The sequence below is a fragment of the Strongylocentrotus purpuratus genome, unplaced genomic scaffold (assembly GCF_000002235.5).
Source record: "Strongylocentrotus purpuratus isolate Spur 01 unplaced genomic scaffold, Spur_5.0 spur5_scaffold_10, whole genome shotgun sequence".
Classification (NCBI taxonomy): domain Eukaryota; kingdom Metazoa; phylum Echinodermata; class Echinoidea; order Camarodonta; family Strongylocentrotidae; genus Strongylocentrotus; species Strongylocentrotus purpuratus.
In genome coordinates, this window is record NW_022145595.1 from 8,165,867 (window position 1) to 8,237,955 (window position 72,089).

Consider the following 72,089-nt stretch of genomic DNA (forward strand, 5'->3'; position numbering starts at 1 on the left):
TAGAGAGGAAGAGACACAAAGATAGAAAGAGAGAGAGAAAAAGAAAAAGGGGGAGACAGAAAGAAAGAGAGAGAGAGTGAGACAAAGTTAGTGAGATCGCGAGATCAAGTATGTGTGTGTGTGTGTGTGTGTGTGCCAAGAGAGTGTGTGAGAGACCCATGGACCCATTGTTTTTTCTTTGCAATACGGGCTATGATAGTGACACGTTCAATGTTATATGATTGTTCACGTTATCAGCTCTTGAGACGGGCATGATCACATTGTCATGGTTATATAACGATTTTATAAAAAAGGAAACGGTGAAATAATTGTTCAGGTAAATTGTACATTGTAGGAAAGTCAGCCTCGAAGCAACCCATTCACAAGAATATAAATTGTTGACATAGAAAGAGAAAAAGATAAATAGAATGAGATAAAGGACGAATAGTAAAGAAAGAAAGGATGGAAAGCAATTGTAGTTACCGTCCTTTACTCTTCCAATGATAATACTAAAAGCAAATAAAACGTCTTTCTTTATTATCCAGGATTCTTCTAAAGTGGATCTCCAACATAATATATCCACCACTGAAAGCCTAAATTAGTCGCCCTCTATAGACACAAATGATGAATACGTATATACCGGCAGTTCAAAGGTGCTCAAATGCTGCGCGCGCTCTCTGTGGAAAAACCCATTTCCATTTATAGGATGCACAAACTGCATTATACATGAACATACGATCTACTCAAGTGTGATATTACCACTGTAATCTTATTTATACACACAATAGAGAATTATTACTTTTGATAATAATAATAATAATACATTTATATAGCACAGCTTTTATACAAAATATATTCAGCCGCGCCGCTGGTTCAGATCTCCTTTAAAAAAACTAAATTCTACAAACTAGTTCTCTCAATTGAACAAATAATTAGGTGGTCTGTCGATGACAGATCACCTATTGATTTCGTTAGAATTTTCTTTATTCTTTATTCTTTATTCTTTATTATTTATTAGGTGGTCTGTCAACGACAGATCACCTATTGATTTCGCTAGAATTTTATTTCTTTATTTATTAGGTGGTCTGTCAACGACAGATCACCTATTGATTTCGCTAGAATTTTATTTCTTTATTTCTTTATTAGGTGGTCTGTTGAAAACAGATCACCTATTGTTTTCGTCAGAATTTTCTTTATTATCAGGTGGGCTGTATAACGTACAGACCACCTTATAATTTCGTTAGAATTGCCTTTATTAAATATTTTTCTTATTTCTAACCACTTTTTTGTGAACAAGATAACTTGAAAATGGCTCAATCAAATGCCTTCAAATTTGGCACCCATATGTAAAGGCATATGTACAAAGCACAATAACGTTTTCAACATTGACCTTCACTGATGACGTTATCTAAGCGCCATTTTGTAAAATTTTACGAAAATCAACTCATGATCATATCTTCATAACCAAAAGCGATTTCTCATTCATATTTATCATGATCAAGGTCAATATCCGTCCGGTCAATTTTAGGTCAAATAACGCGCGCGTGCGCCTACGTCCGCGCGTCAATGCGCGCGCAAAATTTTCAAATGCTCAAAATCGTATCAAAATCATTTTGCATACGTTTTAGGCCATTCTAAGCATTTTATAAAAAATCGCGCACACGCGCATGAAATCGCGCACACGCCCATGCGCGCGCATTTTCGCGCGTAAAACTATTACACAACATAAAATCGCAATTTTTTTTGTTTTATAATATTTCACATATTTTTACAAACAAATTGATACCATGTTTGTCTCTTTATGACTATTAATAACGGAACGATCGACCGTTTAACATGAATTTCCGTGCGCGCGAGCTCTTGTAAAACAGCATATAAAGGCAAAAACATGCCTATAGAAAATCAATTGTAGCTCTTTAGGATGTAAGGTGACCTCAATTTGTTTTCATATTTTAATAGAGTATGATTCGGAGATATGATTTCATGTCTCATTTGACCCTCGATTAACTCATGACGTCATCATAATGGCCTCCGAACTCAAAATTCCAATTTGCATATTATGACGTCAGCATATTATTGGAAAATTGATTGTATCTCTGTAAATATTGTTTAATCTTCTTCCAAATTTTGATATGTTCTTGCTGAGACAATTTTCAACAAATGATATAGTCACGATTTTTCATTCTGACAAAGGCATCATGGCGTATATTTGCGATTAAAGGAGGCATGTCATTTTTTCACATTTTGCGTGTATTCTCTATGGGACATGATTTTTTCTCAAAAAATGGATTCTACATTCCCGTCTTTCGCGAGCAATATCTTCGTCGTTTTAGCTTCGTTTACGCGGAACTACGAGTATGTTGTAGCTGAGACAATAAGCTATCTCAAATGTACCCTTTATTTTGTCTTAAATTTTAGTTGGACCAGCCCACCTATACTTGTTCCAAACAAGTATTACAAATCTAGTTTATTATTTATTTTTATTTCTCCCCACTTTTTTGTGTACAGGATAACTCAAGATCAGTTCAGTCAATTTTGTTAAATTTTGGCACAGTCATAGGTCATTGCCATAAGACGTGACAGGAACATTTTCAAGGTCATCAAATTTTCATGACGTCATCCAGGCGCCATTTTGTATTTTTTTTGGTACTTTCAATTCATGATCATATCTTCATAACGGAGAGGAATTTCTTATTAATATTTATCATGATTAAGGTCAATATCCGTCCGGTAAATTTCAGGTCAAAGAACGCGCGCGCATGCGTACGTCCGCGCGTCAGCGCGCGCGCAAAAAATAAAAATGCTCCAAATCGTTTCAAATTAATTTTGCATACGTTTTAGGCCATTTTAAGCGTTTCGCAAAAAAAAGCTCGCACACTCGTGCGCGCGCGTTTTTGCGCGTACTGGTATTTGCCATCGTAAAATCGCAAAATTTTCTCTGTCATCATATTTGGCACATTTTTCCAAGCATTTTGATACCTTGTTCACCTTTTTCTGCCCATTAATAACGGAATGAGCGTCTGTTTAAGATAATGTCCGTGCGTGCGAGCTCTTGTAATACATAGCATACATGGGCAAAAACATGCCTATACAAAATCCATTGTAGCGCTTTAGGATGCAAGATGAACCCAATTTTGTTTTCATATTTTGATAGAGTATGAATTGGAGATATGATTTCATGTCTCATTTGACCCTCAATTGACTCATGACGTCATCATAATGGCCTCCGAACTCAAAATTTCAATTTGCATATTATGACGTCAGCAGATTTTTGGAAAATTGATTGTATCTCTGTAAATATTGATCAATTTTCTTTCAAATTTTGATATGTTCTACCTGTGAATATTCTCTACAAATACAGTCTTCACAAAATTTCATTTTGACAAAGATATCATGGCGTTTTTTGCGATTAAAGGAGGCATGTCAATTTTTCACATTTTGCGTGTATTCTCTATGGGACATGACTTTTTCTCAAACTGGATTCTACATTCTCGTCTTTCGCGAGCAATATCTCCGTCGTTCTATCTTTGTTTACGCTGAGCTTTGAGTATGTTGTAGCTGAGACAATAAGCTATCACAAGTGTGCCCTTTATTTTTCGATCAGATGCCAGGATCATGTTCATATTTCACTTACAAAGTGGGATTTGATAATTCCATTTTCCGTTTACGTGTAATCTCTATGGGAAATGTTTTGGTATATCGGTAACGCACTTGACTTCCGACCTCGAGGTCCCTGGTTCGAGTCCGGGCGTCTCCAACAATTTTTTTTTCTTCACTTTTTTTCTTTTTGACCTTTCACTCTACCATCTCCTTTGAATATTAAAACACGTACAATCGCAAATAATGTAATAAACAACCATATTTACTTTATTATTACCCTATTATCACTAGATCCATTACTTTTGGCGTGTAATCCTTATGGAAGATGACTTTTTCTCAAATCTGGATTCTACATTCTTGTCTTTTGCGAGCAAAATCGCCGTTATTTCGGCTTGGTTTTTGTTGAGTTTTGAGTATGTTGTAGCTGAGACTATACGCTATCTAAATGTTCTCTAATTTTGTTCAGTCTGATGTCATCGTGGTCTGTTGATGATAATCATCAACATCATCATGATCATGATCATCATCATCATCGTCATCACCATTACTATCAAGATCATCATGATGATCATCATGATGATCATCATTGTTTACATGTCTATATAACTTCTCCCTTTCTCAATATAGTAAATATTATAATCTCTCATAAGACTTGAAGACAGACCACCTAATTCGTCCCCATGACGAATTAAATTTCTAGTTTATTTTTATTTCTTCCGTACACTTTTTTGTACACACGTTCACTGGAAATCGACATGGTCAATTTCCTTCAAATTTCTGTCAGTCATCAAGCCTTATGATTTCAAGTCAAATCAACTTTTTCAAGGTCATTAGGTCATCGTGACGTCATCCAGGCGCCATTTTGTAAAAATCAGGTCATTATCATATCTCAATAACGAGTCATCAAAAATAAACCATATTTAGTATACATCAACTTCAGGTCAAAGGTCAACTAAAAATGTCAACAAATTCCGCGCGCGCACCTCGACGCGCACGTACGCGCGCATGAAAATTGTATAATGCTCCGATTCGTTTAAAATTAATTTTGCATACGTTTCAGGCCATTTTAAGCATTTTGCAAAAAAACGCGCGCACGGACATGCGCGAGCGTTTTCGCGCGTAATTGCATCTTCCAACATAGAATCGCCGAATTTTTTCTGTCATCATATTTGGCACATTTTTTCAAGCATTTTGATACCTTGTTCAACTTTTTCTGCCCATTAATAACGGAATGAGCGTCCGTTTAAGATAATTACCGTGCGCGCGAGCTTTTGTAATACATAGCATACATGGGCAAAAACATGCCTGTACAAAATCCATTGTAGCGCTTTAGGATGCAAGGTGACCCCAAGTTTTTTTTCATATTTTGATAGAGTATGAATCGGAGATATGATTTCATGTTTCATTTGACCCTCAATTAACTCATGACGTCATCATAATGGCCTCCGAACTCAAAATTTCAATTTTCATATTATGACGTCAGCAGATTTTTGGAAAATTGATTGTATCTCTGCAAATATTGATCAATTTTCTTTCAAATTTTGATATGTTCTACCTTAGAATATTCTCTACAAATGCAGTTGCCACGATATTTCATTTTGACAAAGGCATCATGGCGTATTTTTGCGATTAAAGGAGGCATGTCAATTTTTCACATTTTGCGTGTATTCTCTATGGGACATGACTTTTTCTCAAAACTGGATTCTACATTCTCGTCTTTCGCGAGCAATATCTCCGTCGTTTTATCTTTGTTTACGCTGAACTTTGAGTATGTTGTAGCTGAGACAATAAGCTATCACAAGTGTGCCCTTAATTTTTCGATCAGATGCCGGGATCATGCTCATATTTCACTTACAAAGTGGGATTAGAGAATTCCATTTTCCGTTTACGTGTAATCTCTATGTGAAATGTTTTGGTATATCGGTAACGCACTTGACTTCCGACCTCGAGGTCCCTGGTTCGAGTCCGGGCGTCTCCAACAATTTGTTTTCTTCACTTTTTTTTCTTTTTGACCTTTCACTGTACCATCTCCTTTGAATATTGAAACAAATAATGTAATACACAACCATATTTACTTTATTATTACCCTATTATCACTTGATCCATTACTTTTTGCGTGTAATCCTTATGGGAGATGACTTTTTCTCAAATCTGGATTCTACATTCTTGTCTTTTGCGAGCAATATCGCCGTTATTTCCGCTTGATTTTTGTTGATTTTTTAGTATGTTGTAGCTGAGACTATATACTATCTCAAAGTTCTCTCATTTTGTTCAGTCTGATGTCATCATGGTCTGTTGATGATGATCATCAACATCATCATGATCGTGATGATCATCATCATCGTCATCACCATTACTATCAAGATCATCATCATCATGATCATCATCATGATCATCATTGTTTACATGTCTATATAACTTGAAGGCAGACCATCTTATTCGTCCTCGTGACGAATTAAAATCTAGTTTATTTTTATTTCTTCCGTACACTTTTTTGTACACACGTTTACTCGAAATTGACATGGTCAATTTCCTTCAAATTTCTGTCAGTTATCAAGCCCTATGATTTCAAGTATAATCAACTTTTTCAAGGTCATTTGGTCATCGTGACGTCATCCAGGCGCCATTTTGTAAAAATCAGGTCATTATCATATCTCGATAACGAGTCATCAAAAATAAACCATATTTGGTATACATCAATTTCAGGTCAAAGGTCAACTAAAAATGTTAACAAATTTCGCGCGCGCACCTCGACGCGCACGTACGCGCGCATCAAAATTTTATAATGCTCCGATTCGTTTAAAATTAATTTTGCATACGTTTTAGGCCATTTTAAGCATTTTTAAAATTTGCGTGCGCGTAATTATGCGCGCGCGTTTCCGCGCGTATCCGCGCGTCTTGGCATTTTGCAACATAGAATCGCCAAATTTTTTCTGTTATCATATTTATTACATTTTACCAAGCATTTTGATACCTTGTTTACCTTTTTCCGACCAGTAATAACGCAATTAATAGCGGCTGTCAAAGTTGAACGCACGCGCCGACCTGCGCTATCTGTATCCACAATACATGGGCAAAAACATGCCTATACAAAATTCATTTTAACTCTTTAGAATGGATAGATACCCCCCAATTTCTTTCATATTTAAATAGATTATGAGTTGGAGATATGATTTCATGCCTCATTTGGCCCTCAATTAACTCATGACGTCATCATAATGGCCTCCGAACTCAAAATTTCAATTTGCATATTATGACGTCAGCAGATTTTTAGAAAATTGATTGTATCTCTGTAAATATTGATTAATTTTCTTTCAAATTTTGATATGTTCTACCTGAGAATATTCTCTACAAATGCAGTTGCCACGATATTTCATTTTGACAATGGTATCATGGCGTATTTTTGCGATTAAAGGAGGCATGTCAATTTTTCACATTTTGCGTGTATTCTCTATGGGACATGACTTTTTCTAAAAACTGGATTCTACATGCTCGTCTTTCGCAAGCAATATCTCCGTCGTTTTATCTTTGTTTACGCTGAGCTTTGAGTATGTTGTAGCTGAGACAATATGCTATCATAAGTATGCCCTTAATTTTTCGATCAGATGCCGGGATCATGCTCATATTTCACTTACAAAGTGGGATTAGAGAATTCCATTTTCCGTTTACGTGTAATCTCTATGTGAAATGTTTTGGTATATCGGTAACGCACTTGACTTCCGACCTTGAGATCCCTGGTTCGAGTCCGGGCGTCTTTACCAATATTTTTCTTCACTTTTTTTTCATTTTGACCTTTCACTGTACTATCTCCTTTGAATTTTAAAACACGTAGTGTCGTATCTTATATGTCCATAAATACGAAAGTAATACTGCTAGAAGTATACGCCATTATGCCCGTTGCTAAGCTTACTTTATTCTGCCGGAGAGGGCAGTATTTCACTGTTTCATACAGACAAGTTTCTGATGGATATACATAGCAAATATCACATTACTACACGTAGAATCGCAAATAATGTAATAAACAACCATATTTACTTTATTATTACCCTATTATCACTTGATCCATTACTTTTCGCCTGTAATCCCCATGGGAGATGACTTTTTCTCAAATCTGGATTCTACATTCTTGTCTTTTGCGAGCAATATCGCCGTTATTTCGGCTTGGTTTTTGTTGATTTTTGAGTATGTTGTAGCTGAGACTATATGCTATCTAAATGTTCTCTCATTTTTTCAGTCTGATGTCATCATGGTCTGTTGATGATAATCATCAACATCATCATGATCATCATCATCATCATCGTCATCACAATTACTATCAAGATCATCATTATCATGATCATCATGACGATCATCATTGTTTACATGTCTATATAACTTCTCCCTTTCTCAAGATAGTAAATATTATAATCTATCATAAGACTTGAAGACAGACCACCTTAATCGTCCTCGTGACGATTTAAATTCTAGTTTAATTTGGATTTGAATACATCGAGAGATGGAGAGCTTCGTATTTCTATTGGAAAGCTATTCCATAGTTTGGGGGCAGCAATGGCAAACGCATGGTCCCCGAGAGTAACTTCAGTTTTGCCATGACGAATCTGGAACAATAATTTATCTCTGGAACTGCGCACGCTACGACTGTGTGACTGGACTTTGAGTTTCAGTAATCAAAGATCAAGATAGGCGAACCTCTTTCGACGCGTATTATCAATCAACGTGAGGACTTGAACTTGAGATATTAGTACAAAAGGGATACAACTTACTATACTTCATTGCATAGCGTTTGTGCTTGCATAAACTGACTGTCGACCTCTAGTACATTAGCTGATTACACTTAGTTTTATTGAACATTGGCTGTATGCGAAGAATGAGCTCGTGTTTGTAATTTGCCAGAAAGCTGAAATTTAATTGTACCAATGGCTGAGAAGACTAGAGAAGATAAAGCTCCAAGCTCTTCACACAACCTGACGTGTCCGCTATGTCTTGATATCTTCGACGAGGCAACCATCCTGACTTCATGTGGACACACCTTCTGTCGGAAATGTCTCGAGAAGTACGACCTGTCCCATCAGGATCTCGATCACATGATCTGTCCTCTCTGCAGAGAGGTCACCAAGTTGTCTGCGAACCGTGTTGACGATTTCCTTACCAATGTGACTGTCAACGGACTCGTAGACGATTACCACGCAAACTGTGGAGGGGTGAATGCTGTCCTTGAGATGCGTCCAAAATGCACTGCTTGCAAGTTTCAGCAAGATGCTGTCTCATTCTGCAGAACGTGTAATAACTACATGTGTGATAAGTGTCTAGATTGTCATCAACATCTTGCAGTCTTCTTTGAAGGTCACGACATTGTATCCATACAGGATATCATCAACGGGAAGGTCAGCATTGGTCATCTATCCGAGAAGTGCTACATCCACAAACAAGAGAACAAAGATATGTTTTGTGAGGATTGTCAGGTCCACGTCTGTTTCAAGTGCGTGATCGTCGGTCATCAATTTCACAAAATCAAGAATCAGGCTGACTTCGAGCAGGAGTTACGGCTTAAGGTAAACGTAGTTTTATTTAATTTAATGTACCGCGTAGGCGCCGTAAGCGGGGAGGGGTGGGGGCAGAGGGGGCTGATACAATAATTCAAGTATGGGGGAGGGGGGGGGGAGTGTCCTGGCAAGGGAAAGAAGGAAAATATACGTCATTCCTTTGCATTATAATAAGATAACAAGAACTCTGAAAAATATACTACTGAGTGTCATTACGCTCCCTCGAATATTAATAAACCCGGTGTTTATTATGTTAGTAAGTCCCTTCTACCATAAAGGCACCCCAAACATGAAAACAAACACTTCTATCAATCAAAGGGTTTGTGCGACATTAGATCCCCAATTGACAATAAATATTTTGCAGCAAAGCCCCATTAGAAGATTAGTCCTCTAAAATGCAGAATTTAACCATTCCAAAACCTAAATTTACTCAGTTAAGCGTTGGTCACATCCCACCGTGCGTGTTTTTAGTCCGTACGGTTTTTGGTGAGGCCACGGCCGCCACGTTTTTCTGAAAACGTAGGGAGGGATTGACAAAGGCAGGGAGGGAGTACCGGCAACGCGCGTTACATGCACTGTGGTGAATCGGTAGCCCGAACGCAGCCCGAACGCAGCGAAAGTTCCTCGTGCACTAAAAGTGCTACGGTGTGTCTGCGTGCTCGCAAATCCGTACGGAGGCGGTACTCATCACGTACGGATACCCACATTTTGCCCACGTTTTTGCACGTAGACAGCACGCACTTGCAAGTACGGCGGGATGTGACCACCGCATTATTGGTTCCTGCTCTACTCTACAAAATCTAGAAAAAGTGCACTCCTATGCTTATACTGTAGAAAGCCTGTCTCCAAGAGGCAGCAAAAGCAACAGGTATATTATTACCTCTATCGGGGTTGGAGCCAAATCATTTCTGCCCCCTACTTCTAATAAGACCAAATATCTTTACAAACAAAGGGGATTCGTTTTTTCCGCCTCCCTTGCTAGACAAACATTTTAACGTCAATAAATTTGCAAAGCAAAATAGGTTCTTTTTTGGAGGGTCGCTACGCTCCATGCATCGCACGTTTTCTGAATTACACGGAAAACAGATCGATGGGGAGAAGGCCAAGGCCCCGCCCAGCTCGCAAGATATTAGCACAATAATTATTGTATTATATTGATGATATTGTAGACTGGAAAAGCTTTTAAGTCATTTGAAATACGGTTTCAAATTTCCCAAATGCTATTTTTTTCCTGTCGGTCGCTAGACTCTTCGCACTTTAATAGTTAGGATGTATCTCATCACTGTACAAACCCTGTCTTCTGCATATGAGCTTGAAACGGATAGCGGTACAAAGCTTATCTCTAGTAAAGGGGGTGAGACAACAATGTTGACACGCATCTGAGAAAACATGAAGCTCTTTCTGTTGCTCGTTTTTTGATCACTGATATGCGAATCATTTGTTTGAAGTAGGCTGGGATTTTTCGATGTGTTTCAAGCTATACTTGAGTACACTTTTCAAAAATTTCACATTAGCATTTTTATCCTGGGTCGCCACACTCACTAGCTAAATAACAAACTTTCTATCGAGTTATATATGAACTTTAGTATTGTAGAAACTCTTTAATATGAGGTATCTTATGTCTTATGGAAATAATAACTTTGAATATTTTAAATCTGCTTCTGTGCCTTAAAACATATGCTTAAGAGATCTACATTCCAATATTACCAACACAAAAAGGGAGGAATACTATGTGTTTTTCTTTTGTTGATGTTGTTGAAACTTAAATACATTATTCTTTTCAAATATCAAGAAAGGAGAAAAGGTGTTTGTTGCGGAGGAGGGTGTGTATAAAGGCGTTAGTAAACGTTAGCTACATTTCATAGCTTAATGTTCTTTTCACTTCTCTGTTATTATTTGTTTTGTTCAGGTGAACGACCTTGTCCAGCGATGTGCCACTAAGAAATCAGAACTGGAGAAGAACATTCAAAATGTGGAAGTACAACGCCATGAAGTGTACTGCCGTGCAGAAACTTCTGGATGATGTCAGTCAAGCCTACAGCATCAAGGCTAAAGAGCTTGAAGAAAATCATCGAAATCTCATCGAGCAAATCAATGCAGTAAAGCGGAGTTTCGAGGACGACCTCAACGTATTGAAAACCAAGGATCGATTGAGGATCAAGAGTATTTGTAGTTCAATAACACTGGTAGCTAATGACAGACTGGGTCGTCTTGAGACAGACAGTCTGTCTGCTCATACCTTGCTCTGTGAAGAGCTGGATGCCATGCTGAAGGAGGTTACTGATCACACTTCTGCAGCAGCCATTACGAAGAAAGCACAGGAGAAGAGGTTCAAGCCTGCAGATGATACTCGTCTTGAGCTCGGGAGCATCTCAGAATCAGATCCGAAGTTGCAAGTCATTCGGTGTGTAGATCTACAGGGACTTATGCAGGGAATGACCCAGTACTCTGATGGTAGTGTAGCTATCGGATATGATAATAAACATGGTATAGATATCATTGATTCAGCTGGTAACAAGCACCAATATGCAAACATACCAAGTAACATGTACTGTTATGATCTTGTGTTTCAACAAAACAGGTCGTTATGCATGTCACCCAGTACTACAGAAGCAGCCATATATTCTCCGAATGGTTCCAGGAAATCAACCATCCACGTGAATAGTGGTTACTGTACTCTCACACTAAACAGAAGTCCATCAGATGAAATTCTCATTACTACCGATGAGAAGCAAGTCTACATCTATAATCCGACTGGATCCACTCTCAAACACACTGTTCCAACAAAACACAACGAGACGGGTCGGGTATCTGCTACCAGGTCGGATTTGATCGTCACGAGTTCATGTAACATCAATCCAAGCGTGGTGACGGTCTATGACAGGGATGGGAATGCTGGTAAGTCCCTACAAGCTCCAAGCGATGTCCAGCTGTATGCTGCCCTGGATGAGCAGGACAGGGTGTATGTAGCAAGTGTTGATTGTCAGAATGATCACGTGGTGATAAGGCTCTATGATCTTGATGGTTTGAACCTGAAGGAGAGAGTTGAGTTCAATGTACTTAATCTGACGCTTGGTTGGGACTGGTGTTACTTGGTTTCACTCTCACCAGACATGCTCGCCTTTGCTTGTTACAATAAGTTGTATTTTATCAAAGTATCACTGTAATCCATCTCACATTCTATATTATCATTATTTGAAGTGTGTATACCTCTCTGCTCCATATTATAATGTTTATTGTGCGACAACTAACCGAATGGGTAGATGCATATTCTCTCGATATTTTCTAATTCCCTGTGTACAGTTGTCATTATCCAATAACATGAAACTTCTCTCTATCGAAATAGTATGTTATAAATAAGTCGAAAATGCATATACTTTTTTCATTCTGTACTTGTTTTCTCTTTGATATTTAAAACAAATGCATCGGTACTGCAAAATCAGAAGAAAAAAAACAAATACAGACATTCTATTGAAGCTTTGTGGTCTTGATTCGTCGTTTTTGCGATTTATTCTAATAAGTTTAAGATTTAGAAAATTTGAATGTCAGAATTTGTTGCTCTCCTTTTTTTGATATTTCATTTTGTTTAGTGTGTGAGGAAGCACATAGAGCAAAATGTATTTTTTTTTAAATTCTGGTATTAATATTTCCTCATCCTTTTTCCTTCTGTTTTATCGCAGTAGAATTTAATGCTACTTAAAATCAATTCAAAACTTTAGAAACTGCAAATTGGAATTTAAACGATAACTTCCACCTGAAACGCAATAAATAGATGCAAGTGATATGAAAACATGTAAACTTGAAATTGAAAACAAATTTTGATTAACTTCTTCTAAGTGTTATTTCTTAAATTTTGTAATTTTTATCGTGATTATTTTGTATCTCTAAAAGAAGAATAATTAAAGAAATACTCAATACTGACTTAGTAAATGGAACCCCATTGTAAATAACCTTTCCGCTTTCGTGGTCATCCTATCAAGTTAATATTATTTTGTTTTATTTTATGATATCATTTTACTCTCTGTATGTATGTTACATTGAACTTGACTAATACATCATAACAAATTCTAATAAGAAGCCTTACAGACTACAGACTTCTTGACTAATTCTTAAGTAATGTAAGAATATTATGATACATGATGTAAACGTTAAGTGCAGTTCTTTTATAATTAGTAATTTCACTTTGAATATATTTCATGTAAATTCGGCAGGTTGTCTTTTTCATAATAGTTAACCCTTCACTTCAATTTAATTCAATCTAGTTAAATTCGATTCAATTCAATTAAATCTGTACAGACTATCGATTGTTGACGTGGAATTTGAAATATCTTCATTTGCATTTTGTAACGGTAGAAAGAGAATGGGGTATTAAGATGGAATTATGTTTATCATATGATAAATTGTAGAAATGATGAGAATACTAAATCTACCTCTGGGCGAAAAAAGAAAGTCAATTCTTATTGGTGAAATGGCGCAACTATTTCGATACACACACATGGTCTTTATACTGTTTTGTAGACAGTTTTGTAAAGAACCTTAAACTCATGTTTCAACGTTCACATTTTATTTGTTCTCTTTTGTTTTTTTAAAAGAAAATTAGAAAATAATAATAAAATAAATATATACGCTATAAACCTATCCACTAATAACATGTACATTATTTTGTTGCATGCACACGGTATTATTGTTTGACACTGGAAGAGTCATTTAATTGTTGACAGAGAAAGAGGAAGAGAAAGAGAGCAATAGAAGGAAATAACGGAAGCCTTGTGGAAAAAGAGGGGCTGGAAAACAAATGTAGTGACCGTCCTTTACTCTTCCAATTATAGTAATGAAAGCACATGAAACGTCTTGCTCTATTATTCAGGATTCTACTAAAGTGGATCTCCAAGATATATATTCACCACTGAAAGCCTAAATAAGTCGCCCTCTATAGATTAGAACACAAATGATTACCGTCAATAAGTTCAAAGGTGCATGCTTATACGCTCTTACGGAAATCCCATTTCTATTCATAGGATGCACAAACTGCGTGATATTAGCAGACGATCTACTCAAGTGTGATTTTACCATTGTAACCACATTGGTTTACACCAAGTACACACTTGGAAAGAGAATGATTGTGTGTGTGTGCCTCAGTTGAGATGTCTAATTTCCATTCGAGCATCAAAATAAAGTTATGAGAAGCAATATAATTAAGCACTATGTTATCAATACAAAACACATATTTTTTTTGCCTGTACAATATTTCACTACTTACCATTTGAGGTGTTTTTAACCATTTCTATGGGAACCTCTTGTAAGGATTTTTTAGCTCCTGATTTACGAGTAGTCTGTGTATTTTTCTCTTTAAAATACGTACCTTACTTTGAAACGCTTATCATTAAAATCATACATGTACTTATTCCAGAAGACTAATATTTTGTACATACACCGGAGCGCGATAGTTATTACAACGTCTACCTCTCCGTCATTGGTAATCATAGGCAAACAAAAGATATCCATGCAAATATCAATATTAAAAACAAACATCACAACCTGTTTGACATAATCAAGTACATACTTGTTCAGTTCACATTCAATAAACACATGGACAAGGTCCTCTATTACGTGGTACTTGGGGCGGTATCTGTCTTCTGCTATTCCCAATTTTAAAAGATTGTTTCAAACAGGTAGTATATATATAGTACAGCAATTTATAATTGAACTCTCTTAAACGATGTCCCCTTGGATACGTCAAATTCCTTTTGAACACGGAACACTAATCAATGTCTCTTTTTAGTACCCCCCCCCCCCCCACCCAAGATAGCACCTGCTGGTGCTTGCTGCCCACGTCACTAACATTATATCGTGATTTTTTTTCTTTCTGTATCACAATCTGTTGTAAGAGTTGCGTTCACATATTAGTATAATATTCGAAGAACATTTTCGAGCAAAAAGTATCTCCTGATATATTAATAATCTCACGGTATTTAAAAAATTATTTTCCTTCATCTTCCCCCTCGCTCTTACCCTTTTTGGGGGCCATTCGATTAAGGGGCACATACGTGTACATCCAGTGCCCCCCCCCCGGGTCCCGCCTCCGTAGCAACACCACTGCTTGTGAATATAGGTCGGCAAAAAGCATTGTGTTGATGGCAAAACGTTCAAGGTTGAAATCACAGACACAGAATATATACATTTTTCTCACAACGTACTATGTATTCTAAATTTATATAAACGAAGTGTGTTGAGATCTTTACAGGCTCCAGTCGTGTTGGGGACGCTCCATTAAATATATAGTCGCCCATCTATATTAACATGTGCTACGATCGCCTGGATAAGTAGTTCTTTTACTAGTTTCATTGTAATCACATTTGTGTTGATGTATACACTTGGATAGAGACTCAGTACTTCTGATCAACGTTATTCGCACCTCTTTCGACACATATTTGTAATCAACGTGAGAAATTGGTAAAGAACTGCATGCAGTTATAGGACGCACTTGTTACGTAGACTCAGGATATTGGTACAATCTATCACATCACTGCATATAGTTTGTGCTTGCATGGACGACTGTTGGCTCTAAGGACACATTAGCTGATCACACTTTTAAGTTACAATGGACATCAATTGTATAAAAGCGTAGAATGCACTTGCGTTTGTAATTAGCCAGAAATCCGATATTTGTACAAATGGCTGAGAAGACTGAGAAAGAAAAAGTCCCAAGCTTTTCACAGGACCTGACGTGTCCACTGTGTCTTGGTATCTTCGACGAGGCAACCATCCTGACTTCATGTGGACACACCTTCTGTCGGAAATGTCTCAGGAACTATGACCTGTCCCATCAGAATCTTGATCACATGATCTGTCCTCTCTGCAGGGAGATCACCAAGTTATCTGCGAACCGTGTTGATGATTTCCTTACCAATGTGACGGTCAACGGACTTGTAGACAATTACCACGTCATGTGTGGAGGGGTGAACGCTGTCCTTGAGATGCGTTCAAAATGCACTGCTTGCAAGCTTCAGAAAGATGCCGTCTCATTCTGCTGTACATGTAATAACTACATTTGTGATAAGTGTCTAGAGTGTCATCAAATTCTTAAAGTCTTTGAAGGTCACAAGATTGTATCCATAGAGGACATCATCAACGGGAAGGTCAGCATTGGTCATCTATCGGAAAAGTGCTGCATCCACAAACAAGAGAACAAAGAGATGTTTTGTGAGGATTGTAAGGTCCGCGTCTGTTTCAAGTGCGTGATCGTCGGTCATCAATTTCACAAAATCAAGAATCAGGCTGACTTCGAGCAGGAGTTACGGATTAAGGTAAACGTGGTTTCATTTAACTTAATGTACCGCGTAGGCGCCGTAAGTGGGGTGGGGTGGGGACAGAGGGGGCTGACGAAATAATTCGAGAAGGGTTGGGGGGGGGGGGGAGTGGCCTGGCAAGGGAAAGAAGGAAAACTGTATATCATTCTTTTGCATTATAATAAGATAAGAACTCTGAAAAATAAAGTAATGAGTGTCATTACGCTCCCTCGAATATTAATAAATCGGGTATTTATTATGTTAGTAAGCCCCTAGTTTCTACCATAAAGGCAGCCCAAGCATGGGAACAAACACTTCTATCAATCAAAGGGTTGGGGTGACATGAGATCCCCTCCCCCCTTGACATTAAATATTTTGCAGCAAAGCCCTGTCAGCAGATTAGTCCTCTAAAATGCAGAATTTAACCATTTCAAAACCTGAATTTACTCCGTTAATGGTCGCTACTCTGCTCTACAAAATATAGATTGCATTCCTATGTTTATACTGTAGAAAGCCTGTCTCCAAGAGGCAACACAAGTAAGAGATATATATTATTCCCTCTATCGGGGGTGGAGCCGAATCGTTTCTGCCCCCTACCTCTAACAAGGCCAAATATCTTTACAAACAAAGGGGATTCGTTTTTTTCGCCTCCCTTGCTAGACAAACATTTGCAAAGCAAAATAGGTTCTTCTTTTTTTGGTCGCTACGTACGCTCCATGCATCGCACATTTTCTGAATTACACGGAAAACAGATCGATGGGGAGAAGGCCTAGGCCCCGCCCGGCTCGCTAGATATTAGCACAATAATTATTGTATTATATTGATGATATTGTAGACTAGAAAAGCTTTTAATTCATCTGAAATATGGTTCTAAATTTCCAAAACGCTATATTTTTCCTCTCAGTCGCTAGACTTCCCCGCATTTTGATGCTTCTTGGGATGTTTCTTATCATTGTACAAACACTGTCTACTGCATATGCGCTTTAAACGGGTAGGGTGCGAAGTTCAAAGTTCTCTCTAGTAAAGGGGGTAAGACAGCAATGTTGCCACCACCTCTGAGAAGACATGAAGCTCTTTCTGTTGCTCGCATATGCTCACTTATATGCAAATCATTATTTTGAAGTAGGCTGGGATGTTTCGATATGTTTCAAACTTTACTTGATTACACATTTCAATTTCACAGAAGCAATTTTTTTTAGCCGGGTTTGTACACTCACTAGCTTTATAGTAAACTTTCTATCGAGTTATATATGATTCTTAGTATTAAATAAACTCTTTTATGATGACGTCTTATGTAAATAATAACTTGAGTATCTTAAATCTCCTTTCTGCATTAAAACATATACAAAAATAAGAGGAATACAATGTACATGTACTTCTTTTTTGTTGTAATTGAAACTTAAATACATTATTCTTTGTAATTTTCAAGAAACGTTTGTGCGAAAGGAAAAAAGGTGTTTGTTGCGGAGGGGGGGGGGGGGTCTTGGTTCTACATTTTGTTAAAAATCAGGCGCCTCCAAACTCCGGTGTTTGATTATCAAACCATCTCCATGTAATTGGCATACATCTCATTCTGCGAAATGTTCTTTTCAATTCTCTATTATTTGTTCTGTTAAGGTGAACGACCTTGTCCAGCGATGTGCCACTAAGAAATCAGAACTGGAGAAGAACATTCAGAATGTGGAAGTACAACGCGATGAAGTTTACACTGCCGTGCAGAAACTATTGGACAATGTCAGTCAAGCCTACAGCATCAAGGCTAAAGAGCTTGAAGAAAATCATCGAAATCTCATCGAGCAAATTAATGCAGTAAAGCGGAGTTTCGAGGACGACCTCACCGTCTTGAAATCCAAGGATCGACAGATGATCAAGAGTATCTGTAGTTCAATAACACTGGTATCTAATGACAGACTGGGTCGTCTTGAGACAGACAGTCTGTCAGCTCATACCTTGCTCTGTGAGGAGCTGGATGCCGTGCTGAAGAAGGCTACTGATCACACTTCTGCGGCAGCAATTACGAAGAAAGCACAGAAGAAGAGGTTCAAGCCTGCAGATGACACTCGTCTTGAACTCGGGTGCATCTCAGAAGCAGATCCGAAGTTGCAAGTCATTCAGTGTGTAGACCTACAAGAAATGATGTATGGAATGACCAAGTACTCTGATGACATTGCAGCTATTGGATATTGGGATGCACATGGAATAGACATCATTGATACAGCTGGTAACAAGCACCAGTATGCAAACATACCAAGTAACATGAAATGTTATGATCTTGTGTTTCAACAAGACAGGTCGTTATGCGTAACGACGGGTTGCAAAGAAGCACACATATATTCTCCGAATGGATCCAGGAAATCAACCATCACCGTGAAAAGCAATAGCAATTATCTCAAATTAAACAGAAGTCCATCTGATGAAATCCTCATCGTTAACTACGACAAGAAAGTCTATATCTATGACCCGACTGGATCCACCCTCAAACATACTATTCCAACAAAACACAGCAAGACGGGCCAGGTATCTGCTACCAGGTCGGGTTTGATCGTCACGAGTTCATGTGACATCAAGCCAAGTGTGGTGACGGTCTATGACAGGGATGGGAAAGCTTGTAAGTCTCTACAAGCTCTAAACGGTGTCCTCCTGTATCATGCCGTCGATGAGCAGGACATGGTGTATGTAGCGAGTGTTGATCGTGTGAATGGTAACGTGGTGATCAGGCTCTATGACCTTGATGGTCTGAACCTGAAGGAGAGAGCTGAGTTCAATGCACTTACTATGACGATTGGTTCTGATTGGTGTTACTTGGTTTCCCTCTCTCCAGACATGCTCGCGTTTTCTAGTTACAATAAGTTGTATTTTATCGAAGTATCACTGTAATCCAGCTCACACCCTATTTGTAGTATGTATACCTGACTGCACCAGATTTATAGCAGGGGCCTATGTTTCATATTCTAATGTTCATTATGTGATATTAAACTAATCGAATGAGAAGATGTTCATTCTCTCGATAGATTTTAATTGCCTGAATACAGTTGTCATTATCCAATAACTTGAAAACTTCCCTCTATCGAAATAGTGTGTTATTAACAAGTTTTAAAATGCATATGCTTTTTTCATTCTGTACTTGTTTTCTCTTTGATATTTGAACAAATGATCGGTACTGCAAAATCAAACAATCATTTTTGAGATTTACTCTAATAAGTTCAAAAATTAAAATGTCAGTATGTCATAATTTGTTGCTATATTATTTGTGATATTTTACTTCCACTTGAAACGCAATAAATAGATGCAAGTGATATGATAATATATGTATAACTTGATAATTGAAAACAAATATTGATTTACTTGTTATGAGTGATATTTCTCTTGTATTATTATTTTTAATGTATTTTCAAGTTTATTTTGTTTATGTTTATACAACGTTATTTTTATCGTGGTTATTTTGTATCTCTAATTGAAGAAGAAATAGAGAAATAAATGATACTGACTTTGTAAATACGACCCCATTGTAACTAAGCTTTTCCGCTTTCGTGGTCATCCTATCACGTTAATATGTTAACATGCTATTTAGTAATAAGGTTGCGAATTTGCCTAATTGTATATTTTTGATGGTACTGCCATTCAAAGGGCCCGATCAACAAAATTTTGGGGGCTAGTCATTGATGAAAAACTATCTTGAAAAGCGCACATTGACAATATCTGCAAAATCATTGCTCGCGACACTGGTATCCTTAGTCACAAATTAAGACACTTCCTACCCCATTATAATATGTTATCCTTGTATTCTACGCTTATTCTTCCTTACTTGAATTACGGACTTATCGCCTGGGGCAGTGCAGCAACTTCCCAAATTAATAGACTCTCTATATTACAAAAAGCGATTCGTATTATTAATAATGCAGATTTCCGTGCACACACGAATAATCTTTTTCTGAATAATAAAATTAATGGACAGTTAATGTACAAGCTCAACACTTAACAATTATCTATGCCTTTTAATGATGTGTTCGTATGAAATGATTCGATTCATAGTTAATTCACTTGCCAGGCGAGCTCTTTTAATCTACCATTAAATAGAACATCTTTTGCACAAAAGACATTTGTTTTTACAGGTCCAAAACTGTGGAATTCTCTTTCAAATGATATTATGCAGTGTAATTCGATACAAATTTTTAAAAGGAGACTTAAAAGCTTCATCTGAATAGTTACTAACTAGGCTATTGCATTCCCCAATCAAATATAATTTGTTGGGTGACTTTATGCAACTTTGATGGTTTCTTTTTATAAACATGTCTGTATTTATCAATGTTTTGCGTTTAAAAGTGATATTTGTATTACTAAAGCAGTTATTGTTATTGTTTTTTTCTTTCTCATAAAATAATAATTAATAATAATTACTTTTACTTTTACTTTTAGTCGGCCCTCCTTCCCTTTCAATTTCATGTTTATTTTTTGAGGGTGTATCGTATTGTGCAAATTGATCTATATGTATATGTGAATATGTTAAAATGTACCATCATTGTAAATATGAACAATTGAAAGAGGAAACAAAAACAATTGAATTGAATTGAAAAAGAAAAAATTATTATTTTCTTTTATAATTATATTAATAATAATATTTCTGATTATATAGCGCTTAATACATCGACAAGTCCGAGTTTCTAAGCGGTTTACAGTTATTACCCCGGTCATCGGATTCTGGCTTGCCCGCACACAATGTATGCACTTTCTCCACTCCCTGGGGAGCATTCCAGCAAGAGCACTAGGCTCAAATTGCTAAGTATACTACATTGGTTTTGCATCCTATTCCGGGTACCCATTTAACCCCTGGGTGGAGAGTGGCAAATGTAGATCAATGTCTTGCCAAAGGACATTAGTGCCGCGGCGGGACTCGAACCGCGGACCTTGTGACGTATCCACTCGACCACGACACCTCTTATGATATCGTTTTTACTCTTGCTCTGACTATTACATTAAATCAAATTCTATTAAGAAGCCTTACAGGGTCATGGTGAAAATATTGCTACATTCCATTACAAATTATTTCGTTTTCACTTTGCACCCTGTATGAAAATCCATTAAATTAACTGCTCTGGGAACTAATTAATGATATGACAGATGAGTTTGCTATGATGTGGAGAAGAGCAATGCACTAACAAATATTAGGCGAAGGTTTTTTCTTGACTAATTATTCTAAGTAATGTAAGAATATTATGATACATGATGTAAATGTTACATTTGTAAGTGCAGTTCTTTTATAATTAGTAATTTCACTTTGAATAATATTTCATGTAAATTTGGCAGGTTGTCTTTTTCATAATAGTTAACCATTGAATTCAATTTAATTCAATTTAGTTAAATTCGATTCGATTCAATTAAATCTGTACAGACTATCGATTTGTGACGTGGAATTTGGATAATCCTTATCTACATTTTCTAACGGTAGAAAGAGAATGGGGTAAGCTAGAATTATGTTTATCATATCATACACTGTAGGTCATAATGGTGGAATAATTTTGTTTACCCTAATTTATGGATTGATTTTGACTATGATTTATTCCTAATAGATCTAGATAATAGTATACATTCTCAGATTTTATTGAATAATAATTTGCCAGTGTTTGTTTTGCGTGACTGCTAAAGCATGTGTATGCTAATATCCTTATCAACTAGGGGACCTACGCCCTTAAGTCATAACAGACAGAAATGAGGATTAATGCCTCACAAAAGGGCACTAATTTATAGCACATCGACACGGTTTTGATCCTGGGGTCTCACAGTTACGAGGCCATTGCTTTGCCACTGAATCATGACTGTACGCAGCGGGGGCTAGGGTAAATAGGGGCAGCCCACCCAGATACAAAAAAAAAGAAAAAAGAAAATGCAATAACTTATCAATAATTCATTGTATTTTTCCCCGGTCCCTAACAGGAATAACTTTTGTGTGGCCATGTCTTGAACCATAGTGCATGGCCGTACAGAGGACCAACAGTGTATGATAAAGTATTGAAATGATGAGGATATTAAATCTACCTCTAGTCATGCTCGTAGACATGCATGGCAAACCCAGGGATTATTCTGGAGAAAACATTAATTCACTGTTTCTCCATCGTTACAAAATGACATACCAGTTGAAAAGTTTGAAATAAGATTACATCGAAACAACTGCTTGTGTGCATAAGCGACCTAGCTTGGTTTTGTGGTTTTTCTTGTTTACGGGGAGGTTCTCATCACCGCATCTCGATGGAAAATGCAGTCACTTTATGTTTTTGTTTGTAGTAAGAAAGTCAATTCTTATGGGGAAAATGGCGGGACTATGATAGACACGCATGGTCTCTATCCTGTTTGTGTACTGAGTTTTGTAAAATACTATAACACATGTCTCAAAGTTCGCATGTTGTATTTTCCTCTTTTGTTTCTTTTAAAATATTAGATTATAATAATGAAATAAATATATACGCTGTAAACCTAGCCTATGATTACATGTACATTATTTTGTTGTATGCACACAGTATTGTTGATTGACACTGAAAGAGTCCTTTAATTTGTTGACAGAGAAAAAAGAAGAGAATTGAAGAAATAGAGGGGAACAACGGAGAATAGGGGAGAAAGAGGGGTGAAAAACAAATGCAGTTACCGTCCGTTACTCTTCCAAACATAGTAATGAAGGCACATATATTAAAAAAGCGTCTTGCTCTGTTATCCAGGATTCTACAAATCCTGGATAACAGAGCAAGACGTTTTAAAAGTGCATCTCCAACATAATGGCCCGAATTCACAAAGGAGGTTTGTCGATAAACCTAAGTTTATGTACGTCATATGACGCGTTTTCAGTGACGCGTTTTTTTTACAAACCTCGTTTGTAAAAACGCGTCGAAACGCGTCATATGACGCACGAAAACCTAGGTTTGTCGACAAACCTCCTTCGTGAATTCGGGCCAATATATCCACCACTAAAGAGCCTAAATAAGTCGCCCTCTATAGATTAAAGAAAAATGAATAAAGCCAATAAGTTCACAGGTGCATGCTTATACGCTCTGTTGGAAAACTTTCTTCTATTCATAGGATGCACAAAGTGCGTGATATTGACAGTCAATCTACTTTTCTTACCCCATCGGTATTCAAGTACACACTTAGAAAAAGAATGCTAATGTGTGTGTGCCTCAGTTGAGAGGTCTAATTTCCATTCGAACATCTAAATAAAGTTATGAGAAGCAATATAATTAAGCACTATGTTATCAATACAAAATACATATGTTCTCGCATGTACAATATTTTGCTACTTACTATTCAAGGTGTTTTTAACAATCTCTCTAAACTTTTGTCTGTTTTTTTTAAAGCTCCTGATTTACGATTAGTCTGTGTGTTTTTTTCTTTTAAATACGTGCCTTTAATACTGTGAAATGCTTTTCATTAAAATCATACTTAAAAGTTCTGGAAGACTAACATGTTGTACATACACCAGAATGCGATAGTTATTAAAACATCCACTTCTCTGCCATTTTTATTCTAAGGCAAACAAGAGATATCCACGCAAAAATCAATATTACAAAAATATGGCAACATATTTGACATAATCGAGGACATTTTGATTAGTTCACGTTCAATGAACACATGGACAATGCCTATATTACGTGGTACTGAGGGCAGTTTCTGTCGTCTGCTAATCACCATTCGTAAAGATTGTTTTAAACAGGTAATTTAACTCTCTTTAACGATGTTTCCTTGGATATGTCGAATGCCTTTTGAACACGGAAGACTAATATTTCAGTGCAATATGGCCTACATATTCTATTTGATATCACTTTTCTTAATATCAGCTCTTTGAGACAGACATGATTCACTTTATCATTGTTAGAAGCCTAATCTATAAGATAACAATGTTTACGAGAGGAAGTGGAGAATGTTTTTTTCAGGCGAATTTCGCATTGTAATAAGTGTCGTCAAGTAGGTTTCCATACGTTAAGAGAAATTTTGACAGTGAAAGAGAAGAGAATGAGAGACTGATGGAAGAAGAAAAAGGAAGAATAGTGGATAAAGAAGGGTGAAATGTAAGGTGTGGTTAACGTCCTTTACCCTTCCAAACAAAGTGATAACAGCATTAAAAACCTAGGATTCTAATAAAGTGGATCTCCATCACAATGTATCCACTACTAAAAACTAAACAAGTCGCCCTCTATAGATCAAAATGATGAATACCGCCATTAAAGGTTCAAAGGTGCATACGCTGGGCGAGCTCTCTGTGGGAATACCCACTTCTATTCAAAGGACGCACAAGCTGCATTATTTTCACAGACGATCTACTTCATAATAAGTGTGAGCGTACATCATTGCTATCACATTTGTATTGATGTATACACTTGAATAGAGACTCAGTACTTTTGATCAACGTTACTCCGCACCTCTTTTGACACAATCAACGTGAACTTGGTATAGAACTGCATGCAGTTAGGACGCACTTGTTACGTAGACTAAGGATATTGGTACAATCTACTATACATCACTGATCACTTCATATAGTTTGTGCTTTCATTAACTGGCTGTTGGCTTTAAGTACACATTAGCTGATCACTTTTCAGCTTCATTGGACAACGGATATATTATGTGTAGAATAAGCTCATTTTTGTAATAAGCCCCAAAATCCTATATTGTACCAATGGCTGAGAAGACTGAGAAAGAGAAACCTACAAGCTCTTCAGAGAACCTGACGTGTCCATTATGTCTTGATATCTTCGACGAGGCAACCATCCTGACATCATGCGGACACACCTTCTGTCGGAAGTGTCTCAAGAACTATGACTTGTCCCATCAGGATCTCGATCACATGATCTGTCCTCTCTGCAGAGAGGTCACCAAGTTGTCGGCGAACCGTGTCGATGATTTCCTCACCAATGTGACTGTCAACGGACTCGTAGAAGATTACCACGTCGAATGTGGAGGGATGAATGCTGTTCTTGAGATGCGTCCAAAATGCTCTGCGTGCAAACGTCAAGGAGAGGCTGTATCATTCTGCAAAACCTGCAACAGCTACTTGTGTGAGCAGTGTCTGATCTGTCATCAGGGTTTGTCCTTGATGTTTGAGACCCATGAGATTGTATCCATACAGGATATCATCACTGGGAAGGTCAGCATTAGTCATCTATCCGAGAAGTGCTACATCCACAAACAAGAGAACAAAGATATGTTTTGTGAGGATTGTAAGGTCCACGTCTGTTTCAAGTGCGTGATCGTCGGTCATCAAATTCACAAAATCAAGAATCAGGCTGACTTTGAGCAGGAGTTACGGCTTAAGGTAAACATGGTTTCATTAAGGCAGGGACTTGGGATACTTTAAGGTAACGTAGGTACAAGTGCTCTGAAATGTAAATTTCGCTCATTACGCTCCTCGAATATTACTAGCTGGACCCGGTGTTTTATTATTGTAAACCCCTTTCTACAATATAGGCACCACAAGCATGGCATCAGATACACCCCCACTTGACAAGAAATATTTTGCAGCAAAAGCCCTGTCAACAGATGAGTTCTCTAAAATGCAGAATTTAAACATTCCAAAACCTCAAGTTACTCAGCTGTTGGTCGCTAACCTGCTCTACAAATTATAGAAAGAATTGCAATCATAATACTTTAGACAGCATGTCTCTATTATTTTGAGGAAGCAAAAGCTGGGGGCATATTATTACCCCTCTCGGGGGTTGAGCCAACTCGTCTCTGCCCCCTTCCGCTCATATTTCCAAATATCTTTACAAACAAATGTGGATTTGTTATTTCTGCCTCCCAAGCCAGACAAACAAATTTGACATTAATAATTTTGCAAAGCAATAGACGTTCTAAACAACAAAATGTAACCATTCCATATTTCAAAATTCTCTCTTGGTCGCTACAATCCATCGCACTTTAATAGATGTACCCATGCAGGCGCGTACGCAGAGGGGGGGGGGGGGTTAAACCCCCCCCCCCTTTTGATTTTTGTTTATGTGTGTAGGTTGGAGGAAACCCCCCCCCCCCCCTTTGGTATGTTTTCCTCTCCCCCCCCCCCCCCCGCCGCTTATTCAGCGGCGGGCTGAGTCGTTGCGAAATTTTTGGCCCGATTTCAAAATGTTAAACCACCCCCCCCCCCTTGAAAAAATCCTGCGTACACCACTGGATGTACCCTTTCTGATCTGTACAGAAGAAGAAAAAAACATTGGGGAGAAGGCATATGATAATTTGATATTATAGCTAGAAAAGCTTTTTTAAAGTCCTCTGAAATACGGTTTCAAATTTCCAAAACGCTATCTTTTTACTCTCGGTCGTTAGACTTCGTCGCAATTTAATAGTCGGAAGGTTTCTTATCATTGTACAAACCCTGTCTACTGCATTTGAGCTTGAAACGGATAGGGTGCGAAGTACAAAGCTTCTCTCTAGTAAACAACAATGAGACAACAATGTTGACACCCCTTTGAGAAAACATGAAGCTCTTTCATGTTGCTCGCTTTTTGATCACTGATATGCAAATCATTTTTTTGAAGTAGGCTGGGATTTTCCGATGTGTTTCAAGCTATACTTGATTACACTTTTCAATTTCACATAAGCATTATCGAGTTATATATGAACTTTGGTATTACAGAAACTCTTTAATATGAGGTATCTTATGTCTTATGGAAATAATAACTTTGAATATTTTAAATATGCTTCTGTGCCTTAAAACATATGCTTAAGAGATCTACATTCCAATACTACCACCAAAAAAAGGGAGGAATACTATGTGTTTTTCTTTTGTTGATGTTGTTGAAACTTAAATGCATTATTCTTTGCAAATATCAAGAAAGGAGAAAAGGTGTTTGTTGCGGAGAAGGGGGTGTATAAAGGCGTTAGTAAACGTGGCTACATTTCATAGCTAAATGTTCTTTTCACTTCTCTGTTTTTTGTTTTGTTTAGGTGAACGACCTTGTCCAGCGATGTGCCACTAAGAAATCAGAACTGGAGAAGAACATTCAAAATGTGGAAGTACAACGCCATGAAGTATACATTGCCGTGCAGAAACTTCTGGACGATGTCAGTCAAGCCTACAGCATCAAGGCTAAAGAGCTGGAAGAAAATCATCGAAATCTCATCGAGCAAATCAATGCAGTAAAGCGGGGTTTCGAGGACGACCTCAACGTCTTGAAATCCAAGGATCGACAGAAAATCAAGAGTATTTGTAGTTCAATAACACTGGTAGCTAATGACAGACTGGGTCGTCTTGAGACAGACAGTCTGTCTGCTCATACCTTGCTCTGTGAGGAGCTCGATGCCATGCTGAAGGAGGCTACTGATCACACTTCTGCGACAGCCATTACTAAGAAAGCACAGAAGAAGATGTTCAAGCCTGCAGTTGATACTCGTCTTGACCTCGGGAGCATCTTAGAATCAGATCCGAGGTTGCAAGTCATTCAGTGTGTAGATCTTGGGGTAATGATGTGGGGTATGACCCAGTACTCTGATGACAGTGTAGCTATCGGATATTCTGATAAACATGGTATAGATATAATTGATTCAGCTGGTAACAAGCACCAGTGTGCAAACATATCAAGTCAAATGAAGTGTCTTGATCTTGTATTTCAACAAGACAGGTCGTTATGCATTTGGCCGGGTGGCAACCAAGCACACATATATTCTCCCAATGGCTCCACGAAATCAACCATCCGCGTGAACCGCAGTGGCTTTCTCAGACTAAACAGAAGTCCATCAGATGAAATCCTTATCGCTACCAATGAGAATCAAGTCTCTATTTATGACCCGACTGGATCCACTCTCAAACACGCTGTTCCAACAAAACACAACAATACGAGGCAGGTATCTGGCACAAAGTCGGGTTTGATCGTCACGAGTTCATGTAATTACCCCGATCCAAGCTTGGTGACGGTCTATGACAGGGATGGGAATGCTGGTAAGTCTCTACAAGCTCCAAACGATATATACCTGTTTGCTGCCCTGGATGAGCAGGACAAGGTGTATGTAGCGAGTGTAGATCGTATGAAAGGTAACGTGGTGATCAGGCTCTATGACCTTGATGGTCTGAACCTGAAGGAGAGAGTTGAGTTCAATGCACTTACTTTGACGATTGGTTCTGATTGGTGTTACTTGGTTTCCCCCTCTCCAGGCATACTCGTGTTTGCTAGTCACAATAAGTTGTATTTTATCAAAGTATCACTGTAATCCATCTCACATCCTATATAATACCATTATTTGTAATAATAATAATAATAATAATAATAATAATAATAATAATCTAATAATCTGCTCCAGATCTATAAAAGGGGCCAATGTTTCATATTCTAATTTTTATTATGTAATAACTATAACCGAATGAGAAGATGTTCATTCTCTCAATAGATTTTCATTACCTGTATACAGTTGTCATTCTCCATTATCCAATAACATGAAAACTTCCCTCTATCGAAATAGTATGTAATAAATAAGTAAAATATGCATATACTTTTGCGTTGGGTACTTGTTTTCTCTTGAATATCTAAACAAATGATCGGTAGTGCAAAATTAAAGAATAACAACATATACAGACATACTATTAATTTGAATTTAAGAGGTACCTACCCCTTGAAAGGCTGTAAATAGATGCAAGTGATAGCATAATATACTGTATGCATAACTTGAAAATTGATAAATTGTTAAAGCTTTTCAGTACTCATGGTCATCCTGTCAAATTATTATTATAATTTTGTTTTTATTTTGTGATATCATTTTACTCTACGTATGTATGTTACATTGATCTTGACTAATACATCATATCAAATTCTAATAAGAAGCCTTACAGGACCATGGTGAAAATATTGCTACATTTCATTGAAAATTCCTTCGTATTCACTTTGCACTCTGTCTGAAAATCCAGTAAATTGAATGCTCTAGGAACTGATGATATGAAAAATTAAACATCTGTATTGTAGAGAAGAACAATATATTAACAGAAATTAGGCTCCGCTTAACAGTCGGAAGTTGTGTTGCTTGATTAAGCATTTTAAGTAAATGAAGAATATTATGATATCTTTGCAAAAGTTACTGTTGGTAATTTTACTTTGCATATTTTATCTGTATTCGGTAGTTGTATTTTCCGTTTTAATTACCGCTTTAATTGAATCAAATTCAGTTTAATTAAGTTCGATTTAATTCATTTATATCTATACAGACTATCAATTTGTGACATGTAATTTGAAATATCTCGATCTGAATTTAATAACGGTAGAAAGAAAATGGGGTAACGTAGGATTATGTTTATCATATGATAAGTTGAAAGAACCCATCCTCTTCTAAGATAATTTTTTCCAGTTTCTGTGTCATGGTACCTTTAACTTCCTCCTGACAAAGTTTGGTGCATCGGTTAATGCGGTGTCCCTATGTGATTGACTTGGATGCCCTTCTGGAAGGCTCTGGGGAACAAACTCCAAGGTCATTCCCCAGACTGCATTTCACGAAAAAAAATGTATGGATGGTCTAAGTATTACCTTGTTTGGTCAATTCGTATGACTATTTTGGGACAGACTACTGGTCTCTTTACTGTTTTGTTCAAAGTTTTGTAAAGTATTTTAAACACAAGTCTCGAAGTTCACATTTTGTAGTTTAAGAAACTCCGATCATTTGTCCCTACCACGTTGCAGAACCCAGCGCTACAAACAATCGACAGTTCCCTCTCTTGTTCGTTTGCTAATTTCAATCAACTGAAATCTTGTTAGACCTGTTTACAATGTATTGTCATTTTCGAACTCTCTCCCTTTCTCCGTCTCTCTCTCTCTCTCTCTCTCTCTTCCTCCCTTTCTCTAGCTTTTTCTCTCTCCTTCTCCTTTCCCTTCTCCCCTCTCCCACTGTTTCTCTATGTCTGTCTTGTATTTCCTTTTCTCAATTTTCTGACATTATGATAATTACTCATTAATAATTTTCACCAATATGTATAGGTCATTGACATTCATCAATTTTAAACAGTATAATAACAATTCCATAATGGCATTCGTATTAATGTATCATTTGACATTTCCGTATTATGTGCATTTTACTTTTACAATGCTTCATTAAGCTGAATCAACTCAATTCTCGTTCATTTGCTTACATTTTGTTGTCATAAATTGAACTCTCTTTTATTTTTTCTCGTTATCCTTTCCCTCTCCCTCTCTTCCACTTTTAACTCTGATTATCACCATTTTATAATTTACAATAATTTTTTGTCATACTTTAAGTTATTACTGAATCTTTAAATCAACTGTTTTTTAATGCATTTTTATATGATACAATGTGAGCAATGTACTTTAACTTATTACTGAATTTTTAAATCTACTGTTTTTAATGCATTTTTTTATGATAATTGTAAGCCAATTATTGTTAGTCTTTTGACTTTTTATTTGGTATATTTGTAATAAAACCTAAATTGAATTAAATTGAATTGAATTAACTGTTGTCTCTTTCCATTTAGAAATAGACAGTATGTATATTTGGTAAGTACGTGGTATTGTTGATGGACAAATTGTACTCCCTATGTTTTTGCTACAAGCATAACCAAATTAAAATAACAAGAGCAGCATATTTTTCAGATTTTGTTTTTCTGAATTTGTTTCATTGTTATTGAGGTTATAAAAGAAATACTCTCTGACTGAAGGACTTACACATATCAAAGACTTTGGTAATATTTAGGGGTTTATAGGAGAGTGAAGGAAATAGAGAGAGAAAGAGAGACAGAGAAAGAGAAGTGGAGACAGAGAGATAGAAAGAGAAAAAGAATGAGACAAAGTGAGTGAGGGCGCGAGATAGAGTGTATGTGTGTGTGCGTGTGCGTTGTGTGTGTATATGTGTGTGTGTGTATTTTTGCCAGAAAGTTTACATACACCTGGAAGAAAACCTTTTGTTTCACATTTCCACAACTGCATACATTCTCATCAGGAGTCACATTTATACATGTAAATGTGTCAGAGTCGGGTCAGAGTGATTACTGGTGTATATATGCGATTATAAATTAATCAGAGACCACACTTTCTATCTTCCTAAATCAAATTTCCAGGAATGAGTGAAATTACGATAATGCAAATAGATTTTCTATCAGGTGTATGTAAACTTTCCAAATTTTTAATTTGACTACATATGTATCTGTTATGTTTATAGGCCTTAATTTCACATTAATATAAGTATGAAGTATAAGTAGCCGTATTAGTAAATAGTTTATTGTCCATATCGAAAATTTGTCTTCCACTCATAGATACAAATGTTACATTATAAACATGCACATACTGAGTAATAATAGTAATGACAACAAGGAAACATGATAAACAAAGGTATTGGGGAAAATATTCAAAAATATGGTAAGAGACGATATAATAATATGTACAATCAATTCCATCAGAAACGTTGTCAACATTAGATTTGTTGGTATTATTATTATTATTACTATTATTAGTAATCACTTTCACTATGAACATGACTGACAAAGAAAGCGGACAAAATATACAGTTCCTCAGGTAGACAAAGGAACATCCCTTCACTGCTATTATGTAAAATTGTGTAGAACAGGTGAATATGCATGTGACACCTGTTCTACACATTTTTACATAATAGCAGTGAAGGGATGTTCCTTTGTCTACCTGAGGAACTGTATATTTTGTCCGCTTTCTTTGTCAATCATATTCATAGTATACATTTTGACTCATCAAACAGTACAACTAAATAATATGTATTTACACCCCCCCCCCCACTCAGTGTTATTTAGGGTACGCGTATGCATGTTCCCTCCTTTTGAAAGCACCCCCTATTCAAGTCCGGTGTGTAAAGTCAATACGGGCCAATGAAGACATATTGTAATAAATAAAAACCGTGTTAATTTTAGACACTGGAATCAAAAGAGTGGAATATTTGTTTGTAAATGAATTAATTGGAGCAGGTTGTCAAGTTTTAAGCAGACAACAAATTATTGAAACTTACAATATTTGTATCGACTACCTAACATATTTCATTATAAAAGGGGAGATTGGTGTTTATGAAGTTAACCAACCCACTTTAATAGATACTTAAGTGTTTTGATGAAGCATCGGAATAGTAAAAATATTTTCGTTTCAATGGTAGAACGAAGGGTATCAAATGATGTAAAATGGAAAGAAAGATGGGAAATGCGATTTTCAAATTTTCGAGAGCCAACAACAAATTTTAAAAAATTAGTGCTCACTACCTGAGCTGCGCGACGTCTGCACGCTCCAGTAACTCGTAGTAGCCGACTAGCTCGCTATTCACGTGCGTGCAACATACGCGAAACCGAAGCGTGAGGAGAACTTCGGTCTGTTTCGCGAACGCTAGCGTGCGCCGACCTTCAAGTCCATTCGTTTATGTACAGTTTTCCAAAAGAAGTCGTAGATGGCGTTAACCAGTATTTGCCATGTTGTTGTTGTTGTTGTTTGGTATTATCGGCGTTTCATTCTTTTTTAGAATATTTACGCCATGCTTCACCATGCTACACCCCCTTTAATTTATACTAGGACTCTCGCTTAACAAGCCTAGCTTTTCTGAGATTCCCTTTTTGACCCTCTCAGTTAAAGCAAGCAATATCAAATATTTTGCCTTATTCTCAAACTTAAATGTACTTCGTAAACTAATTTCGTTACTTGTATTACAATATATAATAATATTGTAATACTGTATTGTTTATATATCCCATTTTAATTTGTGGATATTTGAGTGGGAAAATAAATACAATCAAAAATCAAAAAATCAAATCCAAAAAAATATCAAAACCACTTCATCTGTGCGAATCTAAAATTGGCAATTTAGTCAGTGGAATTTTAACGAAGTCGGGGACATCTGTCCCACTATTCCATTTTGCCGCGCACAAAAATATCATTATTTTATACGAGTTTGTTCTTCTCTTAAGCGCCTTCTCCCTTCTGTCACAAAGGCCTACTCAAAATATATTATGGGTTTCATTTTATCAGAGATCCTTTAAAAGGAAAAGACCCTCCTGGGTATAATATATTTAAAAAAATTAACATTTATGTAATTTTTTGTTTGTTTGAACAAATGGGAGAGTTTCCGCCACGACATCACCGGGACATGTCGATTCGGCCAATTCGAAATGCCCTTCCGTATTTAAACAATTATAAATTTCAGGTTATTCGTTCGATTTTTTCAAACTTTCAACAATTTCGCCTCATCTATAACTTTTTTTCTGCAGTCTTTCAGATTTCAGAGCAATTTTACTAATAAGGTTGGATTTTATAGCTATTCAGTATTTTTACCCTTCAGTAATTTCATAACTTACTCATCTTTTTGTACTGTAGAGGCGTAGGGCCCTACTTGTGCCACCCCTACTCCCCCCTTTCTCGGAAAAATTGAGTACTAGTGACCGCCACCGATCCAAAATGGTTGACTTTCTTTTCAGAACCAGAGTTGACTAACTATTTAATTCGCCCGATGGAATAAAGGAAACCAAATCGAAGTCATTTGTCGTTGCTATGAAAGGCACATCTTTGGCATGCCTACTGGATGTCGGGAGAGTGTTTTGTTCATGAGGTATGCATAGAATTTGAACACAATAGGTAAAGTGGACTATTGAAAGAAGATACATGTGAATGGGTAATGGATGACTCCCCCGCGTGCAGGTACATGGCGTTTTTGGAAATGTAACCAGGACTTTTCCACATAATTCAGATCCGTTAAAACTGGCAGCAGTAGAACTTAACTCCGGAAGATCATGGATTTTTTAAATTTGTTGCTGGATCAAACTAAGGTAAGAATTAGAACTGATAAATATTTACTTAGCATTTAGTTAGTGATTGAAGTGTTTAACTCGCCAGTAACCGTATGCTCTGCTTCGCTAGTGCACTCGGATGCCGGCGAGCCCAGTCCGTGTAGCAACTAGCAATCGCCAACTGTTGCACTGATATCTTTACGACGATTAACTTGACGCTGTCGCCTGTTTTCATGTGGACTTGTGCAGTTCTAATCATATATATAGTCGTGACGAAACAGAGAGTTGTGTTTCAAGCGAATTCATTGAATGTTAAAAATATTTTCACAGTTTGAATTATAAGTATTATTTCCCTATTGAAACTAAGGTTTGCACAAAGTAGAGTAAAAATGTAAATAGAAAAATTCTGGAGTGATTCATAATATTTCTTTGTACACCAGTCTTTAACATTAATGTATGGAATACGAATAGATTATGCACATTATTTAGTGACTTGCCCAGACTCGCAGATATGTATATGGAGTTCATTGAAGTTTAGGAAATTTGATTCGTTTATGAGTTTTTGAACAAATGGGGCGGGAATTAACCTTCAGTACATGATTGCGCATGTGGATTCTTTGTGATTGTGGTCGTATTATACATGCAATAAGGGATCAATGTTTTTTTTTTTTTTTTTTTAATCTTTGTGAGTGCTTTCCTTGGATGCATTGACGTCTGGAACTAATTGCAGTTGTATACACAAATACACTTTGGGCGACCTTCCACGCAAGCCGCCGTAAGTGGCGCTACAGTTGGGGGGCAGCTGGGGGGCTTCTGGATAGCACCTGAATGGGAAAGTTGAATGAGCGAGAGCTCGTTCGTACTTAGGCCCGCATCTACTGGCGGTGTGGTGAGAGTGCCTCCGTACCGTAAGATCGAACTCACAACTCTGCTCCAGCTAGCTAAAATTCCTTGAATTATTTATATTCTAACTCTAAATCATTCCGTCTCTCACTCTCTTCAATTCAATAAAATCATCTGCATGTTAACATACACGATAATGAATATGTGGGACACCGTTACAACGGCGTCTCCCAAACTTCGATTGCCGAAAACGCACGCAAAACTCGCCAATGACGGACATCATCTACCCATTCATCCATCGTAAATGAAATAAATTTAGACAAAATGAAGTTGAAATGTCCGAAAGCGGCAAGGAATAATAAGTGGTTTGTCTGTGAGAATGCAATGATCGTTGCATGCAAGATGAAAGCGCAAGCTGATAGAAGCCCCCCAGCGTGTAATGATAAACGTAGAGGGCTCACATCCATGAAAATTCGCCCGTATCGGTGTATATGTTGGGGTCCTCCTTATTGGAAACCGTATTGTATTATTATTATTATTACGTCGATCTGGCGCTGCTCAGTGGCTGCCGGGCTGCTAATTTTTTTTTCCCAAACAGGTTTGCCAATGCTAATATTTCCGGTCATCTGATTGGCTGATATGTTACGTCATTAGCAATGACGTAATCGTTAGGGTGAGTGATAGCGTTACAGAAATCATGCAGAATCACTTTTCATCAAACCAGCGTTGGCTCAATCGGTAAGGTCAGCGTAATACAATCATAGAGTCATGGGTTCAATTCACAGTTTATTTCGTATTTTTGCCTTTATAAATAGTGAGGCAAAGCAATAAAAAATCAAAGTCTAATTGTTTGTGACCTCTTTCCAAGCTGCTAATGACGTATCAGCCATTGAGAAGAACGGAAATATAAGAAATTGCAAACCTGTTTGGGAATAAAAAATTCGCTGCCGGGCTCACGATCAATTGGGCAAAATGAATTTCCGTTTCGGTTTAATAAAATTTGGAGTGGACTATTAGGAAATTATTATTATTATTATTATTATTATTATTATTATTATTATTATTATTATTATTATTATTGTTTATTTATGTTTTAATTGAATCGTAAATACACCCATGTATGGCGTAAATATTCACTTCTGAATGACAAACGCCTATAAACTAAAACAACAGCAACAACAACTTTTTTTTGAGAAAGTTCTCTTTGTTTAAAGTAATGCTTTCCATAATTGTATTTAACTAATCCGTTCCACTTACAGGCTGTCTGCCCTAACAACAAGCCGAAAGACTTCATGCATGGCTGATCGTCAACGAAACGGAGTTTGTTCTTTGTTGCTACGGCAGGCAGCCAGTGCAAATGAATTCGTTTAAGCAGACGATGTCCATTACATCTCACACATTTTTAGTGCCTGTTTTTTCATCTTCTCTTCAGTCAATTCTCTTACTCCACTACTGTCAGGCTAACTTTTTACTCTATTCTCTATTGCCTCACTCTTAATCCCGCGGATGGTATTATTTTCAAGGAAACTGCAGCGAAGAAACAAAGGAATCCGTCGCTTGTAAACAAAATAAGACGCCATTGTATTTTCAGCTACATCCACCGTGGTATTTTCGGCGTTTCAAGAGGGAACGAATGTCATCCATGATATCATTCCGTTTTGTTTTTTTGTTGTTTTTTTTTCAATTTGAAAGTGTGGTATTTTTTAACCCCTATCTTGTGAATTTACAAACAAAATATTTTAGTTATTAGAATCGGTTTCATATCCCCTTTTAAATGATGTGAATATCATCATATTTATATACACTAAAGTTATTATAATTGTAGAAAGAATAGCATTGCAATTATTTTCATTCTTTATAGGATGTCGTCAGCATCGTTCGGTGAGCTCTTCAGGTGCTATGCCAGGGCTGTATTTAAGCGTTTTGTAATTATTAATAATCATTACTTCGAATGTTTCCCAGCACAGTGTGTGCGGGCAAGCACTGAATCCAATGACCGGGGTAATAATATATTTGTAGAGCCCTTATGCTATGGTCACATTACCAAAAAGTAGCCTGCTCGGCGAGTTTTTAGCCAATTTTGCCCGGCGACCGAGCGGCGGCCGCTCAGGCACCGCTTGTCTTTAAGGCATCGCTCGGTCGCTGCTGAAGTTTTAGCGCAGTGTTAAAATTCGGGCGGCGCCTGCTCACTTTCACTCGCCGCCCAAACTACGCTCGGTGTCGAGCAGTTGCCGCCCGGTCGCCGCTGGGAGATCAGTCGGTCACTGGTCGGCAGCCTTTGACCTATCGGCTTCGATTTTTGACCTAAATCGCTCGGCGGCGAACGCTCGATTAGTTCGGTGCCCGGGCGACGAACGACCGGGCATCGAGCGTATTTTGGAGCCCCGCCGATCACTGGCCGGCCGCCGTGCAATATCTTTAAAAATCAGCCGGCGGCCGGTGGGAGACTGCTCGGGAATCGGTGGGTCACCGGTCGGTCCCTGCCTGGACACCCCACGGAAAAGCTCCACGATTTCGCCCAGTTTTAACCTAAAATCGACCGACGACCGACGGGAAATCGACAGGGCATCGCCCAGGCATCGCTGGGGCTCTACAGCCTGCTCGACTTCTCCAAAAATCGCTGGGCGATGCCTAAATTCCAGCGGTGACCGAGCAGGCTACTAATCGGTCGGTCGCCGCTCTGATTTGTGACCATAGCTTTAGAGACATTGTATTAAGCGCTTTATAAAAGCTAAATATTATTATTATTATAAGCAATTAGATTAAAATCTAAAAGCAAAATCAAATGGGTCAAGATTTGATAGACGATTTCATTTTGTTCACTTCCAAATAGGGCCTACTTTATTTAGACTTTCTGATTATTTCATGGAATATGACAAACAAATATCTCTTCATATTATGCGGTTAACACGAGAAAGTTAGTATCATTCTCATTTTACACAAAAGAGATGGCAGTGTGACTGTGTGACCATTTTGCATTGTCAAATGTTTTTATTTTATCCCAATAGACAACTGAAAATGATGAAAGTTTGCGGTATATGGAATATATCCTACGTCAAGACTTGATCAAATATGAAGAAACAGGAGGTGACACCACTGCAACTGAAACTCAATCTTCTTACATCTCTCCAGCAAGAGGACGCTTAGGTGAAGTTTTGGGGGAAACATCTTACAGTGATTTTGAGGGTGTCGAAGATGAGGGGGATTTGACGATTTACCATAGAGGAGACACAGGCCCAACCTCTTCCCGAGCAAACACCATAGCTTCGGTTGTGCCAAGCACCGGTTTGGTAACGTACGAAGCACGCACAACCACTGTACCTAGCACCGAAGCCTTACACTCCGCAGTACCGATGAAGGCAGCACCGGGGAAACCTGACACCGGAGGTCCGAATCACGTCGTGCGTGTGCCAGTTGCCAGTGCGGTCACAATCTGCATCTTTGTCGAAGTCTTTGTCTTTGCCTTCATGCTCGTCTTCGTGATCGTCCAAGTCAGGCGTATGATGAAAAACCGCGGCGATGTACCGGAGAAAGTCGTAGATGACATCGAGAAGGGGAACGGGAGTGATGATTTTTCGTCCGGTGTGAGCTGCAGCACCTCGACGCCGAATTCTCGTCGAGGGTCGGTCTATCCAGGTTTGTGCAGCGCCCTCTCGGAAAACCTTCACTACATGCTGTCTCCTATTGATTCTCAAGGGCAGGGCATGAGGTCTTCCTTTTCATGTTCTCACAGCGTCCCAATTGATGTCAAGCCTAAACAGATCCAAGTAAGTACAACGAGCCAACAGATGGATCCAGAACTTTGTAGAAAATAGAAGAACAAGAAAGAAAAAAAGAAAGAAAGATAGAAAATAATATTTAAAGGCCGGCTGTACTAGCTTGGCCAGGGGGATTAGACCACACAGCAAGGTCACTGACAGTTGGCTATCTCACCAACTCAGCTCTCAATTAACATGAAAAAGTGGATCATGGGGGACCAACAGGCACCGATTAGGCATTGTTTTCTATATAGAGGGAGCAACTAGCTAAAAGTAGGACAGTGGGGCTTTAAATAAAAACAGGGAAACGATGCCTTAAAATACTGTACTGAGTTATGCCAATTATGCTTGTAGGGGGCACAAGGGCAGGTTTTTGCCTTCTTAAATCTACAACATGTACACTAAAAACTGAAATATTATATCGATATTTAAATGGGTCGAGAAGTTACCTTTTTGTCAGAATGCCAGATTTAACACTTTTAATATGATGCTAGATACAAATGTGACGTTTTTGGATCCAGCATGTTTAAAGTATTTATCTAACATTTTGATAAATCGGTCCCTCATCGGCCCTTTGATACGGTGATTTAACTTATGTGTTTTTAGAGTGTAACATTTTTTCCATGCGACGGACTTAGTTGCTCAAAAGTAGAATAGAACAAAATGTATTTGATTGCATTGGCTGGGTACGTACGTAGCATTGGAGATCAATAACAGAGCAAAAGTTTGCGAGTATTCTATGATCTCTTTTTTCTTTCTAAGTGGAGGTTTATAAACAATTGAGGTACGACAACGTAAATCATGTGTTTTGTGTTTCATGACTTACCTCATCTCACAATCACAGAACTCTTATCTATGTTTTGAAGGGCTGCTTGTCGGAGGAGAGACAACGTAGCAGCACCTGGCTCGATTTCTCCCCCGAGTCGAAGAGGGCGTTATACTCCATGTCGAGGTCACGGTCAACCCCTGAGCACCTCGCCGCCCGGGCATCGATGAGCTCCAGCAGTGACGTGGTTGAAACCCACATCGGCAGGCTTAACACGGGCATCTACAAGCGAGAGGAGCTGGCGGCCAAGTTCGTCGGCAAGTGGAGACAGAAGAAGGGCAAGAAGGAGATCAGCAAGCTCACCTTCAAGGTCACCTACGACTCGGAGATCGAGCTTCTGACCGTATTCGTCGACAGCGTACTCAACCTACCTCAACCAGTGAAAGATGTAAGACGTCATACATGGTTATTATTGCTTGCATGAGATGTGATTAAAGTGGTCTTCAGCTGTCATTGACAATACGACGTGTTATAATAATTTTCTACCAGGTTTGCCGTTAAATAAACTTTACATTCGAATTCCTGGCTTTGTACAATAACTCTACATTGTAATTTTGTATCTGTTATTCTGACAAATTAATGAGCCACTAGTAACTAGTTATTTGTTGTCCGACATAATAATGATAATAATCACAATAATGATAATAATAATAATAACAAAAAAAAATAATAACATGAAAATGATAACAATGATAGTAACGTTTATATAGCACTTAATACTGATGTTTCTAAGTGTTTCACATCACCTGGGTGGAGAGTGGCAAATACAGGTTAATAATGTCTTGCCAAAGGCCATTAGTGCTGCAGTGGTACTCGGACCGCGAGCCATGCGATTCACAGTCTGGTGATGCGTATTCACTAGACCACGACATCTCTACGAAAAGAAATTACTTGTTTCACTTTCACATAGTAGCATTATATTCTAGACATTCTTTTCTTTGAGACATTTGCATTTCTATTTTGACCAGGGAAACGGAGATGTCTTCGTCAAGATCGCCCTCGATCCAGACCACAAGCGGAGGTCGATGAACTCGAGTATCCGTCATGGCACCCGGAGTCCCGAATTCAAACAGAACTTCTCCTTCCGCATCGCTCGCGGTGCTGTTAATGAGATGCGCATCAAGGTAAGATTCACGAACCTTGACGAGGAAAGACTGGAGAATAGGGACTTTTCGATTTGCACGTAGTGGACTGCTATGTGTGACGTCCTTTTAAAGACATGTGACGTCCTTTTAAGGCACTGGCTTAAAAGGACGTCACATGTAGCAGTCCACTATGTCGACGTGCAAATCGAAAAGTCCCTACTAGCAGAGAAATGAACTGTTGTGTCAGCTATAAAATTTTCATGGAAGGGATTTTTTTCTTCAAAATATGTAAATATATTCTGCACGTTACAAGATCATGAAAATCCCCAGTGCATAGATTTCTGCGATTAACACAGGGAAAACAAATATTTGGTTGTATCTGAGACGCCCCAATATTTTGCGTGCGAGATACCCCGAGACACCCCTAAAATAGTTTGTATATTGAGGACTTCGTCCTGAAGTTCTTCTCCTTTGATTACCTAATCCAGTTCACAACTTTCCTTTTTTCTTCTTTCTTTCTTAGTTTCTTTCGTTAGTCTTTATTTCTATCTTTTTCCTTCTTCTTCTTCTAATCCTCCTTTTTCTCCTTCTTTTTGTTCTTCTTCTTGTCCTCTTTTTTATCTTTCTCCTTTTCCTGTTTTCTCTCAAAATTTGTCCATATAATTATAAGACAATAACTACACCATGGCAAACTTCACGCTAAGAAACACGGCAAGTTTGAAAAGAAAAAACATAACGAAGTATATACAGACATTTCCATGGTCTCCTTTCCTCCACATCCTCCTCCTTTTCCTCCTCCCCTTCTTTCTCCTCCCCTTCTTTCTCATTCACCCCTTTCTTCTCCCCCTCCCCATCCTTCTTCCCATTCTCCTTTTTAAAATATATGGTTTCTTTCTTTTTCTTTTTTTTCTTTTTCTTCTTTTCCTTCTTTTCCTTCTCTAAGTTGTAGGATCATAACATCGTACGATGTCTTCTCTTACCTTAGAATCTCATTTTCTTTCAATCTCCTCCCACTCTAGTTTACTGTGTGCGAATATGACCAGTATTCTCACCCGATCGCAATCGGGTGTATCGACTTCGCGCTATCCGAACACGAGCTCGACCAGGGAGCTGATGTCGACGACAAGGTCATTCAGCGGGATCTCGAGAAACCAGAGAAGGTATGACTACGACAGTGAATTTTATAGATGTTATTATAACAGTTTTATACAGTAGGCTTGCGGGTGCAAGGACTCTCGGTAATCTTTCTTAAGGGTTTGTTAGTCCTGAAAAGGACTGTTGGTATAGTCTTGAAAAAGACTGTTGGTTATCTTTCTTAGCTTATAGGGGATGAGTGATCGGAGTGGCTCGACGTTTCGAACAGATTGACTATCCGTCGTCAGGAGTGACGTAACAGTGACTATAACAGTTTTGTTTTCAAGATCACGATGCATCACCCTGCTACTCGTTCAACCAGGAGATCACAAAGTAAGTCTTATAATGAAATTAGTTCAACCAAAGATTACTTCAAGTAGTCATTCATTTCCAAAACAATAATAGATTGAAACTATTTACCACCATCCATATAGTTAACGTTTTAGATCCCGATGCGGCAACAGCATTTTTTAAAGCATTTTTCAAAAATTATTTTAATATTTCATGGGCACTCCCAGTCCGACTCGTTTCACTCTACAAGCAATGTTGAGCCAAATTATTTCAGATTCAGATACTGTTCTTTCCTTCTAATAAACATGTTTAAGAACCGTACTTTTGTATTTACAAAGCACATTATTGTATCAAGTATATGTAATAATAAATTGTGTTTCTTTAAAGGGACTATGTCCCATTTGCAGGTCAAAAAAATGAAAAAGTTAAATTCCAACTGCATTTGAAAGATAATACTAATTTAGAACTTCCCTAAAAAAGGTGGGGCTTGAAAATGTCTTCAAGTGGGAAAATAATGAATATTAGTTGTCAAATCGACTTTAGGGCTATAGAGCCCAAAAGTGATAGTCTTTATTTTTCAGACAATTGTACCGAATGGTCATACGTTTTATGCTGCGCAAAGATTCAATCAGTTTAATTTTGGCCATCACAAGAAGTGGGTTATTGATGTAGACAAATACTCATGTACCCTTTACAACTCTTTTCATGTATGTTATTACCAAAGAAGAAAAAAGCCAGTCAGTCACTCAATAGTGTCTGACAGTGAAGTCTAGCAAGTAAACGGTTTTCCTTGCATAATTTGAATATGAGGACACTGCTAACGTTTAAATTTCACAGATAGGACATACATGATATATTCATAATTCCTGCAAAGTTCTACAGCATTTGAGGTTGGCTGCAAAAGGGACATAGTACCTTTAATGTACAAAGGCCCTTTATAGTGGTAAGTTTCTGTCAACAAAAAAAATTCTTCCCCCTTTGGAAACGACCCTTTACCCAATATGCACACACTGTACCCGAACATTTTTCCTACACAATCCCCCATGACCTTCCAAATGTCCAAATCTCACCTCAGATAACATAGGAGGAGGAGGGAGCGGGGGCTCATTACCATAGGGGCGATTGCCCAAGTATCAATTCCCGGGCAAATGTTTGAAGTATTTCATTGATTTTCCTTTTTTGTTTGTCTATGTAGGAAGAAGACGAGGCATTAATGGGAGACCTCATGATCTCGCTCACCTATCTACCCAATGCAGAACGCGTCAACCTTATCATCATGAAAGCACGCAACATACGACTACCAGAGTGGGGCGACATGGAGGTCGGACGATCAAGTAAGAATGAAGTATTAAAGGCCCCACTTTCGAGTGGGAAGGAGCTAGACAATGCCCTCCATGCGTCCTTTGTGAAGCCACTAGTGAATATTTAGAATAATGTTAATGTATTACCATCTCTGTCTTTCATCTGTATTTTCTAACCTTCCATCAATTCAGTTCTTGACACCTTCGTGAAGATAACCATCATGCGATGCGGCAAGGTGATGAAACACAAGAACACCAAAGTAGTACGACGCTCCTGCTCTCCGGTTTTTAACGAAGCCTTCTCCATCGACCGAATGCGTCTCTCGGAAATGCCCGAATGCTGCTTCGTGCTCTCGGTTTGCACTCGGATCAATCATTTCCGAAGCCACCGCATCATCGGGCGGTGCGTCGTAGGCGGAAAGGATTGCGCCGTCGGTGACGGGCTGGCGCACTGGAACGAGATGTCTGATACGCCCCGGAGTATCGTCGCAAGGTGGCACAAGATTCAGCGATAGTCGACCAGTGGTGTTCTGAAATTATGTCTGCTGGTAGCCAGAACTGCGTTTATATAGAGTTGATAGCCTTCTGGCTCTCGATTAACAGACAAAGATTAATTCGTAAGCCATCTATGCCCTCCTATAGTTTAATGCTAAAGAATGTCGTTTAAGCTCTCGTTATGAAACTTTTCGGGGCATAAATGGGAGGGGATGGTATGAGGGGGAAGGGGATGCGGCTCTGGACGGTCCATACAGTATTATCATCTACCGTATTGAAATCACCTCATTTATAGGGTAAAAGGTTAGTCTCACTTAAAGATAGAGATCGTGAAGAGTAAGTTAGAATAGCGATGATGATACACAGGCCCTGTAATTCCACTCATGTTCAGTAAAAAAAAAAAAAAGTATAAATATAGGCCCTATATATATATATATATATATATATATATATATATAAAGAGAGAGAGAGAGAGAGAGAGAGAGGGGGGAGAAAGATGGGGGATATTGTGTATAATGAAAATAAATCTCTTTGGATTTGAGGCCCTCATGATAATTTAATGAATGCAAGGACTCTGTGCAACGATGAAATTTTGCATATCCCAAGGATTGAAGGTGATTTTCTTCCTATGCTCTGCCAATGATCTGTGGCTCTGTTTTTTTTCTTCTTTTTCTTCTTTTTCTTCTTTCTTTTGAAGGTTTCAACAATTTTGTAGAATGTTTAACGTCAGTACCTTTTAACAAACTCGTATAATAACAACCAATTTTTTTTCACCTTCATTATTTTGTTGCAAAAATTAGTATTTTCTTAGAGACATGAATATACGTTGCGTGGATGTTTATCATGTTCATTTTGTAAAATAAATTTGTGTGGACATTAAAAATAACGAATTGTGAGGTCACTTGGTAGCTGAAAGGGATAGAACTATGATAAATTGAAATAAAGCCAAAAAAAATGTCACACATTATGCATGTCTCCCGTCCTCCTGTTTGAAACGCAATGGTCATCTTTGTTGTTGTTTTTTTTCTTTTGGTTGAGGAATATTTTTAATATGGAATAAAACCATTAACATAATATTTAACATAATCCACGTTTTGCCGACGCAAGTTGGTGAGAGTGGGGGAGAGAGAAAGAGAGAGAGAGAGAGAGAGAGAGAGAGAGAGAGGAAGAGAGAGAGGGAGAGCGAGACGGGTGGATAGAGAAAAAGAGAGAGAGAGAGAGATGGGGATAGAGAGGGAGAGAGGGAGAGAGAGAGGATTATGTTAATGATATAATAAGATTTAATTATCTTTAACGTAATCCATGTTTTGCCGACGTAAGGTTGAGGGAGAGAGAGAGGGAGAGTGAGAGGGAGGTAGAGAGGGGAAATAGGGGAAGAGAGAGAGGGGGAGAGAGAGAGAGAGAGAGTGAAAGAGAGAGAGAGAGAGAGAGAGAAATAGAGAAGGGGGAGTGAAATAAATTACGACGTATATCCATCATTTATATTAATTCCTTCTTTTCTTGTTATACCTCTACGTCAGAGTTGACGGATCGTCCATTACTAAACAAATGCGTGTCTAAATAAAGGAAATTGAATTTCCAAAATGTTTACATGGTGGTATTGGCGTTTCCTAGCGAGATAACAAGCGGGAATACGTCTTTTCACCCGGACTCTCGATGGAAAATAGCCATTTCTTTACAATCGCCGGTCTCCATGACTGATTATAAGTTTTTGATAAATTGGTGCAATATATATGTTTGTTTTGACGATTGATTGTACGTGTGTGCAGCAGGATGTTAGACATTTCTTAGCAGCTGATTGTCATGTTTGATGCAAGAGCTGCAGGGGAAGTTTACAGTATAGTTGAAAATACATGAAAGAAAATTGAATTTTAGTTTACTTGCATCATGCTTTCTTGGCGGATTTATTCGTCATCTTTTAACTAATCATGCAGTAATTCGTGATATACTGTACTTCGGGTACTTTTAGCTGGTAAGCCTTAAGCTACCTGTACATATCAGAGATTATTATGAAAAGCAAGTTTAATCCACAATAGAGTACCGAAGCTGTGACATCATAAAAATCTATTTTTGGAAATTCTCAATTTTTCTTTCAATTTCCGAAAAAGCATCAAAAATAATGTCCAAATGTCGAAAACCAATTGAATATGTTAAGTATTGGCTGATATATGACGTTCTGAATAAATAGATTTTCTATAGGAACTCAGATTATATTGCTCTGGCTCCTGATATTATGAACCAGAGTGTTGGCTCAGTCAGTAGACCGTCCGCCTCACAACCGGGAGGTCGTGGGTTCGAACTCCGGCCGCGTTGTACCAAAAGACGTTAAAGGATGGGAGTTTGTTGCTACCTTTGTTTGACGTTCAACAATAAGGGGATAGAGTAATGTCGATCTGGCGCTGCTCAGTGGCTGCCGGGCTCACGATCAATTTGCCAAAAAGAATTTCCGTTTCGGTTTAATAAAATTTGGAGTGGACTAATTAGGCTATTATAATTATAACTATTATTATCATTATTATTAAATATAACACTGAGTTCCCATGGGAAATCTTTTTATTCAGATGGTCATATCTCAGCCAATTGGTTTTCGACATTTGGACATTATTTATGGTGCTCTTTCGGAGAATGAAGAAAAAATTGAGAAATTGAGAAATTCCAAAAATGGATTTAAAAAAAAAAAAAATTTGATGACGTCACAATTCACCACTCTATAGCAATTCATAGCATTGCACCCCGGCATTGCACAAGCTGTGAAAATAAATGGCATGATCAGCTTCATCGGCAATTTCATTTATTGATAGATAAGACATAAAGTGACATTATTTATAAGCTATACTGGGATGGTAGGGGAGGCATGCTCCAATGTGCAGGAAAAGGCGTCATGATTAAATTATGTTCTTTTATTTATTCTATTATTATCCAGAAACAGCGCACACATGATGCCCCCCCCCCCTCTCTTAAATACCTGCGCGAAGGCGTTTCAGTCTATGATGACAGTAAAATACAAATTTAGTCGTCACTACTAAAAGGGTAGCACTCGAAATTATATGATTATGATGATGTACTCACGGGATGATAGAAAACTCAGTAATTGGAGAGGGAGGGGTAACATAATTCAATCCAACATCACGGGGGAGTAGGGGCAAAAAAACGCAATAAGAAAGTAAAAATTGGAGATGTGCCCCCCGTGTTCCCGTTCTGATCAGCAAAAATAGGCGAATTCACCCCCCCCCCCCCCACAACAAAAAGACAGAGAATGCACCCGCCCCCTCATCGCCTTCATCTACATTCTTAAGTAGTTAACATACATGCCTACGTGTGATAAATTGGCTCAAAATACTGAGCACCGATCTCTGTCGCAAACACACCATCTCCGGCATGTCTCCAGTCCATGGCATTCAATTCGCACGTCCCGTCCGCCCGAAGATTGAACGATACGCATTCTGTTGTATCCAGGCAGAGCGCGCTGCACACCAGCCGGCTAGAGGGCTGTGGTGTAGCCAGGATGGAGTGCCCCTTTATGATGAAGTTTTGAATAACGCGATGAAAGCGAAGCGAGATCGATTTCATCGACGAGCCGTGTACTGAAAAGATGATAAAAACGATGATGCCAAATAAGAGAATAGATAGAGGGGGTGACCCAAGGGTTATAAACTGCACGATTATTTTGTTTTCAAAGAGAAGGTAACGCTGTTGTGCCTTATAACGCTAATATCATACCAAAATTGTTAAAGACAGCAAACAAAAACAAAGAAATTAAAATACGAACTAAATTACTTTTCTATGCGTAACCAGGTGTGTCATTAGAGAGGTGTGTATGTGAGGGGGGGGGGGTGAGACGTCGACATGAAAGTTGGACAAATTTAGCATTTCTATAGCCTTTCGACAAATTGAATAAATAAAAGGAAAATGATCGCCCCACATCCCATTCTAATGGATTTTTTTGGTCAAAATCGACGTGCTTGGGGGTTTGTTTCGGGAGCTTTGAGCCAAAACCGAAAGGCAAAATCGTGGAGGGGGGAAGGTGGAACTGGATCACCTGATAACCTCGCAAAAACCCAGTTTGGCATATAGGCCTATATAGAAGTACATTGAGTATAGATAGAAAATGTGCCTCTCACCACTGTGCGCCCCTCCAAGAAAATAAAGGTTCTTGGAAACGTGATAAATATATTGTTGTTGTTACTTATGTTGTTGCTCCAGTTATATTGAAAAACACCGAGATTATTTTGTTTTGTCTTTCCACTTACATATCAATCTCTGACACATGGAGTAATGATCATCAGTTGGGCTGGTGTCCATCGTTGTTCCTTCTCTTGTTTTCAAGACGACTGCAGCTGGTAAAGATTCGTTCAAATGAGGCTCGTCATCTCCCCATACTGTAGGGTTATAGTATATTCCAAAGCATAAAATCAAAGCAAAAGCAATTGTAACTTTAAAATACAAATTTAACTTGATCAGAATATAATTCAAAGAACAGGGTCCTCATTAATAAAACCTTACTAATACAGTAGGCTTGCGGTTGTACCATGTGAGAGAGAGGGAGGGATTTAGGAGTCCAGAAAAGGACTCTCGGTAATCTTTCTTGAGGGCGTGTAGTCCTGAAAATGACTGTTGGTTATCTATCGGTTATCTTACTACGCTAGTTGTCAATTAATTGCATAGACTGTTACTATATAATGCATAGTTAGTTGGCAACTAGGCTTTATTAGTAAGGTTTTATTGATATGAGCCCTGGGGTGTTTCACAAAGGCTACGATCGACTTTAAATTTGATTTAAATATGGCAGGCCGTTCATGCCACTGGTTCCTCTAACCATTCCTGGCATTGGTTTCTCAAGGGACGTATAAATCGTGGTCTCAAATCCACAGAATTTACATTTGTTGGTAGTTCATTATTTGAGGGAAAAATAGTATCTAAAGATCATAATTGAGATTTGAGAGACCAATAGTGAGAGCAACCAGTGGCACGAACAGCCTGCCATAGTTATGCCAAACTTAAAGTCGATCTTAGTCTTTGTGAAACACCCCCCCCCCCCCCCCTGGTTGATCAAACTATATCTAATAAATTAGATTACTTTGGTTAAAGTAAATTTTTGGGGCTGTCCCTAATTTGACACGCTCCAGCCCAATTCACTTTCCGTAAGGGCAGAACGGCATTTCTCATCTATTTTGCCAAGACGTCTTTCAGATGCTTGGGTAGTTCACACTATGTATTAAATCATAGTTCTGTGTTGCACGTGAAAGGGAAGTCTAGATTCTGTCAGTTTTTTTTATATTTTTCAATCCCCTATGTCCTCCCTTCAACTCATCTTGCGCAGATCGCGCGACCCCTGAAAATACACCTGCGATGGTAAAAATGAAAGGCAAGGACTATCTAACGGTTGTTATTTTCCCACAAAAACGACATTTGCAAGCCCTTCTGTTTCGAGGAAAGTTCTTAATTAGTATTATCTTTTAAATGCCATTTTAATTTAACCTTTTCCATTTGTTTGGCCTACAAATGGGACATACTTTACCTCTAGATAGAGATTTCATCAGATTTTGTCCTTTCATCTTAAAGGGATCCAGTAACTTTAACTCAGATTCTGAAACAAAATTCTGGATTTAGCTCATGCTGCAATGATAATTATAAACCTTAAGGTCATTTAGGAACCCCGTGGCTTTTACAAGCCGATAGCTTGTCTGATTATCAAGATATCTACGATTGGAATTACAAATTTTGAAAACCGTTTGCCAAACGGTTCTCATAAAACTACAGTCTATTGGGGAAAATGAGTATGGTAAAACCGGTCACTCAAAGATTTTTACTTTTTGAGGCACTTCTTGATCCTTTTGAAGCGCAATTTTTTTTAGGACTTCAATATCACACCATATCACAGACACTGATAACAAGTATGACCGAGTATCCCAGATTTAACATTGTTAAACGATCCCTTTAAAGAAAATATGCACTTATTTTCGTCAGCCCGATCCACTGTGATTATTACAAATTATTGTCCATGTACACACACTTTGCACATTATTATAGGTGTATGTAGATTCACATACGGATTCGATATTCAGATATTGGGATTTCTTTCTCTTTTAAAAATTCTGATCTTTGACCTGTGGACTAGGTCGGAAAGTAGGGCTACTTGGGACAGGGGCGTACGCAGGATTTTTTTTTTCGTTGGGGAAGGGGGTAAGGTCACTTTACGTTAGCCGTGGGCATAATTTTTTTTTTTTTTTTTTATGAAAAAAAAAAAAAAAACAAAACAAAACAAAACAAAACAAAAGGGGGGGGGGGTTTAGTTTTTTTTTAGGGGGTTTACACACATAAAAATACCAAAGGGGGGGTTGAACCCCCAACCCCCCCCCCCCCCCCATGCGTACGCCCCTGACTTGGGATGTGGAAATGTGTGACCAGGCCTGGGTGTGACATCTATTCCCTATTTATAAGTTTAGTCTCCAATACCGAGTTCTGGTATGCTAAATGAAAACTTTTTCGGCATTTGTCGACAAGGTTGAAATGTAAAATGAAATGGAGGCTGGTAGGGGTGAACTTTCGGACTCTAATTGGTGCCAAGTTAATAGGCAACAATATAAATGTTGCTAAATATATTACTCATTGCGGATGTAGTATCGATTATCACCTGACGAAGTGTTGCAGCTGCGCACGAAACGTCGTGATCTTTTAGATCCCTTGTTGACCTTACATTGCGAGACAAACGAAAATTACTAGCAATAATATTTTCAATATAAATGTTGTTCCCTAAAAATTTCCGAACAACACCCCTACTTTTAGGTGGCGCCCATGATGTCATTATTACCATGATCATGCTGATTGCCGTCATAGAGAGGCTTCCCATCCAAGCAATACCAAAGCGTCTGGTCCTTCTCCCTCTTGCATCCGAGCCAGAGAGTCCCCTTGGGCGTGGTGGTGGGTTGGTCTTCCACAAAACGGCTCAAGAAGTGGAGCTGCCGTCGGGAGCTGAGGGTGACCAGTCCGCCGCCGTTGGTGATGCAGTTGGTCTGAGCTTCTTGCCACGGGGTTGTGCGCTCCTGCAGGAGGTAGCAGAAGCCTTCCCAGCGAGTCCATGGTTCGGGGCACGCGGATGGGTCTACAACAGAGCGAGAGAAAAAGAGAAAGAGAGAGAGCGAGGAGAGAGAGAGAGAGAGAGAGAGAGAGAGAGAGAGAGGGGGGGAGGAAGAGTCGAGGGAATTGACGGAAGGGAGAGTGGAGGGAAATGACAGAGGGTAAGAGAGAGAAAGAAGAGAGATAGAGAGGTAGAAGAAAGTTGGAGGGAAGTGAGAGGGGGAGGGAGGAGGGAGGGAGGAGAGAAGGAGAGAGAGAGAGAGAGAGGGGAGAGAGAGAGAGAGAGAGAGAGAGTGAGAGGGGGAGAATGCATTCTCTCATTTAATTCTAGCATAAAACTCAACAATGATGATGGTGGTGGTGATGATGATGATGATGTTGAAGAAGACCATCAAGATCATTAGTGGCTGTAGTGAAGATCAAATATTGACAACACGGACAAAATGGAGATGATGCCGACGATGATGATGGTAATGATGATCATGATAGTACTGATGATGATGGTGACTTTGCCATGGGGATGTGTTTTTTTTCCTGCATGACGTAGCAGAACCCTTCCCACATCATGTTCTAATTGGTCTAAGGTTCAGGCACGATGCATGGTCTTAAATAGGAGGAGAAACTTATTTTCGATGACTCTATTAAACACCATAAGAAGATGCATCTTCTTAAAATTTGATGATAGTAGTAGTAGACTTTATTGGACAACTTGTCTGACACAAGGCTAACTATACAGTAAGGACGTAAACATTCACAAATGAATGATACACGCCATAAAAACTAAAACAACAAACCATGAGTCTATGAAGATATGATGTTGATGATGATGAAGATGGTTATGATTATGATCTTGCCATAAACATTGTGTGTTGCTGTATGACATAACAGAACCTTTTCCATTGATCATAAATGTGTGTCGTTTAATGTTAAAAGTAGATATGTCTATGTACATAAATAAGTAGATATGTTTTGTGAACAGACATTCTTTTCTATTTATATGTATTCTCGATAGTTGTAAACATATACATTTCAGCTTTTTAGCTGCAACATGTGCATCATTGCATTCTATATTTTTCGAAATAAACCTTGAATTGAATCAAATTGAGCGTTATCATCTTTGTGTACAAAATAGAAGTTAGAATATGTAGGAATTCGCACTCTGACTAAGACAAAAACATTAATTATGACCGACTTTCCAATTAGATTTGTTTGAAGTCAAGAATCAACAAATTGCTTTAAAAGCACATTCTGGTCACTGACGTAATTTTTGATGCTTTGACCCCATCCCCCCCCCCCCCCCCACAACCCTCATCAAGCAAAATGCTACTCTCTAAAAAAATCGAGTGATCACGGACGTCACTCCTCTGGAGAGTGAAAATGTAGTTAAAAAATAGTGAACATTCACTCTTTTCTTCTTAGAGAGCACTCTAAAATCAATCAATTTTCACTCCTAAACAAGTGATCACGGACGTCACTCCCAAGAAAGTGAAAATAGAGTGAAAATTCACTCTCTTTTTTAAGAGAGTAGATAAACTATAAGAATACGATCATATACTTTACCATTGGCGTAAGCAGGTGAAAATGGCAGGAAGGAAGAGATTAGAAACGGTAAAGCAGCGATTACTGATAAACGCAACATAGTTTTCTTGAATCCTTCTCTGGAAAGAATACTCTTGGAGCAACACCAATATTCGACTATCATAGACCGTTGTCTACATTAATCACTTTAAGGAATACTCGAGTGTCTGCCTCTAGGCCTGGTATCATATAATAATGAACGACACGGAGAAGTTGATGGCGCTCTTCATTTGTTCGTGCGATCGCGAGTTGCTCTCTTAAAGGCATCGTCTAACAATGTTAAATCTGAGATGCATGGCCCTACGTGTTTTCAGTGTCTGCATGGTGTAAGATTGAAACCCCCCAATTCGTGCTTCAAAATTATCATGAAGTGCCTCAAAAAACTAAAAATCTTTGAGTGACTGGTTTTACCATACTCATTTTCCCAATAAATATCTTGATAATCAGAAATGCGATCGGCTTGTAAAATTCATGGTGTCCCTGACTTACCCAAATGTTTATAATTAATTGCAGCATAAGCTAAATCCAGGATTTTGTTTCAGAATCTGAAACAAAGTTACCCAATCCCTCTAAATAAATCTTTTAAACAATCTTATTGGGGAATGTGATATTATTCCAAATCTACCACGCCGCGTACAGCCACAGCTTTCAGTTTTTGGTAGGCCCATGCTTCTCTTCGATTCGGTTGCTGTCTTTATTCCTACATCCACTCTTTCTATTAGGGACTTTTAGATTTGCATGGCGAGAACGTGAACTGTTACATATGACATCCTTTAAAGGTAAAGACCAGTTCTGGTCATGCGATTGTGTTGTGAAAGAAACGTTGTGGAATCGATCAGAAAAGGTTGATCATCTAGCATCTAGCATCTGCAAGGTTCTGGAATCATCAAAATGATAAGAAATTTGGCCCATTCTTTGTAAAGTTACAAGCACTATACACAGAAAGATGTATATGGGACTACCCTATATCTCTCACAGACCATGAGAGAAACAAATTTACCAAATATATGAATTAGTAGGCGGTTTCCCGGCAAATTTGTTATCATCATGTATTAGTCAAAACATATTCTTTCACATGATTGGTAATGAGAGCTTCCATTTCATTTTTTGAAATTGGGGCGTTTCCAATACTGGTCTTTACCTTTAAAGGCAATGTGACGTCCTTTTAAGGCTCTGCCGGGCACTGCCAGTGCCTTAAAAGGACGCCACGTTACTGCCAGTGCCTCAAAGGACGTCACATTGCCTTAAGAATGTCACATGTAGCAGTCCACGTTCTCGTCGTGCAAATCTAAAAGTCCCTATTATGAAAGTAAAGGACTGTCGGTGTTTTAGCGTTGATGCTGTGTTATTTTCTCAGCTGATTGTGCGTGACACGGTAACAGTCTATAGGCACGGAATATACAGTGTGTCCCGAAAAAAAACTATACACTTTTGAAATGGCTGCCGAATAACAAATATATGATTCTAGGGGAAAAGTTATATATGTATAGAAAGCTCATATACTCAACCTTCATATGACACCAAAAGTTGCGAAAATAATTCATGCTCGGGTGAGCACTTCTCACTTTTGTAAAGGGTATGGAAATTAGGTTGCGCAGGAATTAGCCTTCCAATTTGTGAGAGGTAAATCCTTTGGAGCTTACGGAATTGAGGATGATATGACCAATTTATGATCAATTGTGATTTGTGATGAGTTTTTGGTTTGCTGAGTGAAATGTTTGGTTTATGGGATTAACATTTTATGCATGAGTGAACAGGAATTGCATTTTTTATCGTAGCACTGGAACTTCCCTGGTAGACTCAGTGGTGTGTTCATGGGAGTCAGGATGGGGTGATGGTACATGTTGTAATTTCAATGTTACAAACTGTTATTCTCTTACATCTGTGACTTTGAATAAAAACCTTCACCCCACATTTCAATTATTGTAAGATGAGTTGAACATCTCTTGATTTACTCAATACCCAGGTAGGGATAATGTAAATTGAATATTCAAATACGGTTTGTTGAAAAAAGGAATGTCCAAGATGTCGGCTACTTATTCTTCAGGTAAATGGTAACTGAAATGTGGGGTGAAGGTTTTTATTCAAAGTCACAAATGTAAAAAAAAAATAACAGTTTGTAACATGGAAATTACAACATGTACCATCACCTCATCCTGACTCTCATGAACACACCACTGAGTCTACCAGGGAAAGTTACAATGCTACAATAAACATGAAATTCCTGTACCGTGCATAAAAGTTTGGTTTAATAAACCATGAAATTCACTCAGCAAATCATGAATGTATCATATCACCCTCAATGTTGTAAGCTCCAAAGGATTTACCTCTCACAAATTGGAAGGCTAATTTCTGCGCAACCTAATTTTCATACCCTTTACAAAAGTGAGCAGTGCTCACCCAAGCATGAATTATTTTCAAACTTGTTGGTGTCATATGAAAGTTGAGTTTATGAGCTTTCCATACATATAAAAAAAATTCCCATAGAATCATATATTTGTTATTCGGGAGCCATTTCAAAAGTGTATAGTTTTTTTTCGCGACACACTGTATAGCAACTGGTGAGAAAATGCGAACATATACGCTTCCATTTATCATACGATAGGTTTTGTGTTTGTTTTGTTCCTACGCACCATAAACATACTATGAACTCAGCTTACTATGGCCTGACATGCATCAGTGAATACTTATAATGTAGGATCATGTGATATATATTGCCATATTTTCCTGATACACAAGTCATGTAAATAACGTGTGTGTGTATACTATACAGATAGTAAACTGACATGTAAGATATATGGTACATGTACTTTCTTTGGTATTCTTTTTTGCATTTGTATGTATAGCGCCATGGGCGTCATGCCTGACAGATCTGATGCGCTTCATAAGAAGCCATCATTTTTATTATTATTATTATTATCCCCCCCCCCCCCCCACTCAGTGTTATTTAGGGTACGCGTGTGTAAAGTCAATACGGGCCAAATTTTTGTTGTTGTGTATTATAATTCCGACTTTGTTGTGTGAAAAGTACCCCTTTACCGGAGATTTTGGGATTATTATTAAGTAATGGTTTCTTGTTTTTAATACTTATATGTCATTTATTTTTGTAATTACTTATATATCATTTGAATCAAACCCAATATAACTGAAATCAATTCAAGATGGTATTTATTATTATTCAAAAACATACGTCTCTACATAATGTTAAATCGTGTATAATTAACAATAATGAAAAATAATAATCAACCCAGTTTCGTCAAATTCAATTCGAATTAGTCATCCTCGCCCGTTCAAGTAAATAAAAGCCTGGTGGCAACACGCCTACAGCCAATTTCCTGCGTTTAATATCCGGCTTTTTCCTTTCGAGTTGAAGGGGGCGAGGGGGGGGGGGGTGGATGCGCAGGCGTCAAAATTAAGAACATCTTACAACGTCAGTCTGATAGTAATGCTTTAAGATTTCAAATACAAAATAATAATTGAAAAAACAATCAACAACAAAAGACACTTGAAGTGAAGGGAAATTAAAAGGTTCATGAAATAATAATAATAATAGCTCACATTTATAATGCGCCTCATACTTTGTTTCTAGGCGCAGCACATATTATTACCCCGGTCATCGGATTCATGCTTACCCTCACACAAGGTATGCACATTCTCCACTCCCTGGGGAGCATTCCAGCCAGTCGCCATTTTACAAGCGCCATTGCTAATGGAACCACATTAGCTTTCGCATCCTACCGGGTACCCATTTAACACCTGGGTGGAGAGTGGCAAATGTAGATCAATGTCTTGCCAAAGGGCATGTGGACCTTGTGATCCACAGTCCGCTGACATATCCACTCGACCACGACACCCCTACATAAATGCAAAGAATGATCTGATTTAAAAGAAAAAGTTCATTCTACACTTAATTCTGTGTTGCATTCGTAATATGTGTAGCGCCACCGTGTACTTTCGAAAGAACTTTTACGTTTCACTGATCCATACACTTTTCAGCATTTTGTTCCCACTACATATGAACATGCTGAATATATACCCAAAATTTATTCATATTTCATGATATCAAAAGCTAAACCATTCATTGCAATAAATCATAACTGTTTGTTAAAATGAGACGGCTGGAACGGATTATAATAAACTGTTTATCGGCCTTAGCCGCCAAACATTTGTAATATTAGGCATACATGTTTCATAAAAAAGTAACTCATTTATTTAAAGTGGAAATTCAAAGAAAATCACAAATATGTCAACTAATGTATCACTAGAAACTGGTAAGCTAACAGATGGCCATCGTACAAGTTCTAGGTCAACTACATATCGGGTGATTTATACAAATACAAATACAACCACCTCCATAGCATCTGGGATATACGAGAGATTCGCCAGAAAAATAATGATGTTTTAATGACGTCACATAATGGACCAATACTGCCCAAGCAGACAACATCCCAGAAAGAATGAACATAATTGCAAAGCTATTATTTCTCAAATTATAATAAGTTTAGTGTATATAAATGTGATGGCATTTCAAACCATTCAAAAGGCGATATGAAAGCGATTCTGATAACTAAAATCTTTTGTTTGTAAATACACAGGATAAGGGTTAATTAACAATCAAAGAAATCAAACTTTCAAATTGAAAACCCCCCGGAATGATATTAAGGACGACATTTGTTCCCTCTTGAAACGCCGAACATACCGCGGTGTGTGCAGCTGAATATACAATGACATCTTATTTTGTTTTAATAATGAAACTAAAGTTAGTTTTTAAAATCAATGAATATCTAATTTAAAGATACTATATATTTTAAAAAACTTAAACAAATCTGGAGATAATTTTACTGAAACAATCCTGCCCCCTCCCTGCCCCCTCCCTGCCCCATCCATCACACAAACATACTCACCACTCACACACATACTCACCTACCCCCCCCCCCCACCCTCCCACCCCCCCCCCACACACACACACACTACTCACTCAGTGGATGTCTGCTAACATTCTCAACTCAAGAAAAATATACTAGATAAGTTATCCAGGCCGCAAAATAGAGTTACACTTTTAACAGGCTCACGGTGGAGAAGAAAACAAATCTTAATTAATCTTAATAAGCTGCTCCAACTTTAAGAAATGAGATCCCAGCTTTTCCATTTTAATTGCTATTTTCTTTTCCTCATCCCTATACTTAATTTTTTTTTCTTCATCTTTTCGAAAGTTGGTACTCGCCACCCCCCCCCCCGATCTTGACATAAATGTAACATACTTCACCATGAACATGATAGTATTACACATTTTTATTCTATATGAACTACCTACCAACCCAACAAATATATCTCGCCATTCTAAATCTTTAATTTTATCTAACTCAAAAAGTTGTATTAAAGCTTGCCATATCCTTTGAACGCTCCCGCAAGATAAAAATAAATGTTTGTATGTTTCTATTTCCTGCTTACAAAACGAACATAAATTATCACCAACAAAACCAAATCTATGAAGATGCTCATTAGTGTATATGGCTCCATGCAATAATTTAAATTGAAATTCTCGTTGTTTTCCAATGAGTATAGTAATTCTTGGTCTAACAAATATTTCTTTTAATTCTTTATCTATAAAATCGTAATCATTTTGCCCATCCCTTACCTGCAAATCATACGTTTTGGCAGTGCTTTGATAAAATAATCATAAATTGTTCTTGAACCCACATCCACAAACTGCATTTTACAGTTACACACACACCCTGCATATTTGTTATTATGCCTGAAGCTTGGCTTGAATGGTTCAAAATGATTATTAAAAGTTTCGAGCAAGGAATGCATGAAATTTATTCTGACAATATTCATTTATATTCTTACGATTTCATTTTCTATTCATCCGTGTTTACTGTCTTAATTGCCATTAAAATGATATGGTGTTTGTTTCAATTCCTCGAGTCAGCTCAAGGTTGGTCACCCTTCACATGATAGTAGTAGTAGTAGTAGTAGCATTGGCGCCGAAGATGGGGGCAGGGGGGGGGGGCGCTCGCCCCCTTCCTTGAAAAAAAAAGCAGTAAAGCAGTAAAGATGGTTTGTATTTTGTAACAAAAAACGTCATGAAAATAATAACACTTGAATTGAATCACATATAAATTACATTCCATTAAAAAAAAAAGGAAAATTAACAGGAATTAAATTTCCTAAACAATCCGCATGCCACCTATATCTATCAATGGAGGTTTTTATAATAGCTATACGCGCATATCGTGGAAATATTGTGAGAGGATGGGAAAGCGTGTGTGTATTTTATTAAAGAGGTGAGAAGACATGAGCCCCTGAAAATGGCGTATTGCTGGGGTATTTCTAATTCGATACCAGTGATTTACAAATATTTCTGAAATGACATGATTTTCAGGTATTTTTTCTCAATTTGTGTGTAAGTCATATCTTTTTATGCGTTTGTTGGAAAATTAGAAACTTCTGAATTTACAGTCGGGCGAAAAATACGCTTAGGCCTATTTAAAAGCCTTCATGTCAGGGCCTGTAGAACGTCGAGCCCCCCTCACTTTTTTGAAAAAGTATTTTAAAGAGAAAAAGAAAGAAAGAGAAAGAGAAAAATAAGTGACCTGTCAATGTCAAATATGCTCATCTGACCGTAATTAAATGCCTAAAACCGCTGAGATTCCGGGGGCTCTTCCCCCTGGTCCCCACCAAGGGCCCGAAGGCGGGCCCCCGGATACTCATCTGACCGTAATAAAATATCTAAAACCTCTGAGCTTCCAGAGGCTTTGGCCCCTGGACCCCATCAAGGGCTCTAAAGAGGGCCCCTGGATGCTCATCTGACCGTAATTGAATACCTAGAAACCCTGAGCTTCCGGGTGCTCTTCCTCCTGGACCCTACCAAGGGCCCTAAGGCGGGCTCTTGGATGCTCATCTGACCGTAATAAAATATCTAAAACCTCTGAGCTTCCAGAGGCTTTGGCCCCTGGACCCCATCAAGGGCTCTAAAGAGGGCCCCTGGATGCTCATCTGACCGTAATTGAATACCTAGAAACCCTGAGCTTCCGGGTGCTCTTCCCCCTGGACCCTACCAAGGGCCCTAAGGCGGGCTCTTGGATGCTCATCTGACCGTAATAAAATATCTAAAAACCTCTGAGCTTCCTGGGGCTTAGGCCCATGGACCCCATCAAGGGCCCCAAAGAGGGCCTCTGGATGCTCATCTGACCGTAATAAAATATCTAAAACCTCTGAGCTTCCCGGGGTTTTGGCCCATGGACCCCATCAAGGGCCCTTGATGCATATCTGACCGTAATTAAATACCTAAATACCCAGAGCTTCCGGGGGTTCAGTCCCTGGACCCCACGCCAATTTACACTCCACTTTGAAAAACGTTCCCTTAAAAAAAAACGTAACATGTAAGAGTGGTGGTGATGCAAATCTTTCTTCTGCACACATGACGCCACTGCCCCTGGAAGGTGAGCCCTCCTGGAATGCTTGCCCCCCCCCCATCCCAAACTGCTTCCAGCGCGTCTGAGTAGTAGTAGTAGTAGTAGTAGTAGTAGTAGTAGTAGTAGTAGTAGTAGAAGTAGTAGTAGAAGTAGTAGTAGTGGTAGTAGTAGGAATAATAATAATAATAATAATGAAAATAACAATAATAATAGTCACAATAATAAAAACAACACCAACAATATTAATAATAATGATAATAATAACATCATCATCACAATCATTATTAAGGACACTAGTATTGATGATTATTATAATAACACGGACCTCCAAATGAAATTCAACAGCAATTTGTTTTTATAGTTTAACTTTTAATGTAATTTGCATCAATGCAGCAGTTTAAATATAGTATTTCTACAAACTAATATTCTCTATGTTCTATAAGTAAAATACAATGCAGAATGCAGAGTGAATTACAGAAGAAAAAGGATTGTTTCATTCAAACCGAATACATGGAATCGTATGCAAACATGATATTAAATATTTTAGTCATATTCTGTCTCTTCATATATAGGCTACGCGAAATACAAAGCGAAACACAAATAAAAAAAATAATAAAACATTAAAAATTTCTTCAAACACATCAAATACATGGATTCGTCTGCGAACATGAAAATTAATATATGTGTCATGTACAAAATAAAAAAAATGAAAAAAAGAACTTTTTCCCCTTTGTACCTTTTCAATATAGATAGATGATATCGCAGTAAATACTTTGTATTTGTATTCAGGCTTGGTTGGGTTACTGAATGCATGAAACAAATCGGGTCGATTTGTTGACCATTCATGAATTTGATATTCAGTATCATTCTTTACTATACGCTTGCAAACATTTTACTAGAGTCTCCATTAACCATAAGAACATTTCTGTTTGCAGTAGATTGACAATTGAAAATAGTATAGGGTTGCTATCATTTGCGACCGGTAATGGTTAAATTTGACATGATGATGTCTTAAAAGGTTTTTTTTTTATCCAGCTCATGTTTCTCTAAGTCAAATACAGGCAGTGGATAGATCGAAGTTAATGGTTCAAGATTTCAAGATTTCAAATTTATTCATGTTTCCAACAAAACATTACAAATCAATTATAAGCATTTAAAACAAATTTAAGAAATACATGTTGGAAACAGAGGGGTCCACTAAAAAGCAATGCTTGTACAAGTGTGAACACCTCAAATGAAACTTAGGAATAATGACTAATTAAATTAACTTATCTGTAACTACAAAAGGAACTACAAAATAGAGGAAAGAAAAAGGGGGATGCCAACAGAGACGAGAAAGGTACAAGACAATACTTTACACGACAAAGATAGAAGAACACGGTCATAATACAAAGAGTAGCCAATGACAAAAAGAAGTGAGAGATCGAGGGTACAGAAAATAATACTAAATGATTAGAATCACACTGTCACAATATTTTGTTCCTCAACCTCTTGTCATAAAATGAATATGATTTATTCTTACTGATCACTCTGAACATTCATATAGGTTGATCAATAAAGTTCTGAGAAGGTATAAGGTCTATCTGATTAAAGTAAGCCATTATTGCCTCAATCATTTCGTGAAAAAGGGTTAGGAAAATTATGCCAACTATTTCTTTCAATTATAAAATATTCCTTTCATTCCAACAACTAATCAAGTAAGTGAGTTAATCCAAACAGCTCATTTTACATATATCAAACTGAAATAACAGATAGATATTATTGGTTAAAAGGAAAACGATTGAGTACTTTCACATGCGTGATTTTAAAATTGTTATTCCCACAACTGTACAACTAAATTTATTTTGTTTTCAGCTTATTTTCCCTTTTCAAACCAAGATGGCAATACTTCAAAATGAAAGTGTTATGTACATAATTATTGGCCCCATCAGTGGACAATTATAATATTTGAGGTCCAGGTCATGGAGTATAATAATGATTATTACAAAGGTTTTTTTATACACCCTTTTCCATATTTAAACTGAATAGTTGCTCGACCTACTCAGGTTTCTTTATTCAAACATAATATTATACGTATAATTATGTGAACTACCCCGCTTAATGCAAATAGAATATTGGGCATTGAATGGAGTAGTAGAATCAATTACTTTGCTACTAATGGAGAGGGTCACTTCAACATTCTAAATCAAATCTAAATAGAAATTGAAGAACTTAAGTGGGTGGCTCTTAGTTTAATTTAAGCCAATATCTCTTTTTCTGATTGATTGTAAAAACATTTAGGCAATACCTCTATTTTACCTTTTTTATAGTCAATATGTTTCTTTTCTGAATGATTTGATTTCTTTTCATCTTCAAAATCTTAAATGGTAAGGTAAAAATAACAGAACATATATTTGTTTTAATCCATTGATGGCCTTCACACAACGTATATACTTGCTGAGGAACTTATATTGACAGCAAGGATTTTGGGTGAAAATCGTGTTTGCTTCAATACGAAAAATTAACTGGATAAGAAGAGAGAAAGAGAGAGAGAGAGAGAGCCGGAGAGAGAAAGATAAATAGACTGAGGGGTTGGGGAGAATGAATGAGAAAGAAAGAGCTCATTGTAGGTAGGGGAGGGAGGAGGAGTAAAACGAATGGCGAAGAGGAAGAGAAAGAGAAATAGAAAGGGGAAGTGGGACGGAGAGAGAGAGAGATAGAGAGGTGAGAGATATCGACAGAGAGAGAGGGGGAGAGAAAGAGGGGGAGGAGAGATAGAGATAGAGAGATAGATAGATAGAGAGAGAGAGAGAGAGAGAAAGAGAGAAGGGAGTGGGTATATGTGTTTTAGAAGAAACAAAGTAAAAGACTTCAACTTGCATAATATTGTTATCAGCTATGCGATAAACTGATAAGTTGCCCGAAGAAGTATAAGAATGTTTAAGTTACAGAAGTTATAGAAATTGCTTTTTTTGGGGTATAAAATTGACAATCCATTGAAAGATGGCACAATAATACGATTACGGGACGTCTAGTCATCTGGTTGCGAATGGAATTAACATACCCCCCCCCCCGGCCCCCTCTGTTAAAAAAAATATACCACATCTCCCTCATGATTTGTTTTTAGATGCATATCAGATACATTAAGTAGCACATGGTGACAGTAAATTTAGTTGGCAATTATTCATGGAATAAAACTTTTCAATACAACCATGATACATAAAAATTATATTAGCCTGTTTAACGCCCATTCGAATTTCTGTTGACAAAAAAAATCCATACAAATAAATACTTGCATTATTCTGAATTTTTAAATCGCAATATCCATTATGGCGCACTTCTCCATTCCAAAGAATGTTCGAAGCTTCGACAAAGTATACAATTTCAAAGAGTTTTAGCGAGTTGCGTTATTAAGCACGCTAAGGCCTATCTCACTGAGCGGCGAATGCTTGCGAACGTAGCGAATTTGGGGTTTCGCCAGAGTTTGTAAAATGTTGTAAAAGGTTGCAAGCAAGGTCGCAAGCATTCGCTGCTCAGTGAGCAGCGAATGCTTGCGAACGTTGCGAATTTGGATTCGCCAACTTTTCTGACGAATGTTGGCGAAAATCAGCGACATTAAGTGACGTTTAGCGACAATTAGCAACATTTTGAGCGAATGTCTCCGAAAGTGTTTGCGAAAGGCAGTTGGCGACTATTAGCGACTGTAAACAAATGTTAGCGACAACTTTTGCGAAGATTAGCAACTATTTGCCAATCCTTTGCCACTATTTGTGAACGTTTGAGACCTTTTGCTAACTGCTGGTACTCAATGGGTCGATTTTATAAAGGAACCATATGGTAACGTGGTCGCTAGCTTTGGCGAAACACAGAGAACTGACGAAAACAAAGAGCAAAACCGTTTAACAACCGTTTGCAAAGGCTTACATGTTCAAAAATTTCTTTGCGACAAGAAAAACTGTTTACAACAAAGAAAACTGTTTGCGATCTTTCTTGCAACCTTTTACAACATTTTACAAACTCTGGCGAAACCCCAAATTCGCTACGTTCGCAAGCATTCGCCGCTCAGTGAGATAGGGGTAACCCGACACATGCTCCGCCGACGATTGCTCCGCCGACATTTACTCCGCAAAACGCGACAATTGCTCCGCGACATTTGCTCCGCGACATTTGCTCCGACGTCAAATGCTCCGCCGACAGTTGCTCCGCCGACAGTTGCTCCGCCGACAGTTGCTCCGCCGACAATTGCTCCGCCGACAGATGCTCCTCCGACAATTGCTCCGCCGACAATTGCTCCGCCGACAATTGCTCCGCCGTCAATTGCTCCGCAAAACGCGACAATTGCTCCGCCGACATTTGCTCCGCCGACATTTGCTCCGCCTGAAGCGACACTTGCTCCGCCGACATTTGCTCCGCCGACAATTGCTCCGCCGACAATTGCTCCGCCTGAAGCGACAATTGCTCCGCCGACATTTGCTCCGCCTGAAGCGACAATTGCTCCGCCGACATTTGCTCCGCCTGAAGCGACAATTGCTCCGCCGACATTTGCTCCGCCGACAATTGCTCCGCCGACAATTGCTCCGCCTGAAGCGACAATTGCTCCGCCGACATTTGCTCCGCCGACATTTGCTCCACCGACATTTGCTCCGCCGACAATTGCTCCGCCGACATTTGCTCCGACGACATTTGCTCCGCCCAAAAAGTGTCCCATAAACTACAAATGCTACTAGTACTACGACAAATGCTTCGCCGACAATATTTTCTTTACACCTATTTTTTTCGTTTCTTTTTTTCTTCTTCATTTTCTGAATGCATTTCTTGAAATAATGTAGATGAAATGAAATGAATGAATGTTGATGAAGTGGGAGGAAAAAGGAGTTACCTAAAAGTCATTTCGAATATACTGAAATAACTTTCCATCTATCACTGTACGTCCCATATAATGTATACTAAACACTCATTACATGTCGTGGGAAGTTTTTAAAAAAAAGTAGAGCAGCAAGCCACATTCCCCAATACGCGCATACCTCCTAGTTAATTTCAAGTAGCTCATCAATATGTAATACCTGAAATTACCTCGATCAATGCATCTTACTAGGTAAATGCATTGATCGAGGTAATACCTGAAATTACCTCGATCAATGCATCTTACTAGGTAAAGCATTATACAATGTAATAGGTCATCATGGAAGTTTAGAAAATAAGTAAGGGGGATTTACCAAGTGTTGATCTTTTTAAGAGTTTTATAAAGAAACAAAAAGATATTGAATATTTCTCAGCGAAAAAAAGGAACAAGCTTGTTTCGCATTTTAAGAAATGGCGATTTGACTTATGATACTCATGTTGATTTAACTTTTATTCCTGTGCCCCCTCACTCCCCTTTATGCACTGGAGTTCAAACTATGATTTATATGTGTACAGTGTATTTTTTTTTTTACTATAATGTTTTTTTTTTATAACTTTCTTGTCCTTTCATTATTGTTAGTTGTTCTTATACATATTGGTTTCTTTGTTTGTCTAATTATTACCAATGACTTGTAAATATGTAATTTTTATATGATTGAAAATTTAATAAACACACAAATATTAAAAAAAAAAGTTTAGAAAATAAGGGCACTTATATAGGTAAGGAAGAGAACCCATTCAGACGGGAAAATGAGATGGCAGCCTTTCTGCTTATTCACATTTATACAAATCATTTTGTTGCAGTTTGATGTTAGTTCTTCATGATAAGCCAATTGCTCTTCTTCCGGTGGCTTCGTGAGTCCCTTAAATTATTTAATGAAAACAAAGTACTCGAATGAAACGGAGTGTTTTGCACACTAACATATATATATATATTAAAGCTACATACACTTAACTAAAGGAAAGAAACCTTTAGAAAATGGACTGGATATTATTGAAAATATTATTCTAAACAAGAATGTACTACATGATTGTATTACTTTACGTTTCAATTTCACGAGAGAAATAGAACTCGAGAGGGGGAGCAGAGAAGAAGTGATGGAAATGAAAGAAGACTAATAGCATGAGAGGAAAGAAAAGAGCAAAGAAGACAAGAAAACGGTGTAAACAGGAAAAGGAGGAGCATGGGAGAGAGAGAAAGAGAGAGAGAGAGAGAGATCGAGATAGCCTTGAGCTTTGGATCAGCTAATGAGTAATACATGAAACAGATTTTGAGCGGAGTAATTATCTTTCGCCGGAGAACTTGCGTAAGGAGCTATAATTTTATTTTTTATTTTTTTAAATCAAACATTATGGGGAATAGCAAAAAACGGTTGTCTTTTTTGCTCTTTTCTTTCCTCTCATGTTATTAGTCTTCTTTCATTGAGGTAATTTCAGGTCTTACATATTGATGAGCTGTTTGAAATTAACTAGGAGGTATGCGCGTATTGGGGAATGTGGCTTGCTGCTCTACTTTAAAAAAAAAAACTTCCCATGACATGTAATGAGTGTTTAGTGTACATTATGTGGGACGTACAGTGATAGATGGAAAGTTATTTCAGTATATTCGAAATGACTTTTAGGCAACTGCTTTTTCCTCCCACATTATCAACATTCATTCATTTCATTTCATTTACATAATGTCATGAAATGCATTCAAAAAATGAAGAAAAAAAGAAAGAAACAAAAACAACCCGTGAAAAAAAAATATTGTCGGCGAAGCATTTGTCGTAGTACTAGTAGCATTTGTATTTAAAGGGACACTTTTTGGGCGGAGCAAATGTCGTCGGAGCAAATGTCACCGGAGCAAGTGTCGCTTCATGCGGAGCAAATGTCGTCGGAGCAATTGTCGGCGGAGCAAATGTCACCGGAGCAATTGTCGCTTCAGGCGGAGCAATTGTCGGCGGAGCAATTGTCGGAGGAGCAATTGTCGGCGGAGCAAATGTCACCGGAGCAATTGTCGCTTCAGGCGGAGCAATTGTCGGCGGAGCAATTGTCGACGGAGCAATTGTCGGCGGAGCAATTGTCGGCGGAGAAAATGTCGGCGGAGCAAGTGTCGCTTCAGGCGGAGCAAATGTCGGCGGAGCAAATGTCGGCGGAGCAATTGTCGCGTTTTGCGGAGCAATTGACGGCGGAGCAATTGTCGGCGGAGCAATTGTCGGAGGAGCAATTGTCGGCGGAGCATCTGTCGGCGGAGCAATTGTCGGCGGAGCAACTGTCGGCGGAGCAACTGTCGGCGGAGCAACTGTCGGCGGAGCATTTGACGTCGGAGCAAATGTCGCGGAGCAAATGTCGCGGAGCAATTGTCGCGTTTTGCGGAGTAAATGTCGGCGGAGCAATCGTCGGCGGAGCATGTGTCATGGAACCGAGATAGGCCCTTTAAATCGTTAGCGTTTGCAAAACAGTCGTAAGCCTTTCAGAAGCGGATCTAGAGGGGGGGTTGGGGGGTTGCAACCCCCCCCCCCCCCAAAAAAAAAAAAAAAAAATCTTATCTTTTTTTTAAAACTTGTAATTTTATTTTATTCTATTTCTATGTATTTATTTCATTTATTATTATTATTATTATTATTATTATTATTATTATTATTATTATTATTATTATTATTATTATTATTATTATTATTTCTTTTTGGGGGGAGGGGGGGGGGGGGTTGGGCGAACAAATGTCACAGAGTCCCTTTCCCCCCCCCCCCATCAGCCAGGCGCGGATCTACGGGGGGGGGGGGGGTTAGGGGGTTTAAACCCCCCCTTGGGCGGCCCAAAAAACAAACAAAAAAAAAGGGGAAAAAAAGAAGAAAAAAAAAGAAAAAAAGAAAGAAAAAGGAACGCACGCTGGAGAGAAACCCTTTCAAGTGCAAATATTGTGAGAAGATATTCAACTCATCTGGTAACTTAACCAAACACATGATAACTCTGGATATAACTGTGTATTTAACTGTTACTTGATTTAAAAAGACGTTATCATGCACTGCTTTTTATGGTCTCCATTGTGTTAATAGATGCCAGGAAAACATCACTTACGGGGTTCAAATAAACACCCAAAAAAAAATCGGCTCGTCGCTTCGCGGCTCGTGGACGATGCTCCGCATCGTCATTATTGGTCAACCCCCCCCCCCCCCCCCTTAGCAAAAAGCTAGATCCGCCCCTGGCCTTTGCAAACGGTTGTTAAACGGTTTTGCTCTTTGTTTTCGTCAGTTCTCTGTGTTTCGCCAAAGCTAGCGACCACGTTACCATATGGTTCCTTTATAAAATCGCCCCATTGAGTTCCAGTAGTTAGCAAAAGGTCTCAAACGTTCACAAATAGTGGCAAAGGATTGGCAAATAGTTGCTAATCTTCGCAAAAGGTGTCGCTAACATTAATTTTGTTTACAGTCGCTAATAGTCGCCAACTGCCTTTCGCAAACACTTTCGGAGACATTCGCTCAAATGTTGCTAATTGTCGCTAAACGTCACTTAATGTCGCTGATTTTCGCCAACATTCGTCAGAAAAGTTGGCGAATCCAAATTCGCAACGTTCGCAAGCATTCGCTGCTCAGTGAGATAGGCCCTTAAAACGTCACCTAATGTCGCTGATTTTCGCCAACATTCGTCAGAAAAGTTGGCGAATCCAAATTCGCAACGTTCGCAAGCATTCGCTGCTCAGTGAAAACAGGCTCTGGGGTCTCAGTCATGTAGTAATAATGTAGGCATGCGTGACCAAAGGTTTTCCAGACACCCCCTAAACGAGGATTTCTCCTGAAGCCAAAACACCCTAAATGAGGATTTCGCGAGGTTTTCCCCCGAATTCATACCCTAAACGGGTATTTCACAAAAGTGTACTACTCCTAAACAAGAAGTGTAAAATTGTAACCCCTTGAACATTTTGAAGTGCGATAGGAATTAACATTTAAGTTGTTGACAATGTCAAATAAATCAAATTGCACTACTGATGTAAAATTCGTAATTGCAATAACATCAACCTGAACACTACGAAATGGGTTTAATGAACATCAATCATAAGTCCTTTCTTTGAAGAAAAAAAAAGAATTACATTTTGTCGTTGTCTTAAAGCCCGGTCGTAAACAAACAATTCACATGCTGGTACGCTGGTGTTTTTACATTATCACGCTGACGTAACCGAATGTTATAGACAACTGGCTTCCCGACCAGCTTTCAGTTCAGAGTCTAGTCAGGATCTAGAAAAATAACCCTAGACGCGTACAGCAGGATTTTGAAGAAGAAAAAAAACCTTTTCTTGAAAATGGACGTTTCTTTACCCCTTAACGCGGCACCTCATGGACCGCGTTCAATCTTTAAAAAAAAAACACCCCTTTATACGCGTTTTCTTGGTCACACATGCTTACATCATTCATATTGACTGAGACCCCTGGGGCACATAACGTTATAGCTCCTTTATAACTGTGGTTCGAATCGCGTACCAAAGGATCTAGAATCCAGCAAAGTGTCCGCTGAACCATATCACCTATTCTATTGCAGGCAAATCTTAAAATATAACGGATTTGAGAACTCTTTTTTGTGTTGCCATTGGTTGCTTTTTGAAAACCTTTCTCTGTTGTCAAAGCTTTGAACCTAGTCGAGAATGTGTTACATGGAGCAGGCGCGTACGCAGGATTTTTTCAAGAGGGGTGTTTTAACATTTATAAATCGGGCCGAAAATTTCGCAACGACTTGGCCAGCCGCTGAATAAGCGGGGGGGGGGGGGGGTAAGAGGACAATTTTTTTGTCAGCCATGGGAATGATTTTTTTTTTTAATAATTAAAAAAAAAAAAAAAAAAAAAAAAAAAAACAAGGAGGGGGGGTTTAGGTGGGTGGTGGAGAGGTTTACACACATAAAAATACCAAAGGAGGGGTTTAACCCCCCCAAACACCCCCCCCCCCCTCCCTGTGTACGCGCCTGACTTAGAGTCATTTCGGCAAACAGGGCAAATGACGATAGTCGTCCAATGCAAGGGGTGGATCCAGGATGCTCTGGCACAAAATTTCCCTAAATGGGGTATATCACTGAACGGCAAATGCTTGGGAACGTTGCGAATTTTGGCAGTTGCAATTGGCGACTATTAGCGAAATGTTAGCGGCAATATTTGCGAAGATTAGCAACTATTTTCCAATCCTTTGCCACTATTTGTGAATATTTTGGACCTTTTGAGAAACTCTAGCGAAACCGCAAATTCGCTACATTCGCAATCATTCGCCGCTCAGGGAGAAACCCCCTTTAGTTCATTAAAAAAATTAATGTTCATTTTCGTGAACTCAAAGTTGGATCCGTATATCAAACACTATTACCGTGCTATATTTTGAATCGGTTCATTTACGACATATGAATCGGGACAGGGTCTCCTTGAGCCCTTGTTTAAATGCTTTGTACCTGAACGCGTAGACAAACGGGTTCACGCAGATATTAAAGGTGGCCAAAATAGTTGTGTAGAGGTGCAGACTGCTGCCTAGGTAATTACGCGGTACCCCGAAGACGTTGTAGAAGAAAAACGTCACCTGGTTGGGTGTCCAACAAACCAGGTATGTTACGTAGACGATCAGGAGGGTGATGGTGATGTTGCGTCGTCGAAGGTCTCTCCCTTCTTCTGCAGAGGACTTCGCGACCGGCCGTGGACCCTCGACGTTTTTGTTGCCATCAGGAGGCGCAGATGACTGTGGACCGCTTGTCACAGGTCTTTGGGAACCTGCTGCCTCTTGCAAGGGTAACCCCTCTGTAGTGCTTGAACATGTTGGATTCCCTACCGAATTGGTGACGGGTCCAGGTCTAACGCGTCTCAACGTGCGGAGCTTGGCCGTGATGCATACGAAAGAAAATCCCGTTACGATAACAGGGATTAAGAACTCGAAGACGAAGGCGGCAACACCCGAAAAAATGTTGAAAGCAGGGCTTGTTTCTACGACGATACAGTCACGGCTTGATTTTTCGTCGTAATCAAAAAATGCCGCGGCGAAGATGATTTGTATTGTCGGCGCAGTTAGCCAGGCGATTACCGCGATGAGATACAGCGTTCTCCGTTTCAACCGCGTCATGTAGAGTACGGGGTGTACAACGGCGATGTAACGCTCGATGGAGATGATCGTGAGATTGAACGTCGAGATTGCGAAACCGCTGAAGGTAGCCACCCTGGAGTTCCAGACCCGACAGAAGAGCTCTGCGCCGAGTCCTTTACGGCTTGGTGAGAAAGGATACCAAGTCGCCTGGACGGTATAGACGATGAGGATGACAGAGGTGACGAAGTCGATGAAGGACTGGGTGACGATGAGCCAATTGGTGTTGTTCTCCCTTGACTGACGTCGAAGCACGGCAAAGCAGAGTGCGTTGCCCAACACGCCTAACACGCCGAAGAGGATTTGAGAAGCAGTAGCGATAGCGAGATCAATCGACATCGTCTCAGGATGATCTCGCATTGACAAAGTATCGTTTGCCGTTCCCGCCATTTTAGTCAATCCGAAAGCAACGTCTACGTGTAAATGATTCACATTATCGTCGCAGGGTCGTTTTATGTAGGATGGTTCAAGAGATAGAGTAGCTCCGCGCTAAATTGTCGATTGCAAATTTCATCTTAAAATTCATTTCAATGTAAATAACACTAGACCGAGAGTCAATAATTGAAATGGTTGTAACCATAGAAACCACTCTACGGTTACTGGCAATATACTCAAAATTATTCAAATATTGAGATATGTGATCATCTAAATGTCGGTTCAATTTAAAGTATATGTTTGAGACATAGGTGGCGGATCATCTCCAAAATTAGGGGGGGGGGGCACTCCCTGGGAAAATGGGGGCTCCTACAAAGGAAAACCTCAAAGCGAAAATATACAACTTTTAGACATTAGTACACTGTCACTCATATAGTTGGAATATTTTTGTTTACCCCAATTTATGGAATTATTTTAAAAACGATTTATTCCTAATAGATCTAGATAATAGTATACATTCTCATATTTTATTGAATAATAATTTGCCAGTGTTTGTTTTGCGTGACTGCTAAAGCATGTGTATGGAAATATGCTTATCAAATAGGGGACCTACGCCCTTAAGTCATAAATGACAATAATGAGGATTAATGCCCCCCAAAATGGCACTAATATAGCATATCGACACGGTTTTGATCATGGGGCCTCACAGTTACGAGGCCATTGCCTAGTCACTGAACCATGACTGTACGCAGCGGGGGCTAGGGTAGGGGGCAGTTCCCACAAATAAAATAAAAAACAAGGAAAATGCACTAAATTTTCAATAATTCATTGAATTCCCCCCGGTCC

At 38.5% G+C, this 72,089-nt stretch overlaps 3 protein-coding genes across 3 annotated transcripts; all 3 read left to right on the top strand.

Moving 5' to 3' along the window:
* The first annotated feature begins 8,397 nt into the window (after nt 1-8,397).
* On the top strand, nt 8,398-19,288 carry LOC115921838 (tripartite motif-containing protein 45-like). Its single transcript, XM_030980083.1, has 2 exons — nt 8,398-9,131; nt 18,029-19,288. The coding sequence occupies exons 1-2, from the start codon at nt 8,496-8,498 to the stop codon at nt 19,286-19,288; spliced, it is 1,896 nt and encodes a 631-aa protein (XP_030835943.1). The 5' UTR covers nt 8,398-8,495.
* Nucleotides 19,289-25,067: 5,779 nt separating this feature from the next.
* Nucleotides 25,068-28,588, top strand: LOC115921839 (tripartite motif-containing protein 45-like). Its single transcript, XM_030980084.1, has 2 exons — nt 25,068-25,703; nt 27,329-28,588. Exons 1-2 carry the CDS (start codon nt 25,068-25,070, stop codon nt 28,586-28,588), a joined length of 1,896 nt encoding a protein of 631 aa, XP_030835944.1.
* Nucleotides 28,589-33,993: 5,405 nt separating this feature from the next.
* On the top strand, nt 33,994-43,984 carry LOC115921646 (synaptotagmin-5-like). Its single transcript, XM_030979371.1, has 7 exons — nt 33,994-34,139; nt 37,952-38,710; nt 39,568-39,915; nt 40,496-40,651; nt 41,632-41,772; nt 43,233-43,371; nt 43,531-43,984. The coding sequence occupies exons 1-7, from the start codon at nt 34,104-34,106 to the stop codon at nt 43,851-43,853; spliced, it is 1,902 nt and encodes a 633-aa protein (XP_030835231.1). The 5' UTR covers nt 33,994-34,103; the 3' UTR covers nt 43,854-43,984.
* Nucleotides 43,985-72,089: the final 28,105 nt, after the last annotated feature.

Bases quoted from the DNA above. Each gene is read 5' to 3' on its own strand.
- LOC115921838 (XM_030980083.1), top strand. From the start codon at position 8,496: ATGGCTGAGAAGACTAGAGAAGATAAAGCTCCAAGCTCTTCACACAAC. The intron at 9,132-18,028 runs GTAAACGTAGTT...TGTTCTGTTAAG, and splicing joins AGCAGGAGTTACGGCTTAAG to GTGAACGACCTTGTCCAGCG.
- LOC115921839 (XM_030980084.1), top strand. From the start codon at position 25,068: ATGGCTGAGAAGACTGAGAAAGAGAAACCTACAAGCTCTTCAGAGAAC. The intron at 25,704-27,328 runs GTAAACATGGTT...TGTTTTGTTTAG, and splicing joins AGCAGGAGTTACGGCTTAAG to GTGAACGACCTTGTCCAGCG.
- LOC115921646 (XM_030979371.1), top strand. From the start codon at position 34,104: ATGGATTTTTTAAATTTGTTGCTGGATCAAACTAAG. The intron at 40,652-41,631 runs GTAAGATTCACG...CTCCCACTCTAG, and splicing joins TTAATGAGATGCGCATCAAG to TTTACTGTGTGCGAATATGA. The intron at 43,372-43,530 runs GTAAGAATGAAG...CCATCAATTCAG, and splicing joins CATGGAGGTCGGACGATCAA to TTCTTGACACCTTCGTGAAG.